The following is a 72,089-nucleotide window of genomic DNA, read 5'->3' as shown; positions in this document are numbered from 1 at the left end:
TTATACAGATAGCGGTGAAGATATTTCCATGTTTATACAGAGATCGGTGTAGATATTTCCATGTTTATACAGATAGCAGTGTAGATATTTCCGTGTTTATAGAGATAGTGGTGTACATAATTTCAATTTTATACAGATAGCTGTGTAGATATTTCCAAGTTCATTCAGATAACGGTGTATATGTTTCCACGTTTATAGAGATGGCGGTGTAGATATTTCCATGTTCATACAGATAGCGGTGTAGATATTTCCATGTTTTTAGAGATGGTGGTGTAGATATTTTCATGTTTACACAGATGGCGGTGGAGATATTTCCATGTTTACACAGATAGCGGTGTAGACATTTCCATGTTTAAACAGATAGCGGTGTGGATATTTCCATGTTTATACAGATAGCGGTGTAGATATTTCCATGTTTATACAGATAGCGGTGCGGATATTTCCATGTTTATACAGATAGTTGGGCAGATATTTCCATGCTTATACAGATAGCGGTGTAGATATTTCCATCTTTATACAGATGGCAGTGTAGATATATCCATGTTCGTACAGATGGCGGTGTAGATATTTCCATGTTCATACAGATGGCGGTGTAGATATTTCGAAGTTTGTAGAGATAGCGTTGTAGCTATTTCCATATTTATAGAGAAATCTGTGTAGATATTTCCATGTATATGCAGAGAGCTGTGTAGATATTTCCATGTTCATGCAGATAGCGGTGTAGATATTTCCATGTTCCTCCATATGCCGGTGTACATATATCCATGTTCATACAGATGGCGGTGAAGATATTTCCATGTTCATACAGATGGTGGTGTAGATATTTCCATGTTCATACAAATGGCGGTGTGGATATTTCGATGTTCATTGAGATGGCGGTGTAGATATTTCCGTGTTCATACAAATGGCGGTGTAGATATTTCAATGTTCATAGAGATGGCGGTGTAGATATTTCCATGTTTATACAGATAGCAATGTAGATATTTCCATGTTTATAGAGATAGCGGTGTAGATATTTCCATTGATATACAGATAGCTGTGTAGATATTTGCATGTTCATAAAGATAGCGGTGTAGATATTTCCATGTTCATACAGATAGCGGTGTAGATATTTCCATGTTCATACAGATAGCGGTGTATATATTTCCATGTTTTACAGATAGCGGTGTAGATATTTCCATGTTCATACAGATAGCTGTGTAGATATTTCCATGTTCATACAGTTAGCGGTGTAGATATTTCCATGTTCATACAGATGGCGGTGTAGATAATTACATGTTCATACAGATGGCCGTGTAGATATTTCCATGTTCATACAGATAGCAGTGTAGTTATTTCCATGTTTATAGAGATAGCAATGTAGATATTTCCATTGATATACATATAGCTGTGTAGATATTTGCAAGTTCATACAGATAGCGGTGTAGATATTTCCATGTTCGTACGGATAGCGGTGTAGATATTTCCATGTTCATACAGATAGCGGTGTAGATATTTCCATGTTCATACAGATAACGGTGTAGATATTTCCATGTTTATACAGATAGTTGGGCAGATATTTCCATGCTTATACAGATAGCGGTGTAGATATTTCCATCTTTATACAGATGGCGGTGTAGATATATCCATGTTCGTACAGATGGCGGTGTAGATATTTCCATGTTCATACAGATGGCGGTGTAGGTATTTCGAAGTTTATAGAGATAGCGTTGTAGCTATTTCCATATTTATAGAGAAATCTCTGTAGATATTTCCATGTATATGCAGATAGCTGTGTAGATATTTCCATGTTCATGCAGATAGCGGTGTAGATATTTCCATGTTCATACAGTTAGCGGTGTAGATATTTCCATGTTCATACAGATGGCGGTGTAGATATTTACATGTTCATACAGATGGCCGTGTAGATATTTCCATGTTCATACAGATAGCAGTGTAGTTATTTCCATGTTTATAGAGATAGCAATGTAGATATTTCCATTGATATACATATAGCTGTGTAGATATTTGCATGTTCATACAGATAGCGGTGTAGATATTTCCATGTTCGTACAGATAGCGGTGTAGATATTTCCATGTTCATACAGATAGCGGTGTAGATATTTCCATGTTCATACAGATAGCGGTGTAGATATTTCCATGTTTATTCAGTTAGCGGTGTAGATATTTCCATGTTCGTACAGATGGCGGTGTAGATATTTCCATGTTCATAGAGATGGCGGTGTAGATATTTCCATGTTTATGCAGATAGCGGTATAGATATTTCCATGTTTATAGAGATAGTGGTGAAGTTATTTCCAAGTTTATAGAGACAGCATTGTAGATATTTCCATGTTTATACAGATATCGGTGAAGATATTTCCATGTTTATACAGATAGGGGTGTAGATATTTACATGTTTATACAGATAGCCGTGTAGATATTTCCATGTTTATTGAGATAGTGGTGTAGATAATTTCAATTTTATACAGATAGCAGTGTAGATATTTCCAAGTTCATATAGATACCGGTGTAGATATTTCCACGTTTATAGAGATGGCGGTGTATATATATCCATGTTCATACAGATGGCGGTGTAGATATTTCCGTGTTTTTAGAGATGGCGGTGTAGATATTTTCACGTTTACACAGATGGCGGTGGAGATATTTCCATGTTTACACAGATAGCGGTGCAGACATTTCCATGTTTACACAGATAGCGGTGTGGATATTTCCATGTTTATGCAGATAGCGGTGTAGATATTTCCATGTTTATACAGATAGCGGTATAGATATTTCCATCTTAATACAGATGGCGGTGTAGATATGTCCATGTTCGTACAGATGGCGGTGTAGATATTTCCATGTTCATACAGATGGCGGTGTAGATATTTCGAAGTTTATAGAGATAGCGCGTTAGTTATTTCCATATTTATAGAGAAATCTCTGTAGATATTTCCATGTATATGCAGATAGCTGTGTAGATATTTCCATTTTCATGCAGATAGCGGTGCAGATATTTCCATGTTCATCCAGATGCCGGTGTAGATATGTCCATGTTCATACAGATGGCGGTGAAGATATTTCCATGTTCATACAGATGGCGGTGTAGATATTTCCATGTTCATACACATGGCGGTGGAGATATTTCCATGTTCATAGAGATGGCGGTGTAGATATTTCCATGTTCATAGAGATGGCGGTGTAGATATTTCCATGTTCATAGAGATGGCGGTGTAGATATTTCATTGTTTGTACAGATAGCAGTGTAGTTATTTCCATTATTATAGAGATAGCAGTGTAGATATTTCCATTGATATACAGATAGCTGTGTAGATATTTGCATGTTCATACAGATAGCGGTGTAGATATTTCCATGCTCATACATATAGCGGAGTAGATATTTCCATGTTCATACAGATAGCGGTGCAGAGATTTCCATGTTCATACAGATAGCAGTGTAGATATTTCGATGTTCATACAGATAGCGGTGTAGATATTTTCATGTTCATACAGTTAGCGGTGTAGATATTTCCATGTTCATACAAATTGCGGTGTAGATATTTACATGTTCATACAGATGGCGGTGTAGATATTTCCAAGTTCGCACGGATGGCAGTGTAGATATTTCCATGTTCATACAGGTGGCGGTGTAGATATTTCCATGTTTACACAGATAGCAGTGTAGTTATTTCCATGTTTATAGATTTAGCAGTGTAGCTATTTCCATTGATATACAGATAGCTGTGTAGATATTTGCATGTTCATACAGATGGCGGTGTAGATATTTCGAAGTTTATAGAGATTGCGCTGTAGTTATTTCCATATTTATACAGGAATCTGTGTAGATATTTCCATGTATATGCAGATAGGTGTGTAGATATTTCCATGTTCATGCAGATAGCGATGTAGGTATTTCCATGTTCATCCAGAAGCCGGTGTAGATATATCCATGTTCATACAGATGGCGGTGAAGATATTTCCATGTTCATACAGATGGCGGTGTAGATATTTCCATGTTCATACACAGGGCGGTGTAGATATTTCCATGTTCATAGAGATGGCGGTGTAGATATTTCCATGTTCATACAAATGGTGGTGTAGATATTTCCGTGTTCATAGAGATGGCAGTGTAGATATTTCCATGTTGATACACATAGCAGTGTAGTTATTTCCATGTTTATAGAGATAACTGTGTAGATATTTCCATTGATATACAGATAGCTGTGTAGATATTTGCATGTTCATACAGATAGAGGTGTAGATATTTCCATGTTCATACTGATAGCGGTGTAGATATTTCCAAGTTCATACAGTTAGCGGTGTAGATATTTCCATGTTCATACAGATGGCGGTGTAGATATTTCCATGTTCATACAGATGGCGGTGTAGATATTTACATGTTCATACAGATGGCGGTGTAGATATTTCCATGTTCATACGGATGGCAGTGTAGATATTTCCATGTTCATACAGGTGGCGGTGTAGATATTCCCATGTTTTTACAGATAGCTGTGTAGTTATTTCCATTTTTATAGAGATAGCAGTGTATATATTTCCATTGATATACAGATAGCTGTGTAGATATTTGCATGTTCATACAGATAGCGGTGTAGATATTTCCATGTTCATACAGATAGCGGTGTAGATATTTCCATGTTCATACACATAGCGGTGTAGATATTTCCATGTTAATACAGATAGCGGTGTAGATATTTCCATGTTCACACAGATAGCGGTGTAGATATTTCCATGTTCATACATTTAGCCGTGTAGATATTTCCATGTTTTGCAGATAGCGGTGTAGATATTTCCATGTTCATCCAGATGTCGGTGTAGATATATCCATGTTCATACAGATGGCGGTGAAGATATTTCCAAGTTCATACAGATGGCGGTGTAGATATTTCCATGTACATACAAATGGCGGTGTAGATATTTCCATGTTCATACAGATGGCGGTGTAGATATTTCCGTGTTCATACAAATGGCAGTGTAGATATTTCCATGTTCATAGAGATGGCGGTGTACATATTTCCATGTTTATGCAGATAGCGGTATAGGTATTTCCATGTTTATACAGATGGTGGTGTAGATATTTCCATGTTTATATAGATGGCGGTCTAGATATTTCCATGTTTATAGAGATAGTGGTGAAGTTATTTCCAAGTTTATAGAGACAACGTTGTAGATATTTCCATGTTTATAAAGATAGCGGTGAAGATACTTGCATGTTTATACAGACAGCAGTGTAGATATTTCCATGTTTATAGAGATAGTGGTGTAGATAATTTCAATTTTATACAGATAGCAGTGTAGATATTTCCAAGTTCATACAGATAGCGGTGTAGATATTTCCACCTTTATAGAGATGGCGGTGTAGATATTTCCATGTTCATACAGATGGCGGTGTAGATATTTCCATGTTCATACAAATGGCAGTGTAGATATTTCCATCTTCATAGAGATGGCGGTGTAGATATTTCCGTATTTATACAGATAGCAATGTAGTTATTTCCATGTTTATAGAGATAGCAGTGTAGATATTTCCACTGATATACAGATAGCTGTGTAGATATTTGCATGTTCATACAGATAGCGGTGTAGATATTTCCATGTTCATTCAGATAGCGGTGTAGCTATTTCCATGTTCATACTGATAGCGGTGTAGATATTTCCATGTTCATACAGATAGCGGTGTAGATATTTCCATGTTCATACAGTTAGCGGTGTAGATATTTCCATGTTCATACAGATGGCGGTGTAGATATTTCCATGTTCATACAGATGGCGGTGTAGATATATCCATGTTCATACAGATAGCGGTGTAGATATTTCCATGTTTATACAGATAGCAGAGTAGTTATTTCCATGTTTATAGAGATAGCTGTGTAGATATTTGCATTGATATACAGATAGCTGTGTAGATATTTGCATGTTCATACAGAAAGCGGGGTAGATGTTTCCATATTCGTACAGATAGCCGTGTAGATATTTCCATGTTCATACAGATAGCGGTGTAGATATTTCCACGTTTATAGAGATGGCGGTGTAGATATTTCCATGTTCATACAGATGGCGGTGTAGATATTTCCATGTTTATAGGGATGGCGGTGTAGATATTTTCATGTTTACACAGAAGGCGGTGTAGATATTTCCATGTTTACACAGATAGCGGTGTAGACATTTCCATGTTTACACAGATGGCGGTTTGGATATTTCCATGATTATGCAAATAGCAGTGTAGATATTTCCATGTTTACACAGATAGCGGTGCGGATATTTCCATGTTTATACAAATAGTGGGGCAGATATTTCCATGTTTATACAGATAGCGGTGTAGATATTTCCATCTTAATACAGATGGCGGTGTAGATATGTCCATGTTCAAACAGATGGCGGTGTAGATATTTCCATGTACATACAGATGGCGGTGTAGATATTTCGATGTTTATAGAGATAGCGCTGTAGTTATTTCCATACTTATAGAGAAATCTGTGTAGATATTTCCATGTATATTCAGATATTTGTGTAGATATTTCCATGTTCATGCAGATAGCGGTGTAGATATTTCCATGTTCATCCAGATGCCGGTGTACATATATCCATGTTCATACAGATTGCGATGAAGATATTTCCATGTTCATACAGATGGCGGTGTAGGTATTTCCATGTTCATACAAATGGCGGTGTAGTAACTTCCATGTTCATAGAGATGGCGGTGTAGATATTTCCAGGTTCATACAAATGGCGGTGTAGATATTTCCATGTTCATAGAGATGGCGGTGTAGATATTTCCATGTTTGTACAGATAGCAGTGTAGGTATTTCCATGTTTATAGAGATAGAAGTGTGGATATTTCCATTGATATACAGATAGCTGTTTAGATATTTGCATGTTCATACAGATAGCGGTGTAGATATTTCCATGTTCATACAGATAGCGGTGTAGATATTTCCATGTTCATACAGATAGCGGTGTAGATATTTCCATGTTCATACAGATAGCGGTGTAGATATTTTCATGTTCATACAGATAGCGGTGTAGTTATTTCCATGTTCATACTCATAGCGGTGTAGATATTTCCATGTTCATACAGATAGCGGTGTAGATATTTCCATGTTCATACAGATAGCGGTGTAGATATTTCCATCTTCGTACAGATAGCGGTGTAGATATTTCCATGTTCATACAGATGGCGGTGTAGATACTTACATGTTCATACAGATGGCGGTATAGATATTTCCATGTTCGTACAGATGGCGGTGTAGGTATTTCCATGTTCATAGAGATGGCGGTGTAGATATTTCCATGTTTATGCAGATAGCGGTATAGATATTTCCATGTTTATACAGATGGTGGTGTAGATATTTCCATGTTTATAGAGATGGCGGTCTAGATATTTCCATGTTTACAGAGATAGTGGTGTAGTTATTTCCAAGTTTATAGAGACAGCATTGTAGATATTTCCATGTTTATACAGATAGCGGTGAAGATATTTATATGTTTATACAGATAGCGCTGTAGATATTTCCATGTTTATACAGATAGCAGTGTAGATATTTCCATGTTTATAGAGATAGTGGTGTAGATAATTTCAATTTTATACAGAGAGCAGTGTAGATATTTCCAAGTTCATACAGATAGCGGTGTAGATATTTCCAAGTTTATAGAGATGGCGGTGTAGATATTTCCATGTTCATATAGATAGCGGTGTAGATATTTCCATGTTCATACAGTTAGCGGTGTAGATATTTCCATGTTCATACAGATGGCGGTGTAGATATTTACATGTTCATACAGATGGCGGTATAGATATTTCCATGTTCATACAGATGGTGGTGTAGATATTTCCATGTTCATATAGATGGCGGTGTAGATACTTCCATGTTTATGCCGATAACGGTATATATATTTCCATGTTTATAAAGATGGTGGTGTAGATATTTCCATGTTTATAGAGATGGCGGTCTAGATATTTCCATGTTTACAGAGATAGTGGTGTAGTTATTTCCAAGTTTATAGAGACAGCGTTACAGATATTTCCATGTTTATACAGATAGCAGTGTAGATATTTCCATGTTTATAGAGATAGTGGTGTAGATAATTTCAATTTTATACAGAGAGCAGTGTAGATATTTCCAAGTTCATACAGATAGCAGAGTAGATATTTCCACGTTTATAGAGATGGCGGTGTAGATATTTCCATGTTCATACAGAGGACGGTGTAGATATTTCCATGTTTATAGGGATGGCGGTGTAGATATTTTCATGTTTACACAGATGGCGGTGTAAATATTTCCATGTTTACACGGATAGCGGTGTAGACATTTCCATGTTTACACAGATAGCGGTGTGGATATTTCCATGTTTATGCAGATAGCAGTGTAGATATTTCCATGTTTATACAGATAGCGGTGCGGATATTTCCATGTTTATTCAGATAGCGGTGCGGATATTTCCATGTTTATACAGATAGTTGGGCAGATATTTCCATGTTTATACAGATAGCGGTGTAGATATTTCCATCTTAATACAGATGGCGGTGTAGATATGTCCATGTTTGTACAGATGGCGGTGTAGATATTTCCATGTTCATACAGGTGGCGGTGTAGATATTTCGAAGTTTATAGAGATAGCATTGTAGTTATTTCCATAATTATAGAGAAATCTGTGTAGATATTTCCATGTATATTCAGATAGCTGTGTAGATATTTCCATGTTCATGCAGATAGAGGTGTAGATATTTCCATGTTCATCCAGATGCCGGTGTACATATATCCTTGTTCATACAGATGGCGGTGAAGATATTTCCATGTTCATACAGATGGTGGTGTAGATATTTCCATGTTCATACAAATGGCAGTGTAGATATTTCCATGTTCATAGAGATGGTGGTGTAGATATTTCCATGTTCATACAAATGGTGGTGTAGATATTTCCATGTTCATAGAGATGGCGGTGTAGATATTTCCATATTTATAGAGATAGCAGTGTAGTTATTTCCATGTTTATAGAGATAGCAGTGTTGATATTTCCATTGATATACAGATAGCTGTGTAGATATTTGCATGTTCATAGAGATAGCGGTGTAGATATTTCCATGTTCATACAGATAGCGGTGTAGATATTTCCGTGTTCATACAGATACCGGTGTAAATATTTCCATGTTCATACAGATAGCGGTGTAGATATTTCCATGCCCATACAGATAGCGGTGTAGATAATTCCATGTTCATACAGTTAGCGGTGTTGATATTTGCATGTTCATACAGATGGCGGTGTAGATATTTCCATGTTCATACCAATAGCGGTGTAGACATTTCCATGTTCATACATTTAGCGGTGTAGATATTTCCATGTTCATACAGATGGCGGTGAAGTTATTTCCATGTTTATACACATGGCAGTGTAGATATTTCCATGTTTGTACCTATGGCAGTGTAGATATTTCCATGTTCATACAGGAGGCGGTGTACATATTTCCATGTTTATACTGGTAGCAGTGTATTTATTTCCATGTTAATAGAGATAGCTGTGTGGATATTTCCATTGATATACAGATAGCTGTGTAGATATTTGCATGTTCATACAGATAGCGTTGTAGATATTTCCATGTTCGTACAGATAGCGGTGTAGATATTTCCATGTTCATACAGTTAGCGGTGTAGATATTTCCATGTTCATACAGATGGCGGTGTAGATATTTCCATGTCCATACAGATGGCGGTATAGATATTTCCATGTTCATACAGAGACCGGTGTAGATATTTCCATGTTCATACAGTTAGCGGTGTAGATATTTCCATGTTCATACAGATGGCGTTGTAGATATTTACATGTTCATACAAATGGCGGTATAGATATTTCCATGTTCGTACAGATGGTGGTGTAGATATTTCCATGTTCATAGAGATGGCGGTGTAGATATTTCCATGTTTATGCAGATAGCGGTATAGTTATATCCATGTTTATACAGATGGTGGTGTAGATATTTCCATGTTTATAGAGATGGCGGTCTAGATATTTCCATGTTTACAGAGATAGTGGTGTAGTTATTTCCATGTTTACAGAGACAGCGTTGTAGATATTTCCATGTTTATACAGATAGCGGTGAAGATATTTCCATGTTTATACAGATAGCGGTGTAGATATTTCCATGTTTATACAGATAGCAGTGTAGATATTTCCATGTTTATAGAGATAGTGGTGTAGATAATTTCAATTTTATACAGAGAGCAGTGTAGATATTTCCAAGTTCATACAGATAGCAGAGTAGATATTTCCACGTTTATAGAGATGGCGGTGTAGATATTTCCATGTTCATACAGAGGACGGTGTAGATATTTCCATGTTTATAGGGATGGCGGTGTAGATATTTTCATGTTTACGCAGATGGCGGTGTAGATATTTCCATGTTTACACGGATAGCGGTGTAAACATTTCCATGTTTACACAGATAGCGGTGTGGATATTTCCAGGTTTATGCAGATAGCAGTGTAGATATTTCCATGTTTATACAGATAGCGGTGAGGATATTTCCATGTTTATTCAGATAGCGGTGCGGATATTTCCATGTGTATACAGATAGTTGGGCAGATATTTCCATGTTTATACAGATAGCGGTGTAGATATTTCCATCTTAATACAGATGGCGGTGTAGATATGTCCATGTTCGTACAGATGGCGGTGTAGATATTTCCAAGTTCATACAGATGGCGGTGTAGATATTTCGAAGTTTATAGAGGTAGCGCTGTAGTTATTTCCATATTTATTGAGAAATCGGTGTAGATATTTCCATGTATATTCAGATAGCTGTGTAGATATTTCCATGTTCATGCAGATAGCGGTGTAGATATTTCCATGTTCATCCAGATGCCGGTGTACATATATCCATGTTCATACTGATGGCGGTGAAGATATTTCCATGTTCATACAGATGGCGGTTTAGGTATTTCCATGTGCATACAAATGGTGGTGTAGATATTTCCATGTTCATAGAGATGGCGGTGTAGATATTTCCAGGTTCATACAAATGGAGGTGTAGATATTTCCATGTTCATAGAGATGGCGGTGTAGATATTTCCATGTTTATACAGATAGCAGTGTAGTTATTTCCATGTTTATAGAGATACCAGTTTGGATATTTCCATTGATATACAGATAGCTGTGTAGATATTTGAATGTTCGTACAGATAGCGGTGTAGATATTTCCATGTTCATACAGATAGCGGTGTTGATATTTCCATGTTCATACAGATAGCGGTGTAGATATTTCCATGTTCATACAGATAGCGGTGTAGATATTTCCATGTTCATACAGATAGCGGTGTAGATATTTCCATGTTCATACAGATGGCGGTGTAGATATTTACATGTTCATACAGATGGCGGTGTAGATATTTACATGTTCATACAGATGGCGGTGTAGAGATTTCCATGTTCATACAGATGGCGGTGTAGATATTTCCATGTTCATACAGATAGCGGTGTAGATATTTCCATGTTCATACAGATGGCGGTGTAGATATTTACATGTTCAAACAGATGGCGGTGTAGATATTTCCATGTTCATACAGAAGACGGTGTAGATATTTCCATGTTTATAGGGATGGCGGTGTAGATATTTTCATGTCTACACCGATGGCGGTGTAGATATTTCCATGTTTACACAGATAGCGGTGTAGACATTTCCATGTTTACACAGATAACGGTGTGGATATTTCCATGTTTATTCAGATAGCGGTGCGGATATTTCCATGTTTATACAGATAGCGGTGTAGATATTTCCATCTCAATACAGATGGCGGTGTAGATATGTCCATGTTTGTACAGATGGCGGTGTAGATATTTCCATGTTCATACAGATGGTGGTGTAGATATTTCGAAGTTTATAGAGATAGCGCTGTAGTTATTTTCATATTTATTGAGAAATCAGTGTAGATATTTCCATGTATATTCAGATAGCTGTGTAGATATTTCCATGTTCATGCAGAGAGCGGTGTAGATATTTTCATGTTCATCCAGATGCCGGTGTACATATATCCATGTTCATACAGATGGCGGTGAAGATATTTCCATGTTCATACAGATGGTGGTGTAGATATTTCCATGTCCATACAAATGGCGGTGTAGATATTTCCATGTTCATAGAGATGGCGGTGTAGATATTTCCATGTTCATACTGATGGCGGTGTAGATATTTCCATGTTTATAGGGATGGCGGTGTAGATATTTTCATGTTTACACAGATGGCGGTGTAGATAGTTCCATGTTTACACAGATATCAGTGTAGACATTTCCATGTTTACACAGATAGCGGTGTGGATATTTCCATGTTTATGCAGATAGCAGTGTAAATATTTCCATGTTTATACAGATAGCGGTGCGGATATTTCCATGTTTATACAGATAGTTGGGCAGATATTTCCATGTTTATACAGATAGCGGTGTAGATATTTCCATCTTAATACAGATGGCGGTGTAGATATGTCCATGTTTGTACAGATGGCGGTGTAGATATTTCCATGTTCATACAGATGGCGGTGTAGATATTTCGAAGTTTATAGAGATAGCGCTGTAGTTATTTCGTTATTTATAGAGAAATCTGTGTAGATATTTCCACGTATATTCAGATAGCTGTGTAGATATTTCCATGTTCATGCAGATAGCGGTGTAGATATTTCCATGTTCATACAGATGCCGGTGTACATATATCCATGTTCATACAGATGGTGGTGAAGATATTTCCATGTTCATACAGATGGCGGTGTAGATATTTCCATGTTCATACAAATGGCGGTGTAGATATTTCCATGTTCATAGAGATGGCGGTGTAGATATTTCCATGTTCATACAAATCGCGGTGTAGATATTTCCATCTTCATGGAGATGGCGGTGTTGATATTTCTGTATTTATACAGATAGCAGTGTAGTTATTTCCATGTTTATAGAGATAGCAGTGTAGATATTTCCATTGGTATACAGATAGCTGTGTAGATATTTGCATGTTCATACAGATAGCGGTGTAGATATTTCCATGTTCATCCAGATAGTGGTGTAGATATTTCCATGTTTTTACAGATAGCAGTGTAGATATTTCCATGTTCATACAGATAGCGGTCTAGATATTTCCATGTTCATACAGGTGGCGGTGTAGCTATTTCCATGTTTATACAGATAGCAGTGTAGTTATTTCCATGTTTATAAAGACAGCTGTGTAGATATTTCCATTGATATACAGATAGGTGTGTAGATATTTGCGTGTTCATAGAGATAGCAGTGTAGATATTTCCATGTTCGTACTGATAGCGGTGTAGATAATTCCATGTTCATACAGATGGCGGTGTAGATATTTACATGTTCATACAGATGGCGGTATAGATATTTCCATGTTCGTACAGATGGCGGTGTAGATATTTCCATGTTCATAGAGATGGCGGTGTAGATACTTCCATGTTTATGCCGATAACGGTATAGATACTTCCATGTTTATACAGATGGTGGTGTAGATATTTCCATGTTTATAGAGATGGCGGTCTAGATATTTCCATGTTTACAGAGATAGTGGTGTAGTTATTTCCAAGTTTATAGAGACAGCGTTGTAGATATTTCCATGTTTATACAGATAGCGGTGAAGATATTTCCATGTTTATACAGATAGCGGTGTAGATATTTCCAAGTTTATACAGATAGCAGTGTTGATATTTCCATGTTTATAGAGATAGTGGAGTAGATAATTTCAATTTCATACAGAGAGCAGTGTAGATATTTCCAAGTTCATACAGATAGCGGTGTAGATATTTCCAGATTTATAGAGATGGCTGTGTAGATACTTCCATGTTCATACAGAGGACGGTGTAGATATTTTCATGTTTACACAGATGGCGGTGTAGATATTTCCATGTTTACACAGATAGCGGTGTAGACATTTCCAGGTTTACACAGATAGCGGTGTGGGTATTTCCATGTTTATGCAGATAGCAGTGTAGATATTTCCATGTTTATACAGATAGCGGTGCGGATATTTCCATGTTTATTCAGATAGCGGTGCGGATATTTCCATGTTTATACAGATAGTTGGGCAGATATTTCCATGTTTATGCAGATAGCGGTGTAGATATTTCCATCTTAATACAGATGGCGGTGTAGATATGTCCATGTTTGTACAGATGGCGGTGTAGATATTTCCATGTTCATACAGATGGCGGTTTAGATATTTCGAAGTTTATAGAGATAGCGCTGTAGTTATTTCCATATTTATGGAGAAATCTGTGTAGATATTTCCATGTATATTCAGATAGCTGTGTAGATATTTCCATGTTCATGCAGATAGCAGTGTAGATATTTCCATGTTCATCCAGATGCTAGTGAACATATATCCATGTTAATACAGATGGCGGTGAAGATATTTCCATGTTCATACAGATGGTGGTGTATATATTTCCATGTTCATACAGATGGTGGTGTAGATCTTTCCATGTTCATACAAATGGCGGTGTAGATAGTTCCATGTTCATAGAGATGGCGGTGTAGATATTTCCATGTTCATACAAATGGCGGTGTAGATATTTCCATGTTCATAGAGATGGCGGGATAGATATTTCCATATTTATAGAGATAGCAGTGTAGTTATTTCCATGTTTATAGAGATAGCAGTGTAGATATTTCCATTGATATACAGATAGCTGTGTAGATATTTGCATGTTCATAGAGATAGTGGTGTAGATATTTCCATGTTCATAAAGATAGCGGTGTAGATATTTCCATGTTCATACAGATAGCGGTGCAGATATTTCCATGTTCATACAGATAGCGGTGTAGATATTTCCTTGTTCATACAGTTAGCGGTATAGATATTTCCATGTTCATACAGATGGCGGTGTAGATATTTACATGTTCATATAGATGGCGGTGTAGATATTTCCATGTTCATACAGATAGCGGTGTAGATATTTCCATGTTCATACAGATAGCGGTGTAGATATTTCCATGTTCATACAGATAGCGGCGTAGTTATTTCCATGTTCATACCAATAGCGGTGTAGACATTTCCATGTTCATACATTTAGCGGTGTAGATATTTCCATGTTCATACAGATGGCGGTGAAGATATTCATATGTTCATACAGATGGCGGTGTAGATATTTCCATGTTCGTACGGATGGCAGTGTAGATATTTCCATGTTCATACAGGTGGCAGGGTAGATATTTCCATGTTTATACAGATAGCAGTGTAGTTATTTCCATGTTAATAGAGATAGTTGTGTAGATATTTCCATTGATATACAGATAGCTGTGTAGATATTTGCATGTTCATACAGATAGCGGTGTAGATATTTCCATGTTCGTACAGATAGCGTTGTAGATATTTCCATGTTCATTCAGATAGCGGTGTAGATATTTCCATGTTCATACAGATAACGGTGTAGATATTTCCATGTTCATACAGACAGCGGTGTAGATATTTCCATCTTCATACAGTTAGCGGTGTAGATATTTCCATGTTCATACAGATGGCGGTGTAGATATTTTCATGTTCATACAGATGGCGGTATAGATATTTCCATGTTCGTACAGAGGGTGGTGTAGATATTTCCATGTTCATAGAGATGGCGGTGTAGATATTTCCATGTTTATGCAGATAGCAGTATAGATATTTCCATGTTTATACAGATGGCGGTGTAGATATTTCCATGTTTATAGAGATGGCGGTCTAGATATTTCCATGTTTTCAGAGATAGGTGTGTAGTTATTTCCAAGTTTATAGAGACAGCGTTGTAGATATTTCCATGTTTATACAGATAGCGGTGAAGATATTTCCTTGTTTATTCAGATAGCGGTGTAGATATTTCCATGTTTATACAGATAGCAGTGTAGATATTTCCATGTTTAAAGAGATAGTGGTGTAGATAATTTCAATTTTATACAGAGAGCAGTGTAGATATTTGAAAGTTCACACAGATGGCGGTGTAGATATTTCGATGTTTATAGGGATGGCAGTGTAGATATTTTCATGTTTACACAGATGGCAGTGTAGATATTTCCATGTTTACACAGATTGCGGTGTGGATATTTCCATGTTTATGCAGATAGCAGTGTAGATATTTCCATGTTTACACAGATAGCGGTGCGGATATTTCCATGTTTATACAGATAGTTGAACAGATATTTCCATGTTTATACAGATAGCGGTGTAGATATTTCCATCTTAATACAGATGGCGGTGTAGATATGTCCATGTTTGTACAGATGGCGGTGTAGATATTTCGATGTTCATACAGATGGCAGTGTAGATATTTCGAAGTTTATAGAGATAGCGCTGTAGTTATTTCCATATTTATAGAGAAATCTCTGTAGATATTTCCAAGTATATTCAGATAGCTGCGTACATATTTCCATGTTCATGCAGATAACAGTGTACATATTTCCATGTTCATCCAGATGCCGGTGTACATATTTCCATGTTCATACAGATGGCGGTGAAGATATTTCCATGTTAATACAGATGGTGGTGTAGATATTTCCATGTTCATACAAATGGCGTTGTAGATATTTCCATATTCATAGAGATGGCGGTGTAGATATTTCCATGTTCATACAAATGGCTGTGTAGGTATTTCCATCTTCATAGAGATGGCGGTGTAGATATTTCCATATTTATACAGATAGCAGTGTAGTTATTTCCATGTTTATAGAGATAGCATTGTAGATATTTCCATTGATATACAGATAGCTGTGTAGATATTTGCATGTTCATACAGATAGCGGTGTAGATATTTCCATTTTCATACAGATAGCGGTGTAGATATTTCCATGTTCATACTGATAGCGGTGTAGATATTTCCATGTTCATACAGATAGCGGTGTAGATATTTCCATATTCATACAGATAGCGGTGTAGATATTTCCATGTTCATACAGTTAGCGGTGTAGATATTTCCATGTTCATACAGATGGTGGTGTAGATATTTACATGTTCATACAGATGGCGGTGTAGATATATCCATGTTCATACAGATAGCGGTGTAGATATTTCCATGTTCATACAGATAGCGGTGCAGATATTTCCATCTTCATGCAGATAGCGGTGTAGATATTTCCATGTTCTTACCGATAGTTGTGTAGATATTTCCATGTTCATACAGTTAGCGGTGTAGATATTTCCATGTTCTTACAGATGGCAGTGTAGATATTTACATGTTCATACAGATGGCGGTGTAGATATTTCCATGTTCGTACGGATGGCAGTGTAGATATTTCCAAGTTCATACAGGTGTCGGTGTAGGTATTTCCATGTTTATACAGATAGCAGAGTAGTTATTTCCATGTTTATAGAGATAGCTGTGTAGATATTTGCATTGATATACAGATAGCTGTGTAGATATTTGCATGTTCATACAGAAAGCGGGGTAGATGTTTCAATATTCGTACAGATAGCCGTGTAGATATTTCCATGTTCATACAGATAGCGGTGTAGATATTTCCACGTTTATAGAGATGGCGGTGTAGATATTTCCATGTTCATACAGATGGCGGTGTAGATATTTCCATGTTTATAGGGATGGCGGTGTAGATATTTTCATGTTTACACGGAAGGCGGTGTACATATTTCCATGTTTACACAGATAGCGGTGTAGACATTTCCATGTTTACACAGATGGCGGTGTGGATATTTCCATGTTTATGCAAATAGCAGTGTAGGTATTTCCATGTTTACACAGATAGCGGTGCGGATATTTCCATGTTTATACAGATAGTTCGTCAGATATTTCCATGTTTATACAGATAGCGGTGTAGATATTTCCATCTTAATGCAGATGGCGGTGTAGATATGTCCATGTTCAAACAGATGGCGGTGTAGATATTTCCATGTACATACAGATGGCGGTGTAGATATTTCGATGTTTATAGAGATAGCGCTGTAGTTATTTCCATACTTATAGAGAAATCTGTGTAGATATTTCCATGTATATTCAGATATTTGTGTAGATATTTCCATGTTCATGCAGATAGCGGTGTAGATATTTCCATGTTCATCCAGATGCCGGTGTACATATATCCATGTTCATACAGATTGCGATGAAGTTATTTCCATGTTCATACAGATGGCGGTGTAGGTATTTCCATGTTCATACAAATGGCGGTGAGGTAACTTCCATGTTCATAGAGATGGCGGTGTAGATATTTCCTGGTTCATACAAATGGCGGTGTAGATATTTCCATGTTCATAGAGATGGCGGTGTAGATATTTCCATGTTTGCACAGATAGCAGTGTAGGTATTTCCATGTTTATAGAGATACCAGTGTGGATATTTCCATTGATATACAGATAGCTGTGTAGATATTTGCATGTTCATACAGATAGCGGTGTAGATATTTCCATGTTCATACAGATAGCGGTGTAGATATTTCCATGTTCATACAGATAGCGGTGTAGATATTTCCATGTTCATACAGATAGCGGTGTAGATATTTCCATGTTCATACAGATAGCGGTGTAGATATTTCCATGTTCATACAGATAGCGGTGTAGATATTTCCATGTTCATACTCATAGCGGTGTAGATATTTCCATGTTCATACAGATAGCGGTGTAGATATTTCCATGTTCATACAGATAGCGGTGTAGATATTTCCATCTTAGTACAGATAGCGGTGTAGATATTTCCATGTTCATACAGATAGCGGTGTAGGTATTTCCATGTTCATACAGATAACGGTGTAGATATTTCCATGTTCATACTGATAATGGTGTAGATATTTCCATGTTCATACAGTTAGCGGTGTAGATATATCCATGTTCATACAGATGGCGGTGTAGATATTTACATGTTCATACAGATGGCGGTATAGATATTTCCATGTTCGTACAGATGGCGGTGTAGGTATTTCCATGTTCATAGAGATGGCGGTGTAGATATTTCCATGTTTATGCAGATAGCGGTATAGATATTTCCATGTTTATACAGATGGTGGTGTAGATATTTCCATGTTTATAGAGATGGCGGTCTAGATATTTCCATGTTTACAGAGATAGTGGTGTAGTTATTTCCAAGTTTATAGAGACAGCGTTGTAGATATTTCCATGTTTATACAGATAGCGGTGAAGATATTTCCATGTTTATACAGATAGCGCTGTAGATATTTCCATGTTTATACAGATAGCAGTGTAGATATTTCCATGTTTATAGAGATAGTGGTGTAGATAATTTCAAATTTATACAGAGAGCAGTGTAGATATTTCCAAGTTCATACAGATAGCGGTGTAGATATTTCCATGTTCATACAGTTAGCGGTGTAGATATTTCCATGTTCATACAGATGGCGGTATAGATATTTCCATGTTCATACAGATGGTGGTGTAGATATTTCCATGTTCATAGAGATGGCGGTGTAGATACTTCCATGTTTATGCTGATAACGGTATAGGTATTTCCATGTTTATAAAGATCGTGGTGTAGATATTTTCATGTATATAGAGATGGCGGTCTAGATATTTCCATGTTTACAGAGATAGTGGTGTAGTTATTTCCAAGTTTATAGAGACAGCGTTATAGATATTTCCATGTTTATATAGATAGCGGTGAAGATATTTCCGTATTTATACAGATAGCGGTGTAGATATTTCCAAGTTTATACAGATATCAGTGTAGATATTTCCATGTTTATAGAGATAGTGGTGTAGATAATTTCAATTTCATACAGAGAGCAGTGTAGATATTTCCAAGTTCATACAGATAGCGGTGTAGCTATTTCCACGTTTCTAGAGCTGGCTGTGTAGCTTTTTCCATGTTCATACAGAGGACGGTGTAGATATTTCCATGTTTATAGGGATGGCGGTGTAGATATTTTCATGTTTACACAGATGGCGGTGTAGATATTTCCATGTTTACACAGATAGCGGTGTAGACATTTCCATGTTTACACAGATAGCGGTGTGGATATTTCCATGTTTAAACAGATAGCTGTGTAGATATTTCCATCTTAATACAGATGGCGGTGTAGATATGTCCATGTTCGTACAGATGGCGGTGTAGATATTTCCATGTTCATACAGATGGCGGTGTAGATATTTCGAAGTTTATAGTTATAGCGCTGTAGTTATTTCCATATTTATAGAGAAATCTGTGTAGATATTTCCATGTATATGCAGATAGCTATGTAGATATTTCCATGTTCATGCAGATAGCGGTGTAGATATTTCCATGTTCATCCAGATGCCGGTGTAGATATATCTATGTTCATACAGATGGCGGTGAAGATATTTCCATGTTCATACAGATGGCGGTGTAGATATTTCCATGTTCATACACATGACGGTGTAGATATTTCCATGTTCATAGAGATGGCGGTGTAGATATTTCCATGTTCATACAAATGGCGGTGTAGATATTTCCATGTTCATAGAGATGGCGGTGTAGATATTTCCATGTTTATACAGATAGCAGTGTAGTTATTTCCATGTTTATAGAGATAGCAGTGTAGATATTTCCGTTGATATACAGATAGCTGTGTAGATATTTGCATGTTCATACAGATAGCGGTGTAGTTATTTCCATGTTCGTACATATAGCGGTGTAGATATTTCCATGTTCATACAGATAGCGGTGTAGATATTTCCATGTTCATACAGTTAGCGGTGTAGATATTTCCATGTTCATTCAGATAGCGATGTAGATATTTCCATGGTCATACAGTTAGCGGTTTAGATATTTCCATGTCCATAGAGAGGGCTGTGTAGATATTTACATGTTCATACAGATGGCGGTGTAGATATGACCATGTTCGTACAGATGGCCGTGTAGATATTTCCATGTTCTTAGAGATGGCGGTGTAGATATTTCGAAGTTTATAGAGATAGCACTGTAGTTATTTCCATATTTATAGAGAAATCTGTGTAGATATTTCCATGTTCATCCAGATGGCTGTGTAGATATTTCCATGTTCATACACATGGCGGTGTAGATATTTCCATGTTCATAGAGATGGCGGTGTAGATATTTCCATGTTCATAGAGATGGCGGTGTAGATATTTCCATGTTTGCACAGATAGCAGTGTAGGTATTTCCATGTTTATAGAGATACCAGTGTGGATATTTCCATTCATATACAGATAGCTGTGTAGATATTTGCATGTTCATACAGATAGCGGTGTAGATATTTCCATGTTCATACAGATAGCGGTGTAGATATTTCCATGTTCATACAGATAGCGGTGTAGATATTTCCATGTTCATACAGATAGCGGTGTAGATATTTCCATGTTCATACAGATAGCGGTGTAGATATTTCCATGTTCATACTCATAGCGGTGTAGATATTTCCATGTTCATACAGATAGCGGTGTAGATATTTCCATGTTCATACAGATAGCGGTGTAGATATTTCCATCTTCGTACAGATAGCGGTGTAGGTATTTCCATGTTCATACAGATAGCGGTGTAGGTATTTCCATGTTCATACAGATAACAGTGTAGATATTTCCATGTTCATACTGATAATGGTGTAGATATTTCCATGTTCATACAGTTAGCGGTGTAGATATATCCATGTTCATACAGATGGCGGTGTAGATATTTACATGTTCATACAGATGGCGGTATAGATATTTCCATGTTCGTACAGATGGCGGTGTAGGTATTTCCATGTTCATAGAGATGGCGGTGTAGATATTTCCATGTTTATGCAGATAGCGGTATAGATATTTCCATGTTTATACAGATGGTGGTGTAGATATTTCCATGTTTATAGAGATGGCGGTCTAGATATTTCCATGTTTACAGAGATAGTGGTGTAGTTATTTCCAAGTTTATAGAGACAGCGTTGTAGATATTTCCATGTTTATACAGATAGCGGTGAAGATATTTCCATGTTTATACAGATAGCGCTGTAGATATTTCCATGTTTATACAGATAGCAGTGTAGATATTTCCATGTTTATAGAGATAGTGGTGTAGATAATTTCAAATTTATACAGAGAGCAGTGTAGATATTTCCAAGTTCATACAGATAGCGGTGTAGATATTTCCATGTTCATACAGTTAGCGGTGTAGATATTTCCATGTTCATACAGATGGCGGTGTAGATATTTACATGTTCATACAGATGGCGGTATAGATATTTCCATGTTCATACAGATGGTGGTGTAGATATTTCCATGTTCATAGAGATGGCGGTGTAGATACTTCCATGTTTATGCTGATAACGGTATAGGTATTTCCATGTTTATAAAGATCTTGGTGTAGATATTTTCATGTTTATAGAGATGGCGGTCTAGATATTTCCATGTTTACAGAGATAGTGGTGTAGTTATTTCCAAGTTTATAGAGACAGCGTTATAGATATTTCCATGTTTATATAGATAGCGGTGAAGATATTTCCGTATTTATACAGACAGCAGTGTAGATATTTCCATGTTTATAGAGATAGTGGTGTAGATAATTTCAATTTTATACAGATAGCAGTGTAGATATTTCCATGTTCATAGAGATGGCGGTGTAGATATTTCCATGTTCATACAAATGGAGGTGTAGATATTTCCATGTTGATAGAGATGGCGGTGTAGATATTTCCATGTTTTTAGATATGGCGTTGTAGATATTTTCACGTTTACAGAGATGGCGGTGGAGATGTTTCCATGTTTACAAAGATAGCTGTGCAGACATTTCCATGTTTACACAGATAGCGATGTAGATATTTCCATGTTTATACAGACAGCAGTGTAGATAGTTCCATGTTTATAGAGATAGTGGTGTAGATAATTTCAATTTTATACAGATAGCAGTGTAGATATTTCCATGTTCATAGAGATTGCGGTGTAGATATTTCCATGTTCATACAAATGGAGGTGTAGATATTTCCATGTTCACAGAGTTGTGGTGTAGATATTTCCATGTTTATACAGATAGCAGTGTAGTTATTTCCATGTTCATACAGATAGCGGTGCAGATATTTCCATGTTCATACAGACAGCGGTGCAGATATTTCCATGTTCAAACAGATAGTGGTGTAGATATTTCCATGTTCATACAGATAGCGGTGCAGATATTTCCATGTTCATACAATTAGCGGTGTAGATATTTCCATGTTCCTACAGATGGCGGTGTAGATATTTACATGTTCATACAGATGGCGGTGTAGATATTTCCTTGTTTATACAGATAGCAGTGTAGTTATTTCCATGTTTATAGAGATAGCAGGGTAGATGTTTCCATTGATATACAGATAGCTGTGTAGATATTTGCATGTTCGTACAGATAGCGGTGTAGATATTTCCATGTTCGTACAGATAGCGGTGTAGATATCTCCATGTTCATACAGATACCGGTGTAGGTATTTCCATGTTCATACAGATAACGGTGTAGATATTTCCATGTTCATACAGATAGCGGTGTAGATATTTCCATGTTCGTACCGATGGCTGTGTAGATAATTCCATGTTCATAGAGATGGCGGTGTACATATTTCCATGTTTATACAGATAGCGGTGAAGATATTTCCATGTTTATACAGATAGCGCTGTAGATAATTCCAATTTTATACAGATAGCAGTGTAGATATTTCCAAGTTCATACAGATAGCGGTGTAGATATTTCCACGTTTATAGAGATGGCGGTGTAGATATTTCCATGTTCATACAGATGGCGGTGTAGATATTTCCATGTTTATAGAGATGGCGGTGTAGATATTTTCATGTTTACAGAGATGGCGGTGTAGATATTTCCATGTTTACACAGATAGCGGTGTAGGCATTTCCATGTTTACACAGATAGCGGTGTGGATATTTCCATGTTTATGCATATAGCGGTGTAGATATTTCCATGTTTATACAGATAGTGGTGCAGATATTTCCATGTTTATACAGATGGTCAGATATTTCCATGTTTACACAGATAGCGGTGTAGATATTTCCATGTTTATACAGATAGCCGTGTAGATATTTCCATGTTTATAGAGATAGTGGTGTAGATAATTCCAATTTTATACAGATAGCATTGTAGATATTTCCAAATTCATACAGATAGCGGTGTAGATATTTCCACATTTATAAAGATGGCGGTGTAGATATTTCCATGTTCATACAGATGGCGGTGTATATATTTCCGTGTTCATACAAATGGCGGTGTAGATATTTCCATGTTCATAGAGATGGCAGTGTAGATATTTCCATGTTTATACAGATAGCAGTGTAGTTAGTTCCATGTTTATAGAGATAGCATTGTAGATATTTCCATTGATATACAGATAGCGGTGTAGATATTTCCATGTTCATACAGATAGCGGTGTAGATATTTCCATGTTCATACAGATAGCGGTGTAGATATTTCCATGTTCAGACAGATAGCGGTGTAGATATTTCCATGTTCACACAGATAGCGGTGTAGATATTTCCATGTTCACACAGTTAGCGGTGTAGATATTTCCATGTTCATACAGATGGCGGTGTAGATGTTTCCATGTTCATACAGATGGCGGTGTAGATATTTCCATGTTCATACAGATAGCGGTGTAGATATTTCCATGTTCATTACAGTTAGCCGTGTAGATATTTCCATGTTCATACAGATGGCGGTGCAGATATTTACATGTTCATACACATGGTGGTGTAGTTATTTCCATGTTCGTACAGATGGCGGTGTAGATATTTCCATGTTCGTACAGATTGCGGTGTAGATATTTCCATGTTCATGGAAATGGCGGTGTAGATATTTCCATGTTTATGCAGACAGCGGTATAGATATTTCCATGTTTATACAGACGGTGGTGTGGATATTTCCATGTTTATGGGGATGGCGGTGTAGATATTTTCATGTTTACACAGATTGGGGTGTAGATATTTCCATGTTTACACTGATAGCGGTGTAGGCATTTCCATGTTTACACAGATAGCGGTGTGGATATATCCATGTTTATGCAGATAGCAGTGTAGATATTTCCATGTTTATACAGATAGCGGTGCGGATATTTCCATGTTTATTCCGATAGCGGTGCGGATATTTCCATGTTTATACAGATGGTGGTGTAGGTATTTCCATGTTTATAGATATGGCGGTCTAGATATTTCCATGTTTATAGAGATAGTGGTGTAGTTATTTCCAAGTTTATGGAGACAGCGTTGTAGATATTTCCATGTTTATACAGATAGCGGTGAAGATATTTCCATGTTTATACAGATAGCAGTGCAGATATTTCCATTTTATACAGATAACAGTGTAGATATTTCCATGTATATAGAGATAGTGGTGTAGATAATTTCAATTTTTTACAGTTAGTTTGTAGATATTTGCATGTTCATACAGATAGGGGTGTAGATATTTCCATGTTCATACAGATAGCGGTGTAGATGTTTCCATGTTCATGCAGATAGCGGTGTAGATATTTCCATGTTCCTACCAATAGCGGTGTAGATATTTCCATCTCCATACAGTTAGTGTTGTAGATATTTCCATGTTCATACAGATGGCGGTGTAGATATTTACATGCTCATACAGATGGAGGTGTAGATATTTCCATGTTCGTACGGATGGCAGTGTAGATATTTCCAAGTTCATGCAGGTGGCGGTGTAGATATTTCCATGTTTATACAGATAGTGATGTAGATATTTCCATATTTATAGAGAAATCTGTGCAGATATTTCCATGTATATGCAGATAGCTGTGTAGATATTTCCATGTTCATGCAGATAGAGGTGTAGATATTTCCATGTTCATCCAGATGATAGTGTAGATATATCCATGCTCATACAGATGGCGGTGAAGATATTTCCATGTTCATACAGATGGCGGTGTAGATATTTCCATATTCATACAAATGGCGGTGTAGATATTTCCATGTTCATAGAGATGGCGGTGTAGATATTTCCATGTTCATACAAATGGCGGTGTAGATATTTCCATGTTCATAGAGATGGCGGTGTAGATATTTCCATGTTTATACAGATAGCAGTGTAGTTATTTCCATGTTTATAGAGATAGCAGTGTAGATATTTCCATTGATATACAGATAGCTGTGTAGTTATTTGCATGTTCATACAGATAGCGGTGTAGATATTTCCATGTTCATACAGATGGCGGTGTAGATATTTCCATGTTCATACAGATAGTGGTGTAGATATTTCCATGTTCATACAGATAGCGGTGTAGATATTTCCATGTTCATACCAATAGCGGTGTAGATATTTCGATGTTCATACAGTTAGCGGTGTAGATATTTCCACGTTCAAACAGATAGCGGTGTAGATATTTCCATGTTGATACAGTTAGTGGAGTAGATATTTCCATGTTCATACAGATGGCGGTGTAGATATTTACATGTTCATACAGATGGCTTGAAGATATTTCCATGTTCGTACAGATGGCGGTGTAGATATTTCCATGTTCATAGAGATGGCGGTGTACATATATCCATGTTTATGCAGATAGCGGTATAGATATTTCCATGTTTATTCAGATGGTGGTGTAGGTATTTCCATGTTTATAGAGATGGCGGTCTAGATATTTCCATGTTTATAGAGATAGTGGTGTAGTTATTTCCAAGCTTATAGACACAGCGTTGTAGATATTTCCATGTTTGTACAGATAGCGGTGTAGATATATCCATGTTTATATAGATAGCAGTGTAGATATTTCCATGTTTATAGAGATAGTGGTGTAGATAATTCCAATTTTATACAGATAGCAGTGTAGATATTTCCAAGTTCATACAGATAGCGGTGTAGATATTTCCATGTTTATAGAGATGGCGGTGTAGATATTTCCATGTTCATACAGATGGCGGTGTAGATATTTCGAAGTTTATAGAGATAGGGCTGTAGTTATTTCCATATTTATAGAGAAATCTGTGTAGATATTTCCATGTATATACAGATAGCTGTGTAGATATTTCCATGGTCATGCAGATAGCGTTGTAGATATTTCCATGTTCATCCACATGCCAGTGTAGATATATCCATGCTCATACAGATGGAGGTGAAGATATTTCCATGTTCATACAGATGGCGGTGCAGATATTTCCATGTTCATACAAATGGCGGTGTAGATATTTCCATGTTCAAAGAGATGGCGGTGTAGATATTTCCATGTTCATACAAATGGCGGTGTAGATATTTCTATGTTCATAGAGATGGCGGTGCAGATATTTCCATGTTCATACAAATGGCGGTGTAGATATTTCCATGTTCAAAGAGATGGCCGTGTAGATATATCCATGTTCGTACAGATGGCGGTGTAGATATTTCCATGTTCATAGAGAAGGCGGTGTAGATATTTCCATGTTTACACAGATAGCGGTGTAGACATTTCCATGTTTACACAGATCTCTTTGTGGATATTTCCATGTTTATGCAGATAGCGGTGTAGATATTTCCACGTTTATACAGATAGCGGTGCGGATATTTCCATGTTTATACAGAAAGTTGGGCGGATATTTCCATGTTTATAGAGATAGCGGTGTAGATATTGCCATCTTTATACACATGGCTTTGTAGATATATCCATGTTTGTACAGATGGCGGTGTAGATATTTCCATGTTCATACAGATGGCGGTGTAGATATTTCGAAGTTTATAGAGATAGCGCTGTAGTTATTTCCATATTTATAGAGAAATCTCTGTAGATATTTCCATGTATATGCAGAAAGCTGTGTAGATATTTCCATGTTCATGCAGACAGCGGTGTAGATATTTCCATGTTCATCTAAATGCCGGTGTAGATATATCCATGTTCATGCAGATGGCGGTGAAGATATTTCCATGTTCATACAGATGGCGGTGTAGATATTTCCGTGTTCATACAAATGGCTGTGTAGATATTTCCATGTTCATAGAGATGGCAGTGTAGATATTTCCATGTTTATACAGATAGCAGTGTAGTTATTTCCATGTTTATAGAGATAGCATTGTAGATATTTCCATTGATATACAGATAGCGGTGTAGATATTTCCATGTTCATACAGATAGCGGTGTAGATATTTCCATGTTCATACAGATAGCGGTGTAGATATTTCCATGTTCATACAGATAGCGGTGTAGATAATTCCTTGTTCACACAGATAGCGGTGTAGATATTTCCATGTTCACACAGTTAGCGGTGTAGATATTTCCATGTTCATACAGATGGCGGTGTAGATATTTCCATGTTCATACAGATGGCGGTGTAGATATTTCCATGTTCATACAGATAGCGGTGTAGATATTTCCATGTTCATACAGTTAGCCGTGTAGATATTTCCATGTTCATACAGATGGCGGTGTAGATATTTACATGTTCATACACATGGTGGTGTAGATATTTCCATGTTCGTACAGATGGCGCTGTAGATATTTCCATGTTCGTACAGATGGCGGTGTAGATATTTCCAAGTTCATGGAAATGGCGGTGTAGATATTTCCATGTTTATGCAGACAGCGGTATAGATATTTCCATGTTTATTCAGACGGTGGTGTGGATATTTCCATGTTTATGGGGATGGCGGTGTAGATATTTTCATGTTTACACAGATTGGGGTGTAGATATTTCCATGTTTACACTGATAGCGGTGTAGGCATTTCCATGATTACACAGATAGCGGTGTGGATATATCCATGTTTATGCAGATAGCAGTGTAGATATTTCCATGTTTATACAGATAGCGGTGCGGATATTTCCATGTTTATACATATAGTTGGGCAGATATTTCCATGTTTATACAGATAGCGGTGTAGATATTTCCATCTCAATACAGATGGCGGTGTAGATATGTCCTTGTTTGTACAGATGGCGGTGTAGATATTTCCATGTTCATACAGATGGCGGTGTAGATATTTCGAAGTTTATAGAGATAGCGCTGTAATTATTTCCATATTTATAGAGAAATCTGTGTAGATATTTCCATTTATATTCAGATAGCTGTGTAGATATTTCCATGTTCATGCAGATAGCTGTGTAGATATTTCCATGTTCTTCCAGATACCGGTGTATACATATCCATGTTCATACAGATGGCGGTGAAGATATTTCCATGTTCATACAGATGGCGGGGTAGATATTTCCATGTTCATACAAATGGCGGTGTAGATATTTCTATGTTCATTTAGATGGCGGTGTAGATATTTCCATGTTTATACAGATAGCAGTGTAGTTATTTCCATGTTTATAGAGATAGCAGTGTAGATATTTCCATTGATATACATATAGCTGTGTAGATATTTGCATGTTCATACAGATAGCGGTGTAGATATTTCCATGTTCATACAGATAGCGGTGTAGATATTTCCATGTTCATACAGATAGCGGTGTAGATATTTCCAAGTTCATACAGATAGCGGTGAAGATATTTCCATGTTCATACAGATAGCAGTGTAGATATTTCCATGTTCATACAGTTAGCGGTGTAGATATTTCCATGTTCATACAGAAGGCGGTGTAGATATTTACATGTTCATACAGATGGCAGTGTAGATATATCCATGTTCATACGGATGGCAGTGTAGATATTTCCATGTTCATACAGGTGGCGGTGTAGTTATTTCCATGTTCATAGAGAAGGCGGTGTAGATATTTCCATGTTTATGCAGATAGCCGTACAGATATTTCCATGTTTATACAGATGGTGGTTTAGATATTTCCATGTTTATAGAGATGGCGGTCTAGATATTTCAATGTTTACAGAGACAGTGGTGTGGTTATTTCCAAGTTTATAGAGACAGCATTGTAGATATTTCCATGTTTATACAGATAGCGGTGAAGATATTTCCATATTTATACAGATAGCGGTGTAGATATTTACATGTTTATACAGATAGCAGTGTAGATATTTCCATGTTTATAGAGATAGTGGTGTAGATAATTTCAATTTTATACAGATAGCAGTGTAGATATTTCCAAGTTCATACAGATAGTGGTGTAGATATTTCCACGTTTATAGAGATGGCGGTGTAGATATTTCCATGTTCATACAGATGGCGGTGTAGATATTTCCATGTTAATGGAGATGGCGTTGTTGATATTTTCATGTTTACACAGATGGCGGTGTAGATATTTCCATGTTTACACAGATAGCGGTGTAGACATTTCCATGTTTACACAGATCTCGGTGTGGATATGTCCATGTTTATGCAGATAGCGGTGTAGATATTTCCACGTTTATACAGAGAGCGGTGCGGATATTTCCATGTTTATACAGAAAGTTGGGCGGATATTTCCATGTTTATACAGATAGCGGTGTAGATATTGCCATCTTTATACACATGGCTTTGTAGATATATCCATGTTTGTACAGATGGCGGTGTAGATATTTCCATGTTCATACAGATGGCGGTGTAGATATTTCGAAGTTTATAGAGATAGCGCTGTAGTTATTTCCATATTTATAGAGAAATCTCTGTAGATATTTCCATGTATATGCAGAAAGCTGTGTAGATATTTCCATGTTCATGCAGACAGCGGTGTAGATATTTCCATGTTCATCTAAATGCCGGTGTAGAAATATCCATGTTCATGCAGATGGCGGTGAAGATATTTCCATGTTCATACAGATGGCGGTGTAGATATTTCCGTGTTCATACAAATGGCGATGTAGATATTTCCATGTTCATAGAGATGGCAGTGTAGATATTTCCATGTTTATACAGATAGCCGTGTAGTTATTTCCATGTTTATAGAGATAGCATTGTAGATATTTCCATTGATATACAGATAGCGGTGTAGATATTTCCATGTTCATACCGATAGCGGTGTAGATATTTCCATGTTCAAACAGATAGCGGTGTAGATATTTCCATGTTCACACAGATAGCGGTGTAGATATTTCCATGTTCACACAGATACCGGTGTAGATATTTCCATGTTCACACAGTTAGCGGTGTAGATATTTCCATGTTGATACAGATGGCGGTGTAGATATTTCCATGTTCATACAGATGGCGGTGTAGATATTTCCATGTTCATACAGATAGCGGTGTAGATATTTCCATGTTCATACAGTTAGCCGTGTAGTTATTTCCATGTTCATACAGATGGCGGTGTGGATATTTACATGTTCATTCACATGGCGGTGTAGATATTTCCATGTTCATACAGATGGCGGTGTAGATATTTCAATGTTCGTACAGATGGCGGTGTAGATATTTCCATGTTCATGGAAATGGCGGTGTAGATATTTCCATGTTTATGCAGACTGCGGTATAGATATTTCCATGTTTATACAGACGGTGGTGTGGATATTTCCATGTTTATGGGGATGGCGGTGTAGATATTTTCATGTTTACACAGATTGGGGTGTAGATATTTCCATGTTTACACTGATAGTGGTGTAGCCATTTCCATGTTTACACAGATAGCGGTGTGGATATATCCATGTCTATGCAGATAGCAGTGTAGATATTTCCATGTTTATACAGATAGCGGTGCGGATATTTCCATGTTTATACATATAGTTGGGCAGATATTTCCATGTTTATAGAGATAGCGGTGTAGATATTTCCATCTTAATACAGATGGCGGTGTAGATATGTCCTTGTTTGTACAGATGGCGGTGTAGATATTTCCATGTTCATACAGATGACGGTGTAGATATTTCTAAGTTTATAGAGATAGCGCTGTAATTATTTCCATATTTATAGAGAAATCTGTGTAGATATTTCCATGTATATTCAGAGAGCTGTGTAGATATTTCCATGTTCATGCAGATAGCTGTGTAGATATTTCCATGTTCATCCAGATACCGGTGTATACATATCCATGTTCATACAGATGGCGGTGAAGTTATTTCCATGTTCATACAGATGGCGGTGTAGATATTTCCATGTTCATACAAATGGCGGTGTAGATATTTCCATGTTCATAGTGATGGCGGTGTAGATATTTCCATGTTTATACAGATAGCAGTGTAGTTATTTCCATGTTTATAGAGATAGCAGTGTAGATATTTCCATTGATATACATATAGCTGTGTAGATATTTGCATGTTCATACAGATAGCGGTGTAGATATTTCCATGTTTATACAGATAGCGGTGTAGATATTTCCATGTTTATACAGATAGCGGTGTAGATATTTCCATGTTTATAGAGATAGTGGTGTAGATAATTCCAATTTTATACAGATATCAGTGTAGATATTTCCTAGTTCATACAGATAGCGGTGTAGATATTTCCACGTTTATAGATTTGGCGGTGTAGATATTTTCATGTTCATACAGATGGCGGTGTAGATATTTCCATGTTTACACAGATAGCGGTGTAGACATTTCCAAGTTTACACAGATAGCGGTGTGGATATTTCCATGTTTATGCAGATATCGGTGTAGATATTTCCATGTTTATACAGATAGCGGTGCGGATATTTCCATGTTTTTACAGATGGGCAGATATTTCCATGTTTATACAGATAGCGGTGTAGATATTTCCATCTTAATACAGATGGCGGTGTTGATATGTCCATGTTCCTACAGATGGCGGTGTAGATATTTCCATGTTCATACAGATGGCAGTGTAGATATTTTGAAGTTTACAGAGATAGCGTTGTAGTTATTTCCATATTTATAGAGAAATCTGTGTAGATATTTCCATATATATGCAGATAGCTTTGTAGATATTTCCATGTTCATGCAGATAGCGATGTAGATATTTCCATGTTCATCCAGATGCCGGTGTAGATATACCCATGTTCCTACAGATGGCGGTGAAGATATATCCATGTTCATACAGATGGCGGTGTAGATATTTCCATGTTCATACAAATGGCGGTGTAGATATTTCCATGTTCATAGAGATGGCGGTGTAGATATTTCCATGTTCATACAGATAGCGGTTTAGATATTTCCATGTTCATAGAGATGGCAGTGTAGGTATTTCCATGTTTATACACATAGCAGTGTAGTTATTTCCATGTTTATAGAGATAGCATTGTAGATATTTCCATTGACATGCAGATAGCTGTGTAGATATTTGCATGTTCATACAGATAGCGGTGTAGATATTTCCATGTTCATACTGATAGCGGTGTACATATTTCCATGTTCATACAGTTAACGGTGTAGATATTTCCAAGTTCATACAGATGGCGGTGTAGATATTTCCATGTTCATACAGATGGCGGTGTAGATATTTACATGTTCAAACAGATGGCGGTGTAGATATTTCCATGTTCGTACGGATGGCAGTGTAGATATTTCCATGTTCATACAGGTGGCGGTGTAGATATTCCCATCTATTTACAGATAGCTGTGTAGTTATTTCCATGTTTATAGAGATAGCAGTGTAGGTATTTCCACTGATATACAGATAGCTGTGTAGATATTTGCATGTTCTTGGAGATAGCGGTGTAGATATTTCCATGTTCATACAGATAGCGGTGTACATATTTCCATGTTCATACACATAGCGGTGTAGATATTTCCATGTTCATACAGATAACGGTGTAGATATTTCCATGTTCATACAGATAGCGGTGTAGATATTTCCATGTTCACACAGATAGCTGTGTAGGTATTTCCATGTTCATACAGTTAGCGGTGTAGATATTTCCATGTTCATGCAGATAGCGATGTAGACATTTCCATGTTCATCCAGATGCCGGTGTAGATATATCCATGTTCATACAGATGGCGTTGAAGATATTTCCATGTTCATACAGATGGCGGTGTATATATTTCCATGTTCGTACAAATGGCGGTGTAGATATTTTCATGTTCATACAGATGGCGGTGTAGCTATTTCCGTGTTCATACAAATGGCGGTGTAGATATTTCCATGTTCCTAGAGATGTCGGTGTAGATATTTCCATGTTTATACAGATAGCAATGTAGATTTTTCCATGTTTATAGAGATAGCGGTGTAGATATTTCCATTGATATACAGATAGCTGTGTAGATATTTCCATGTTCATACAGATTGCGATGTAGATATTTCCATCTTTTACAGATAGCGGTGTAGATATTTACATGTTCATACAGAAGGCGGTGTAGATATTTCCATGTTCGTACGGATGGCAGTGTAGTTATTTCCATGTTCATACAGGTGACGGTGTAGGTATTTCCATGTTCATACAGATCGCAATGTATTTATTCCATGTTTATAGAGATAGCAGTGTAGATATTTCCATTGATATACTGATAGCTGTGTAGATACTTACATGTTCATACAGATGGCGGTGTAGATATTTCCATGTTCGTACGGATGGCAGTGTAGATATTTCCATGTTCGTACAGGTGGCAGTGTAGATATTTCCATGTTTATACAGATAGCAGTGTAGATATTTCCATGTTTATAGAGATAGCAATGTAGATATTTCCATTGATATACATATAGCTGTGTAGATATTTGCATGTTCATACTGATAGCGGTGTAGATATTTCCATGTTCATACAGATGGCGGTGTAGATATTTACATGTTCATACAGACGGCGGTGTAGATATTTCCATGTTCGTAGAGATGGCGGTGTAGATATTTCCATGTTCATAGAGATGGTGGTGTAGATATTTCCATGTTTTTAGAGATGGCGGTGTAGATATTTTCATGTTTACACAGATGGCGGTGGAGATATTTCCATGTTTACACAGATAGCGGTGTAGACATTTCCATGTTTACACAGATAGCAGTGTGGATATTTCCAAGTTTATGCAGATAGCGGTGTAGATATTTCCATCTTTATACAGATAGAGGTGCGGATATTTCCATGTTTACACAGATAGTTGGGCAGACATTTCCATGTTTATACAGATAACGGTGTAGATATTTCCATCTTAATACAGATGGCCGTGTAGATATGTCCATGTTCGTACAGATGGCGGTGTAGATATTTCCATGTTCATACAGATGGCGGTGTAGATATTTCCATGTTCGCACGGATGGCAGTGTAGATATTTCCATGTTCATACAGGTGGCGGTGTAGATATTTCTATGTTTATACAGATGGCAGTGTAGTTATTTCCAAGTTTATAGAGATAGCAGTGTAGATATTTCCATTGATATACAGATAGCTGTGTAGATATTTGCATGTTCATACAGATAGCGGTGTAGATATTTCCATGTTCGTACAGATAGCGGTGTAGATATTTCCATCTTCATACAGATAGCGGTGTAGATATTTCCATGTTCATACAGATAACGGTGTAGATATTTCCATGTTCATACAGATAGCCTTGTAGATATTTCCATGTTCAAACAGTTAGCGGTGTAGATATTTCCATGTTCATTCAGATGGCAGTGTAGATATTTACATGTTCATACCGATGGCGGTGTAGATATTTCCATGTTTGTACAGAAGGCCATGTAGATATTTCCATGTTCATCCAGATGCCGGTGTAGATATATCCATGTCCATACAGATGGCGTTGAAGATATTTCCATGTTCATGCAGATGGCGGTGTAGATATTTCCATGTTCATACAAATGGCGGTGTAGATATTTCCATGTTCATACAGATAGCAGTGAAGATATTTCCGTGTTCGTACAAATGGCGGTGTAGATATTTCCATGTTCATAGAGATGGCAGTGTAGATATTTCCATGTTTATACAGATAGCAATGTAGATATTTCCATGTTATAGAGATAGCGGTGTAGATATTTCCATTGATATACAGATAGCTGTGTAGATATTTCCATGTACATACAGATAGCTGTGTAGATATTTCCATGTTTTGCAGATAGCAGTGTAGATATTTCCATGTTCATACAGATAGCGGTGTAGATATTTCCATGTTCATACAGATAGCAGTGAAGTTATTTCCATGTTTATAGAGATAGCAGTGTAGATATTTCCATTGATATACAGATAGCTGTGTAGATATTTACATGTTCATACAGATGGCGGTGTAGATATTTCCATGTTCGTACGGATGGCAGTGTAGATATTTCCATGTTCGTACAGGTGGCGGTGTAGATATTTCCATGTTTTTACAGATAGCAGTGTAGTTATTTCCATGTTTATAGAGATAGCAATGTAGATATTTCCATTGATATACATATATCTGTGTAGATATTTGCATATTCATACTGATAGCGGTGTAGATATTTCCATGTTCATACAGATAGCGGTGTAGATATTTCCATGTTCATACAGATAACGGTGTAGACCTTTCCATGTTCATACAGATAGTGATGTAGATATTTCCATGTTCATACAGTTAGCGGTGTAGATATTTCCATGTTCGTACAGATGGCGGTGTAGATATTTACATGTTCATACAGATGGCGGTGTAGATATTTCCATGTTCGTAGAGATGGCGGTGTAGATATTTTCATGTTCATAGAGATGGCGGTGTAGATATTTTCATGTTTATGCAGATAGCGGTATAGATATTTCCGTGTTTATACAGATGGTGGTGTAGATATTTCCATGTTTATAGAGATGGCGGTCGAGATATTTCCATGTTTATAGAGATAGTGGTGTAGTTATTTTCAAGTTTATAGAGACAGCATTGTAGATATTTCCATGTTTATACAGATAGCGGTGAAGATATTTCCATGTTTATACAGATTGCGGTGTAGATATTTCCATGTTTATACAGATAGCAGTGTAGATATTTCCATGTTTACAGAGATAGTGGTGTAGATAATTTCAATTTTATACAGATAGCAGTGTAGGTATTTCCAAGTTCATACAGATAGCGGTGTAGATATTTCCACGTTTATAGAGATGGCGGTGTAGATATTTCCATGTTCATACAGATGGCGGTGTAGATATTTCCATGTTTTTAGAGATGGCGGTGTAGATATTTTCAAGTTTACACAGATGGCGGTGGAGATATTTCCATGTTTACACAGATAGCGGTGTCGACATTTCCATGTTTACACAGATAGCGTTGTGGATATTTCCATGTTTATGCAGATAGCGGTATAGATATTTCCATGTTTATACAGATAGCGGTGCGGATATTTCCATGTTTATACAGATATTTGGGCAGATATTTCCATGTTTATACAGATAGCGGTGTAGATATTTCCATCTTAATACCGATGGCGGTGTGGATATGTCTATTTTCGTACAGATGCGGTGTAGATATTTCCATGTTCATACAGATGGCGGTGTAGATATTTCGAAGTTTATAGAGATAGCGCTGTAGTTATTTCCATATTTATAGAGAAATGTGTGTAGATATTTAAATGTATATGCAGATAGATGTGTATATATTTCCATGTTCATGCAGATAGCCGCGTAGATATTTCCATGTTCATCCAGATGCTGGTGTAGATATATCCATGTTCATACAGATAGCCTTGTAGATATTTCCATGTTCATACAGTGAGCGGTGTAGATATTTCCATATTCATACAGATGTCAGTGTAGATATTTACATGTTCATACAGATGGCGGTGTAGATATTTCCATGTTCGTACAGATGGCGGTGTAGATATTTCCATGCTCATAGAGATGGCGGTGTAGATATTTCCATGTTTATGCAGATAGCGGTATAGGTATTTCCATGTTTATACAGATGGTGGTGCAGATATTTCCATGTTTATAGAGATGGCGGTCTAGATATTTACATGTTTATTGAGATACTGGTGTAGATATTTCCAAGTTTATAGAGACAGCGTTGTAGATATTTCCCTGTTTAAACAGATAGCGGTGAAGATATTTCCATGTTTATACAGATAGCGGTGTAGATATTTCCATGTTTATACAGACAGCAGTGTAGATATTTCCATGTTTATAGAGATAGTGGTGTAGATAATTTCAATTTTATACACATAGCAGTGTAGATATTTCCAAGTTCATACAGATAGCGGTGTAGATATTTCCACCTTTATAGAGATGGCGGTGTAGATATTTCCATGTTCATACAGATGGCGGTGTAGATATTTCCATGTTTATAGAGATGGCGGTGTAGATATTTTCATGTTTACACAGATGGCGGTGTAGATATTTCCATGTTTACACAGATAGCGGTTTGGATATTTTCATGTTTATGCAGATAGCGGTGTAGATATTTCCATGTTTATACAGATAGCGGTGCGGATATTTCAATGTTTATACAGATAGTTGGGCAGATATTTCCATGTTTATACAGATAGCGGTGTAGATATTTCCATCTTAATACAGATGGCGATGTAGATATGTCTATGTTCGTACAGATGGCGGTGTAGATATTTCCATGTTCATACAGATAGCGGTGTAGATATTTCCATGTTCATACAGATAACGGTGTAGATATTTCCAAGTTCATACAGATAGCCTTGTAGATATTTCCATGTTCATACGGTTAGCGGTGTAGATATTTCCATGTTCATACAGATGGCGGTGTAGATATTTACATGTTCATACAGATGGCGGTGTAGATATTTCCATGTTCGTACAGAAGGCGGTGTAGATATTTCCATGTTCATAGAGATGGCGGTGTAGATATTTCCATGTTTATGCAGATAGCGGTATAGGTATTTCCATGTTGATACAGATGGTGGTGTAGATATTTCCATGTTTATAGAGGTGGCGGTCTAGATATTTCCGTGTTTATGGAGATAGTGATGTAGTTATTTCCAAGTTTATAGAGACAGCGTTGTAGATATTTCCATGTTTATAAAGATAGCCGTGAAGATATTTCCATGTTTATACAGATAGCGGTGTAGATATTTCCATGTTTATACAGACAGCAGTGTAGATATTTCCATGTTTATAGAGATAGTGGTGTAGATAATTTCAATTTTTACAGATAGCATTGTAGATATTTCCAAGTTCCTACAGATAGCAGTGTAGATATTTCCACCTTTATAGAGATGGCGGTGTAGGTATTTCCATGTTCATACAGATGGCGGTGTAGATATTTCCATGTTTATAGAGATGGCGGTGTAGATATTTTCATGTTTACACAGATGGCAGTGTAGATATTTCCATGTTTACACAGATAGCGGTGTAGACATTTCCATGTTTACACAGATAGCGGTGTGGATATTTCCATGTATATGCAGATAGAAGTGTAGATATTTCCATGTTCATGCAGATAGCGGTGTAGATATTTCCATGTTCATCCAGATGCCGGTGTAGATATATCCATGTTCATACAGAAGGTGGTGAAGATATTTCCATGTTCATACAGATGGCGGTGTAGATATTTCCATGTTCATACACATGGCGGTGTAGATATTTCCATGCTCATAGAGATGGCTGTGTAGATATTTCCAGGTCCATACAAATGGCGGTGTAGATATTTCCATGTTCATAGAGATGGCGGTGTAGATATTTCCATGTTTATACACATAGCAGTGTAGTTATTTCCATGTTTATAGAGATAGCAGTGAAGATATTTCCATTGATATGCAGATAGCTGTGTAGATATTTGCATGTTCATACAGATAGCGGTGTAGATATTTCCATGTTCATACTGATAGCGGTGTACATATTTCTATATTCATACAGTTAACGGTGTAGATATTTCCATGTTCATACAGATGGCGGTGTAGATATTTCCATGTTCGTAGAGATGGCGGCGTAGATATTTCCATGTTCATACAAATGGCGGTGTAGATATTTCCATGTTCATAGAGATGGCGGTGTAGATATTTCATTGTTTATACAGATAGAAGTGTAGTTATTTCCATGTTTATAGAGATAGCAGGGTAGATATTTCCACTGATATACAGGTAGCTGTGTACATATTTGCATGTTCATACAGATAGCGCTGTAGATATTTCCATGCTCATACAGATAGCGGTGTAGATATTTCCATGTTCATACAGATAGCGGTGCAGATATTTCCATGTTCATACAGTTATCGGTGTAGATATTTCCATGTTCATACAGATGGCGGTGTAGATATTTCCATGTTCATTCAGATTACAGTGTGGATATTTCCATTTTCATACAGATAGCTGTGTAGATATTTCCATGTTCATACAGTTAGCGGTGTAGTTATTTCCATGTTCATACATATGGCGGTGTAGTTATTTACATGTTCATACTGATGGCGTTGTAGATATTTCCATGTTCGTACAGATGGCGGTGTAGATATTTCCATGTTCATAGAGATGGCGGTGTAGATATTTCCATGTTTATGCAGATAGCGGTATAGATATTTTCATGTTTGTACAGATGGTGGTGTAGATATTTCCATGTTTATAGAGATGGCGGTCTAGATATTTCCATGTTTATAGAGATAGTGGTGTAGTTATTTCCAAGTTTATAGAGACAGCGTTGTAGATATTTCCATGTTTATACAGATAGCAGTGAAGATATTTCCATCTTTATACAGATAGCGGTGTAGATATTTCCATGTTTATATAGATAGCAGTGTAGATATTTCCATGTTTATAGAGATAGTGGTGTAGATAATTTCAATTTTATACAGATAGCAGTGTAGATAATTCCAAGTTCATACAGATAGCGGTGTAGATATTTCCACGTTTATAGAGGTGGCGGTGTAGATATTTCCATGTTCATACAGATGGCGGTGTAGATATTTCCATGTTTTCAGAGATGGCGGTGAAGATATTTTCATGTTTACACAGATGGCTGTGGAGGTACTTCCATGTTTACACAGATAGCGTTATAGACATTTCCATGTTTACACAGATAGCGGTGTGTATATTTCCACGTTTATGCAGATAGCGGTGTAGAAATTTCCATGTTTATACAGATAGCGGTGCGGATATTTCCATGTTTATACAGATAGTTGGGCAGATATTTCCATGTTTATAGAGATAGCGGTGTAGATATTTCCATCTTATTACAGATGGCGGTGTAGATATGTCTATGTTCGTACAGATGGCGGTGTAGATATTTGCATGTTCATAGGGATGGCGGTGTAGATATTTCGAAGTTTATAGAGATAGCGCTGTAGTTATTTCCAAATTTATAGAGAAATCTGTGTATATATTTCCATGTATATGCAGATAGTTGTGTAGATATTTCCATGTTCATGCAGATAGCGGTGTAGATATTTCCATATTCATACAGATAACGGTGTAGATATTTCCATGTTTATAGAGGTGGCGGTCTAGATATTTCCATGTTTATGGAGATAGTGGTGTAGTTATTTCCAAGTTTATAGAGACAGCGTTGTAGATATTTCCATGTTTATAAAGATAGCCGTGAAGTTATTTCCATGTTTATACAGATAGCGGTGTAGATATTTCCATGTTTATACAGACAGCAGTGTAGATATTTCCATGTTTATAGAGATAGTGGTGTTGATAATTTCAATTTTTACAGATAGCTGTGTAGATATTTCCAAGTTCATACAGATGGCGGTGTAGATATTTCCATCTTTATAGAGATGGCGGTGTAGATATTTCCATGTTTACACAGATAGCGGTGTAGACATTTCCATGTTTACACAGATAGCGGTGTGGATATTTCCATGTATATGCAGATAGAGGTGTAGATATTTCCATGTTCATGCAGATAGCGGTGTAGATATTTCCATGTTCATCCAGATGCCGGTGTAGATATATCCATGTTCATACAGAAGGTGGTGAAGATATTTCCATGTTCATACAGATGGCGGTGTAGATATTTCCATGTTCATACACATGGCGGTGTAGATATTTCCATGTTCATAGAGATGGTGGTGTAGATATTTCCATGTTTATACACATAGCAGTGTAGTTATTTCAATGTTTATAGAGATAGCAGTGTAGATATTTCCATTGTTATGCAGATAGCTGTGTAGATATTTGCATGTTCATACAGATAGCGGTGTAGATATTTCCATGTTCATACTGATAGCGGTGTACATATTTCCATGTTCATACAGTTAACGGTGTAGATATTTCCATGTTCATACAGATGGCGGTGTAGATATTTCCATGTTCATACAGATGGCGGTGTAGATATTTACATGTTCAAACAGATGGCGGTGTAGATATTTCCATGTTCGTACGGATGGCAGTGTAGATATTTCCATGTTCATACAGATGGCGGTGTAGATATTTCCATGTTCATACAGATGGCGGTGTAGATATTTACATCTTCATACAGATGGCGGTGTGGATATTTCCATGTTCGTACGGATGGCAATGTAGGTATTTCGATGTTCATACAGGTGGCGGTGTAGATATTTCCATGTTCATACAGATAGCAGTGTAGTTATTTCCATGTTTATAGAGATTGCAGTGTAGATATTTCCATGGATATACAGATAGCTGTGTAGATATTTACATGTTCATACAGATGGTGGTGTAGATATTTCCATGTTCGTACGGATGGCAGTGTAGATGTTTCCATGTTCGTACTGGTGGCGGTGTAGATATTTCCATGTTTGTACAGATAGCAGTGTAGTTATTTCCATGCTTATAGATATAGCAGTGTAGATATTTCCATTGATATACAGATAGCTGTGTAGATATTTGCATGTTCATACAGATAGCGGTGTAGATATTTCCATGTTCGTACAGATAGCAGAGTAGATATTTCCAAGTTCATACAGATAGCGGTGTAGATATTTCCATGTTCATGCAGATAACGGTGAAGATATTTCCATGTTCATACAGATAGCCTTGTAGATATTTCCATGTTCATACAGTGAGCGGTGTAGATATTTCCATATTCATACAGATGGCGGTGTAGATATTTACATGTTCATAGAGATGGCGGTGTAGATATTTCCATGTTCGTACAGATGGCGGTGTAGATATTTCCATGCTCATAGAGATGGCGGTGTAGATATTTCCATGTTTATGCAGATAGCGGTATAGTTATTTCCATGTTTATACAGATGGTGGTGTAGATATTTCCATGTTTATAGAGATGGCGGTCTAGATATTTACATGTTTATTGAGATACTGGTGTAGTTATTTCCAAGTTTATAGAGACAGCGTTGTAGATATTTCCTTGTTTAAACAGATAGCGGTGAAGATATTTCCATGTTTATACAGATAGCGGTGTAGATATTTCCATGTTTATACAGACAGCAGTGTAGATATTTCCATGTTTATAGAGATAGTGGTGTAGATAATTTCAATTTTATACAGATAGCAGTGTAGATATTTCCAAGTTCATACAGATAGCGGTGTAGATATTTCCACCTTTATAGAGATGGCGGTGTAGATATTTCCATGTTCATACAGATGGCGGTGTAGATATTTCCATGTTTAGAGAGATGGCGGTGTAGATATTTTCATGTTTACACAGATGGCGGTGTAGATATTTCCATGTTTACACAGATAGCGGTGTAGACATTTCCATGTTTACACAGATAGCGGTGTGGATATTTTCATGTTTATACAGATAGCGGTGTAGATATTTCCATCTTAATACAGATGGCGATGTAGATATGTCTATGTTCGTACAGATGGCGGTGTAGATATTTCCATGTTCATACAGATAGCGGTGTAGATATTTCCATGTTCATACAGATAACGGTGTAGATATTTCCAAGTTCATACAGATAGCCTTGTAGATATTTCCATGTTCATACGGTTAGCGGTGTAGATATTTCCATGTTCATACAGATGGCGGTGTAGATATTTACATGTTCATACAGATGGCGGTGTAGATATTTCCATGTTCGTACAGAAGGCGGTGTAGATATTTCCATGTTCATAGAGATGGCGGTGTAGATATTTCCATGTTTATGCAGATAGCGGTATAGGTATTTCCATGTTGATACAGATGGTGGTGTAGATATTTCCATGTTTATAGAGGTGGCGGTCTAGATATTTCCATGTTTATGGAGATAGTGGTGTAGTTATTTCCAAGTTTATAGAGACAGCGTTGTAGATATTTCCATGTTTATAAAGATAGCGGTGAAGATATTTCCATGTTTATACAGATAGCGGTGCAGATATTTGCATGTTTATACAGACAGCAGTGTAGATATTTCCATGTTTATAGAGATAGTGGTGTAGATAATTTCAATTTTATACAGATAGCAGTGTAGATATTTCCAAGTTCATACAGATAGAGGTGTAGATATTTCCACCTTTATAGAGATGGCGGTGTAGATATTTCCATGTTCATACAGATGGCGGTGTAGATATTTCCATGTTTATAGAGATGGCGGTGTAGATATTTTCATGGTTACACAGATGGAGGTGCAGATATTTCCATGTTTACACAGATAGCGGTTTGGATATTTTCATGTTTATGCAGATAGCGGTGTAGATATTTCCATGTTTATACAGATAGCGGTGCGGATATTTCCATGTTTATACAGATAGTTGGGCAGATATTTCCATGTTTATACAGATAGCGGTGTAGATATTTCCATCTTAATACAGATGGCGATGTAGATATGTCTATGTTCGTACAGATGGCGGTGTAGATATTTCCATGTTCATACAGATAGCGGTGTAGATGTTTCCATGTTCATACAGATAACGGTGTAGATATTTCCAAGTTCATACAGATAGCCTTGTAGATATTTCCATGTTCATACGGTTAGCGGTGTAGATATTTCCATGTTCATACAGATGGCGGTGTAGATATTTACATGTTCATACAGATGGCGGTGTAGATATTTCCATGTTCGTACAGAAGGCGGTGTAGATATTTCCATGTTCATAGAGATGGCGGTGTAGATATTTCCATGTTTATGCAGATAGCGGTATAGGTATTTCCATGTTGATACAGATGGTGGTGTAGATATTTCCATGTTTATAGAGGTGGCGGTCTAGATATTTCCATGTTTATGGAGATAGTGGTGTAGTTATTTCCAAGTTTATAGAGACAGCGTTGTAGATATTTCCATGTTTATAAAGATAGCGGTGAAGATATTTCCATGTTTATACAGATAGCGGTGTAGATATTTGCATGTTTATACAGACAGCAGTGTAGATATTTCCATGTTTATAGAGATAGTGGTGTAGATAATTTCAATTTTTACAGATAGCAGTGTAGATATTTCCAAGTTTATACAGATAGCGGTGTAGATATTTCCACCTTTATAGAGATGGCGGTGTAGGTATTTCCATGTTCATACAGATGGCGGTGTAGATATTTCCATGTTTATAGAGATGGCGGTGTAGATATTTTCATGTTTACACAGATGGCGGTGTAGATATTTCCATGTTTACACAGCGGTGTATACATTTCCATGTTTACACAGATAGCGGTGTTGATATTTCCATGTATATGCAGATAGAGGTGTAGATATTTCCATGTTCATGCAGATAGCGGTGTAGATATTTCCATGTTCATCCAGATGCCGGTGTAGATATATCCATGTTCATACAGAAGGTGGTGAAGATATTTCCATGTTCATACAGATGGCGGTGTAAATATTTCCATGTTCATACACATGGCGGTGTAGATATTTCCATGCATATAGAGATGGCGGTGTAGATATTTCCATGTCCATACAAATGGCGGTGTAGATATTTCCATGTTCATAGAGATTGCGGTGTAGATATTTCCATGTTTATACACATAGCAGTGTAGTTATTTCCATGTTTATAGAGATAGCAGTGTAGATATTTCCATTGATATGCAGATAGCTGTGTAGGTATTTGCATGTTCATACAGATAGCGGTGTAGATATTTCCATGTTCATACTGATAGCGGTGTAGATATTTCCATGTTCATACAGTTAACGGTGTAGATATTTCCATGTTCATACAGATGGCGGTGTAGATATTTCCATGTTCATACAGATGGCGGTGTAGATATCTCCATCTTAATACAGATGGCAGTGTAGATATTTATATGTTTATACAGATGGCGGTGCAGATATTTCCATGTTCATACAGATGGCAGTGTAGATATTTCCGTGTTTATAGAGATAGCGGTGTAGTTATTTCCATGTGTAAAGAGATAGCTTTGTAGATATTTCCATGTATATGCAGATAGCTGTTTAGATATTTCTATTTTCATGAAGATAGCGGTTTAGCTATTTCCATGTTCGTACAGATAGCGGTGTAGATATTTCCATGTTCATACAGATAGCGTTGTAGATATTTCCATGTTTATACAGATAGCGGTGAAGATGTATGCATGTTTACACAGATAGCGGTGTAGATATTTCCATGTTCATACAGATAGCGGTGTAGATATTTCAATGTTCATACAGATAGCGGTTTAGATATTTCCTTCTTAATACAGATAGCGGTGTAGATATTTATATGTTCTTACAGATGGTCGTGCAGATATTTCCATGTTCATACAGATGGCGGTATAGTTATTTACATGTGTAAAGAGATAGCTGTGTAGATATTTCCATGTATATGCAGATACCTGTGTAGATATTTCTATTTTCATGCAGATAGCGGTTTAGATATTTCCATGTTCGTACAGATAGCGGTGTAGATATTTCCATGTTCATACAGATAGCGTTGTAGATATTTCCATGTATATGCAGATTGCTGTGTAGATATTTCTATTTTCATGAAGATAGCGGTTTAGCTATTTCCATGTTCGTACAGATAGCGGTGTAGATATTTCCATGTTCATACAGATAGCGTTGTAGATGTTTCCATGTTTATACCGATAGCAGTGAAGATGTATGCATGTTTACACAGATAGCGGTGTAGATATTTCCATGTTCATACAGATAGCGGTGTAGATATTTCAATGTTCATACAGATAGCGGTTTAGATATTTCCTTCTTAATACAGATAGCGGTGTAGATATTTATATGTTCTTACAGATGGTCGTGCAGATATTTCCATGTTCATACAGATGGCGGTATAGTTATTTACATGTGTAAAGAGATAGCTGTGTAGATATTTCCATGTATATGCAGATACCTGTGTAGATATTTCTATTTTCATGCAGATAGCGGTTTAGATATTTCCATGTTCGTACAGATAGCGGTGTAGATATTTCCATGTTCATACAGATAGCGTTGTAGATATTTCCATGTTTATACAGATAGCGGTGAAGATGTATGCATGTTTACACAGATAGCGGTGTAGTTATTTCCATGTTCATCCAGATGGCTGTGTAGATATATCCATGTTCATACAGATAGCGGTGTAGATATTTCCATGTTCATACAGATAGTGTTGTAGATATTTCCATGTTCATACAGATAGCGGTGTAGCTATTTCCATGTTCATACAGATAGCAGTGTAGATATTTCCATGTTCATACAGATAGCGGTGTAGTTATTTCCATGTGTAAAGAGATAGCTGTGTAGATATTTCCATGTATATGCAGATAGCTGTGTAGATATTTCCGTTTTCATGCAGATAGCGGTGTATATATTTCCATCTTCAAACAGATAGTGGTGAAGATATTTCCATGTTCATACAAATAGCGGTGTAGATATTTCCATGTTTATACAGTTAGCGGTGAAGATGTATGCATGTTTACACAGATAGCGGTGTGGATATTTCCATGTTCATCCAGAGGGCTGTGTAGATATATCCATGTTCATACAGATAGCGGTGTGGATATTTCCTTGTTCATACTGATAGCGGTGTAGATATTTCCATGTTCATACAGATAGCGGTGTAGATATTTCCATGTTCATACAGATATCGGTGTAGATGTTTCCATGTTCATACAGAAAGCGGTGCTGATATTTCCATGTTTATACAGGTAGCGGTGTAGATATTTCCATGTTTATACAGATAGCGGTGTAGATATTTCCATGTTTATACAGCTAGCGGTGTAGATATCTCCAACTTAATACAGATGGCGGTTTAGATATTTATATGTTCATACAGATGGCGGAGCAGATATTTCCATGTCCATACAGATGGCGGTGTAGATATTTCCATGTTTATACAGATAGCAGTATAGATATCTCCTTCTTAATACAGATGGCGGTGTAGATATTTATATGTTCATACAGATGGCGGAGCAGATATTTCCATGTCCATACAGATGGCGGTGTAGATATTTCCATGTTCATACAGATAGCGGTGTAGTTATTTCCATGTGTAAAGAGATAGCTGTGTAGATATTTCAATCTATATGCAGATAGCAGTGTAGATATTTCCATTTTCATGCAGATAGCGGTGTAGATATTTCCATGTTCAGATAGCGGTGTAGATATTTCCATGTTCATACAGATAGCGGTGTAGATATTTCCATGTTCATACAGATAGCGGTGTGGATATTTCCATGTTTATACAGATAGCGGTGAAGGTCTATGCATTTTTACACAGATAGCGGAGTAGATATTTCCATGTTCATCCAGATGGCTGTGTAGATATTTCCATGTTCATACAGATAGCGGTGTAGCTATTTCCATGTTCATACAGATAGCGGTGTAGCTATTTCCATGTTCATACAGATAGCGGTGTAGATATTTCCATGTTTATACAGATAGTGGTGAATATGTATGCATGTTTACACAGATAGCGGTGTTTATATTTCCATTTTCATCCAGAGGGCTGTGTAGATATTTCCATGTTTATACAGATAGCGGTGAAGATGTATGCATGTTTACACAGATAGCGGTGTAGATATTTCCATGTTCATCCAGATGGCTGTGTAGATATATCCATGTTCATACAGATATCGGTGTAGATATTTCCATGTTCATACAGATAGCGGTGAAGATGTATGCATGTTTACACAGATAGCGGTGTAGATATTTCCATGTTCATACAGATAGCGGTGTAGATATTTCCATGTTCATCCAGATGGCTGTGTAGATATATCCATGTTCATCCAGATGGCTGTGTAGATATATCCATGTTCCTACAGATAGCGGTGCTGATATTTCCATGATTATACAGGTTGCGGTGTAGAAATTTCCATGTTTATACAGATAGCGGTGTAGATATTTCCATGTTTTTACAGATAGCGGTGTAGATATTTCGAGGTTTATACAGATAGCGGTGTAGATATCGCCATCTTAAAACAGATGGCGGTGTAGATATTTATATGTTCATACAGATGGCGGTGTAGATATTTCCATGTTCATCCAGATGGCTCTGTAGATATATCCATGTTTGTACAGATGGCGGTGAAGATATTTCCATGTTCATACAGATAGCGGTGTAGATATTTCCATGTTCATACAGATAGCGGTGTAGATATTTCCATGTTCATACAGATAGCGGTGTAGCTATTTCCATGTTCATACAGATAGCGGTGTAGATATTTCCATGTTCATCCAGATGGCTGTGTAGATATATCCATGTTCATACAGATGGCGGTGTAGATATCTCCATGTTCATACAGATAGAGGGGCTGATATTTCCATGTTCATACAGATAGCGGTGCTGATATTTCCATGTTTATACAGATAGCGGTGTAGATATTTAAATGTTTATTCAGATAGCGGTGTAGATATCTTCAGCTTAATACAGATGGCGGTGTAGATATTTATATGTTCGTTCAGATGGCGGTGCAGATATTTCCATGTTCATACAGATGGCGGTGTAGATATTTCCATGTTCATACAGATAGCAGTGCTGATATTTCCATGTTCATACAGGGAGCGGTGTAGATATTTCCATGTTTATACAGATAGCAGTGTAGATATTTCCATGTTTATACAGATAGCGGTGTAGATATTTCCATGTTTATACAGATAGCGGTGTAGATATCTCCTTCTTAATACAGATGGCGGTGTAGATATTTATATGTTCATACAGATGGCGGTGCGGATATTTCCATGTTCATACAGATGGCGGTGTAGATATTTCCATGTTTATAGAGATAGCGGTGTAGTTATTTCCATGTGTAAAGAGATAGCTGTGTAGATATTTCCATGTATATGCAGATAGCTGTGTAGATATTTCCATTTTCATGCAGACAGCGGTGTGGATATTTCCAAGTTCAAACAGATAGCGGTGTAGATATTTCCATGTTCATACAGATAGCGGTGTAGATATTTCCATGTTCATACAGATAGCTGTGTAGATATTTCCATGTTCATACATATAGCGGTGTAGATATTTCCACGTTCATACAGATAGCGGTGCTGATATTTCCATGTTTATACAGGTAGTGGTGTAGATATTTCCATGTTTATACAGATAGCGGTGTAGATATTTCCATGTTTATACAGATAGCAGTATAGATATCTCCATCTTAATACAGATGGCGGTGTAGATATTTATATGTTCATACAGATGGCGGAGCAGATATTTCCATGTCCATACAGATGGCGGTGTAGATATTTCCATGTTCATACAGATAGCGGTGTAGTTATATCCATGTGTAAAGAGATAGCTGTGTAGATATTTCCATCTATATGCAGATAGCAGTGTAGATATTTCCATTTTCATGCAGATAGTGGTGTAGTTATTTCCATGTTCAAAGAGATAGCGGTGTAGATATTTCCATGTTCATACAGATAGTGTTGTAGATATTTCCATGTTCATACAGATAGCGGTGTAGCTATTTCCATGTTCATACAGATAGCAGTGTAGATATTTCCATGTTCATACAGATAGCGGTGTAGTTATTTCCATGTGTAAAGAGATAGCTGTGTAGATATTTCCATGTATATGCAGATAGCTGTGTAGATATTTCCGTTTTCATGCAGATAGCGGTGTATATATTTCCATCTTCAAACAGATAGTGGTGAAGATATTTCCATGTTCATACAAATAGCGGTGTAGATATTTCCATGTTTATACAGTTAGCGGTGAAGATGTATGCATGTTTACACAGATAGCGGTGTGGATATTTCCATGTTCATCCAGAGGGCTGTGTAGATATATCCATGTTCATACAGATAGCGGTGTGGATATTTCCTTGTTCATACTGATAGCGGTGTAGATATTTCCATGTTCATACAGATAGCGGTGTAGATATTTCCATGTTCATACAGATATCGGTGTAGATGTTTCCATGTTCATACAGAAAGCGGTGCTGATATTTCCATGTTTATACAGGTAGCGGTGTAGATATTTCCATGTTTATACAGATAGCGGTGTAGATATTTCCATGTTTATACAGCTAGCGGTGTAGATATCTCCAACTTAATACAGATGGCGGTTTAGATATTTATATGTTCATACAGATGGCGGAGCAGATATTTCCATGTCCATACAGATGGCGGTGTAGATATTTCCATGTTTATACAGATAGCAGTATAGATATCTCCTTCTTAATACAGATGGCGGTGTAGATATTTATATGTTCATACAGATGGCGGAGCAGATATTTCCATGTCCATACAGATGGCGGTGTAGATATTTCCATGTTCATACAGATAGCGGTGTAGTTATTTCCATGTGTAAAGAGATAGCTGTGTAGATATTTCAATCTATATGCAGATAGCAGTGTAGATATTTCCATTTTCATGCAGATAGCGGTGTAGATATTTCCATGTTCAAACAGATAGCGGTGTAGATATTTCCATGTTCATACAGATAGCGGTGTAGATATTTCCATGTTCATACAGATAGCGGTGTGGATATTTCCATGTTTATACAGATAGCGGTGAAGGTCTATGCATTTTTACACAGATAGCGGAGTAGATATTTCCATGTTCATCCAGATGGCTGTGTAGATATTTCCATGTTCATACAGATAGCGGTGTAGCTATTTCCATGTTCATACAGATAGCGGTGTAGCTATTTCCATGTTCATACAGATAGCGGTGTAGATATTTCCATGTTTATACAGATAGTGGTGAATATGTATGCATGTTTACACAGATAGCGGTGTTTATATTTCCATTTTCATCCAGAGGGCTGTGTAGATATTTCCATGTTTATACAGATAGCGGTGAAGATGTATGCATGTTTACACAGATAGCGGTGTAGATATTTCCATGTTCATCCAGATGGCTGTGTAGATATATCCATGTTCATACAGATATCGGTGTAGATATTTCCATGTTCATACAGATAGCGGTGAAGATGTATGCATGTTTACACAGATAGCGGTGTAGATATTTCCATGTTCATACAGATAGCGGTGTAGATATTTCCATGTTCATCCAGATGGCTGTGTAGATATATCCATGTTCATCCAGATGGCTGTGTAGATATATCCATGTTCCTACAGATAGCGGTGCTGATATTTCCATGATTATACAGGTTGCGGTGTAGAAATTTCCATGTTTATACAGATAGCGGTGTAGATATTTCCATGTTTTTACAGATAGCGGTGTAGATATTTCGAGGTTTATACAGATAGCGGTGTAGATATCGCCATCTTAAAACAGATGGCGGTGTAGATATTTATATGTTCATACAGATGGCGGTGTAGATATTTCCATGTTCATCCAGATGGCTCTGTAGATATATCCATGTTTGTACAGATGGCGGTGAAGATATTTCCATGTTCATACAGATAGCGGTGTAGATATTTCCATGTTCATACAGATAGCGGTGTAGATATTTCCATGTTCATACAGATAGCGGTGTAGCTATTTCCATGTTCATACAGATAGCGGTGTAGATATTTCCATGTTCATCCAGATGGCTGTGCAGATATATCCATGTTCATACAGATGGCGGTGTAGATATCTCCATGTTCATACAGATAGAGGGGCTGATATTTCCATGTTCATACAGATAGCGGTGCTGATATTTCCATGTTTATACAGATAGCGGTGTAGATATTTAAATGTTTATTCAGATAGCGGTGTAGATATCTTCAGCTTAATACAGATGGCGGTGTAGATATTTATATGTTCGTTCAGATGGCGGTGCAGATATTTCCATGTTCATACAGATGGCGGTGTAGATATTTCCATGTTCATACAGATAGCAGTGCTGATATTTCCATGTTCATACAGGGAGCGGTGTAGATATTTCCATGTTTATACAGATAGCAGTGTAGATATTTCCATGTTTATACAGATAGCGGTGTAGATATTTCCATGTTTATACAGATAGCGGTGTAGATATCTCCTTCTTAATACAGATGGCGGTGTAGATATTTATATGTTCATACAGATGGCGGTGCGGATATTTCCATGTTCATACAGATGGCGGTGTAGATATTTCCATGTTTATAGAGATAGCGGTGTAGTTATTTCCATGTGTAAAGAGATAGCTGTGTAGATATTTCCATGTATATGCAGATAGCTGTGTAGATATTTCCATTTTCATGCAGACAGCGGTGTGGATATTTCCAAGTTCAAACAGATAGCGGTGTAGATATTTCCATGTTCATACAGATAGCGGTGTAGATATTTCCATGTTCATACAGATAGCTGTGTAGATATTTCCATGTTCATACATATAGCGGTGTAGATATTTCCACGTTCATACAGATAGCGGTGCTGATATTTCCATGTTTATACAGGTAGTGGTGTAGATATTTCCATGTTTATACAGATAGCGGTGTAGATATTTCCATGTTTATACAGATAGCAGTATAGATATCTCCATCTTAATACAGATGGCGGTGTAGATATTTATATGTTCATACAGATGGCGGAGCAGATATTTCCATGTCCATACAGATGGCGGTGTAGATATTTCCATGTTCATACAGATAGCGGTGTAGTTATATCCATGTGTAAAGAGATAGCTGTGTAGATATTTCCATCTATATGCAGATAGCAGTGTAGATATTTCCATTTTCATGCAGATAGTGGTGTAGTTATTTCCATGTTCAAAGAGATAGCGGTGTAGATATTTCCATGTTCATACAGATAGCGGTGTAGATATTTCCATGTTCATACAGATAGCGGTGTGGATATTTCCATGTTTATACAGATAGCGGTGAAGATCTATGCATTTTTACACAGATAGCGGAGTAGATATTTCCATGTTCATCCAGATGGCTGTGTAGATATTTCCATGTTCATACAGATAGCGGTGTAGCTATTTCCATGTTCATACAGATAGCGGTGTAGCTATTTCCATGTTCATACAGATAGCGGTGAAGATATTTCCATGTTTATACAGATAGCGGTGAAGATGTATGCATGTTTACACAGATAGTGGTGTTTATATTTCCATGTTCATCCAGAGGGGTGTGTAGATATTTCCATGTTTATACAGATAGCGGTGAAGTTGTATGCATGTTTACACAGATAGCGGTGTAGATATTTCCATGTTCATACAGATAGCAGTGCTGATATTTCCATGTTTATACAGATAGCGGTGAAGATATTTCCATGTTTATACAGATAGCGGTGAAGATGTATGCATGTTTACACAGATAGCGGTGTGGATATTTCCATGTTCATCCAGATGGCTGTGTAGATATATCCATGTTCATTCAGATAGCGGTGTAGATATTTCCATGTTCATACAGATAGAGGTGTAGCTATTTCCATGTTCATACAGATAGCGTTGTAGGTATTTCCATGTTCGTACAGATAGCGGTGTAGATATTTCCATGTTCCTACAGATAGCGGTGCTGATATTTCCATGTTTATACAGGTAGCGGTGTAGAAATTTCCATGTTAATCCTGACAGCGGTGTAGATATTTCCATGTTTAAACAGATAGCGGTTTAGATATTTCCAGGTTTATACAGATAGCGGTGTAGATATCTCCATCTTAATACAGATGGCGGTGTAGATATTTATATGTTCATACAGATGGTGGTGTAGATATTTCCATGTTCATCCAGATGGCTCTGTAGATATATCCATGTTCATACAGATAGCGGTGAAGATATTTCCTTGTTCATACAGATAGCGGTGTAGATATTTCCATGTTCATACAGATAGCGGTGTAGATATTCCCATGTTCATACAGATAGCGGTGTAGATATTTCCATGTTCCTCCAGATGGCTGTGTAGATATATCCATGTTCATACAGATGGCGGTGTAGATATCTCCATGTTCATACAGATAGAGGGGCTGATATTTCCATGTTCATACAGATAGCGGTGCTGATATTTCCATGTTTATACAGATAGCGGTGTAGATATTTCAATGTTTATTCAGATAGCAGTGTAGATATCTCCATCTTAATACAGATGGCAGTGTTGATATTTATATGTTCATACAGATGGCGGTGCAGATATTTCCATGTTCATACAGATGGCGGTGTAGATATTTCCATGTTCATACAGATAGCGGTGTAGTTATTTCCATGTGTAAAGAGATAGCTCTGTAGATATTTCCATGTATATGCAGATAGCTGTGTAGGTATTTCCATTTTCATGCAGATAGCTGTGTAGATATTTCCATTTTCATGCAGATAGCGGTGTATATATTTCCATCTTCAAACAGATAGCGGTGTAGATATTTCCATGTTCATACAGATAGCGGTGTAGATATTTCCATGTTTATACAGATAGCGGTGAAGATGTATGCATGTTTACACAGATAGCGGTGTGGATATTTCCATGTTCATCCAGAGGGCTGTGTCGATATATCCATGTTCATACAGATGGCTGTGTAGATATATCCATGTTCATACAGATGGCGGTGAAGGTATTTCCATGTTCATACAGATGGCGGTGTAGTTATCTCCATGTTCATACAGATAGCGGTGTAGGTATTTCCATGTTCATACAGATAGCGGTTTAGATATTTCCATGTTCAAACAGATAGCGGTGTAGATATTTCCATGTTCATACAGATAGCAGTGTAGATATCTCCATGTTCATACAGATAGCGGTGTAGATATTTCCATGTTCATACAGATAGCGGTTTAGATATTTCCATGTTCAAACAGATAGCGGTGTGGATAGTTCCAAGTTCATACAGATAGCGGTGTTGATATTTCCATGCTTATACTGATTGCGGTGAAGATGTATGCATGTTTACACAGATTGCGGTGTAGATATTTCCATGTTCATGCATATAGAGGTGTAGATATTTCCATGTTCATCCAGATGGCTGTGTAGATGTATCCATGTTCATAGAGATAGCGGAGTAGCTATTTCCATGTTCCTACAGATAGCGGTGTGGATATTTCCATGTTCATAGAGATAGCGGTGTAGATATTTCCATTTTCATACAGATAGCGGTTCTGATATTTCCATGTTTATACAGGTAGCGGTGTAGGTATTTCCATGTTTATACAGATAGCGGTGTAGGTATTTCCATGTTTATACAGATAGTGGTGTAGATATTTCCAAGTTTATACAGATAGCGGTGTAGATATCTCCATCTTAATACAGATGGCAGTGTAGATATATATATGTTTATACAGATGGCGGTGCAGATATTTCCATGTTCATACAGATGGCGGTGTAGATATTTCCGTGTTTATAGAGATAGCGGTGTAGTTATTTCCATGTGTAAAGAGATAGCTTTGTAGATATTTCCATGTATATGCAGATAGCTGTGTAGATGTTTCTATTTTCATGAAGATAGCGGTTTAGCTATTTCCATGTTCGTACAGATAGCGTTGTAGATATTTCCATGTTTATACAGATAGCGGTGAAGATGTATGCATGTTTACACAGATAGCGGTGTAGATATTTCCATGTTCATACAGATAGCGGTGTAGATATTTCAATGTTCATACAGATAGCGGTTTAGATATTTCCTTCTTAATACAGATAGCGGTGTAGATATTTTTATGTTCTTACAGATGGTCGTGCAGATATTTCCATGTTCATACAGATGGCGGTATAGTTATTTACATGTGTAAAGAGATAGCTGTGTAGATATTTCCATGTATATGCAGATACCTGTGTAGATATTTCTATTTTCATGCAGATAGCGGTTTAGATATTTCCATGTTCGTACAGATAGCGGTGTAGATATTTCCATGTTCATACAGATAGCGTTGTAGATATTTCCATGTTTATACAGATAGCGGTGAAGATGTATGCATGTTTACACAGATAGCGGTGTAGATATTTCCATGTTCATACAGATAGCGGTGTAGCTATTTCCATGTTCATACAGATAGCGGTTTAGATATTTCCTTCTTAATACAGATGGCGGTGTAGATATTTATATGTTCATACAGATGGTGGTGCAGATATTTCCATGTTCATACAGATGGCGGTGTAGATATTTCCATGTTTATAGATATAGCGGTGTAGTTATTTCCATGTGTAAAGAGATAGCTGTGTAGATATTTCCATGTATATGCAGATAGCTTTGTAGATATTTCCATTTTCATGCAGATAGCGGTGTAGATATTTCCATGTTCAAACAGATAGCGGTGTAGATATTTCCATGTTCATACAGATAGCACTGTAGATATTTCCATGTTTATACAGATAGCGGTGAAGATGTATGCATGTTTACACAGATAGCGGTGTAGATATTTCCATGTTCATACAGATAGCGGTATAGTTGTTTCCATGTGTAAAGAGATAGCTGTGTAGATATTTCCATGTATATTCAGATAGCTGTGTATATATTTCCATTTTCATGCAAATAGCAGTTTAGATATTTCCATGTTCAAACAGATAGCGGTGTAGTTATTTCCATGTTCATCCAGATGGCTGTGTAGATATATCCATGTTCATACAGATAGCGGTGTAGATATTTCCATGTTCATACAGATAGTGTTGTAGATATTTCCATGTTCATACAGATAGCGGTGTAGCTATTTCCATGTTCATACAGATAGCAGTGTAGATATTTCCATGTTCATAGAGATAGCGGTGTAGAAATTTCCATGTTCATACAGATAGCGGTGTTGATATTTCCATGTTTATACAGGTAGCGGTGTAGATATTTCCATGTTTATACAGATAGCGGTGTAGATATTTCCATGTTTTTACAGATAGCGGTGTAGATATATCCATGTTCATCCAGATGGCCGTGTAGATATATCCATGTTCATACAGATGGCGGTGAAGATATTTCCATGTTCGTACAGATAGCAGTGTAGATATTTCCATGTTCTTCCAGATGGCTGTGTAGATATATCCATGTTCATACAGATGGCGGTGAAGATATTTCCATGTTCCTACAGATAGTGGTGTAGATACTTCCATTTTCATACAGATAGCAGTGTAGCTATTTCCATGTTCAAACAGATAGCGGTGTAGATATTTCCATGTTCATACAGATAGCGGTGTGGATATTTCCATGTTCATACAGATAGCGGTGTAGATATTTCCATGTTTATAGAGGTAGCGGTGAAGATCTATGCATGTTTACACAGATAGCGGTGTAGATATTTCCATGTTCATCCAGATGGCTGTGTAGATATATCCATGTTCATACAGATAGTGGTGTAGATATTTCCATGTTCATACAGATAGCGGTGTAGATATTTCCATGTTCATCCAGATGGCTGCGTAGATATATTCATGTTCATACAGATAGCGGTGTAGATATTTCCATGTTCATACAGATAGCGGTGTAGCTATTTCCATGTTCATACAGATATCGGTGTAGATATTTCCATGTTTGTACAGATAGCGGTGAAGATGTATGCATGTTTACACAGATAGCGGTGTAGATATTTCCATGTTCATACAGATAGCGGTGTAGGTATTTCCATGTTCATCCAGATGGCTGTGTAGATATATCCATGTTCATACAGATAGCGGTGTAGATATTTCCATGTTCATACAGATATTGGTGTAGATATTTCCATGTTCATACAGATATCGGTGTAGCTATTTCCATGTTCATACAGATAGCGGTGTAGATATTTCCATGTTTGTACAGATAGCGGTGTAGTTATTTCCATGTTCCTACAGATAGCGGTGCTGATATTTCCATGTTTATACAGGTAGCGGTGTAGAAATTTCCATGTTTATACAGATAGCGGTGTAGATATTTCCATGTTTATACAGATAGCGGTGTAGATATTTCCAGGTTTATACAGATAGCGGTGTAGATATCTCCATCTTAATACAGATGGCGGTGTAGATATTTATATGTTCATACAGATGGCGGTGTAGATATTTCCATGTTCATCCAGATGGCTCTGTAGATATATCCATGTTCGTACAGATGGCGGTGAAGATATTTCCATGTTCATACAGATAGCGGTGTAGATATTTCCATGTTCATACAGATAGCGGTGTAGATATTTCCATGTTCATACAGATAGCGGTGTAGCTATTTCCATATTCACACAGATAGTGGTGTAGATATTTCCATGTTCATCCAGATGGCTGTGTAGATATATCCATGTTCATACAGATGGCGGTGAAGATATCTCCATGTTCATACAGATAGAGGTGCTGATATTTCCATGTTCATACAGATAGCGGTGCTGATATTTCCATATTTATACAGATAGCGGTGTAGATATTTTCATGTTTATTCAGATAGCGGTGTAGATATCTCAATCTTAATACAGATGGCGGTGTAGATATTTATATGTTCATACAGATGGCGGTGCAGATATTTCCATTTTCATGCAGATAGCGGTTTAGATATTTCCATGTTCAGATAGCGGTGTAGATATTCCCATGTTCATAGTGATAGCGGTGTAGATACTTCCATGTTCATACAGATAGAGGGGCTGATACTTCCATGTTCATACAGAGAGCAGTGCTGATATTTCCATGTTTATACAGATAGCGGTGTAGATATTTCCATGTTTATACAGATAGCGGTGTAGATAATTCCATGTTTATACAGATAGCGGTGTAGATATCTCCATCTTAATACAGATGGCGGTGTACATATTTATATGTTCATACAGATGGCGGTGCAGATATTTCCATGTTCATACAGATGGCGGTGTAGATATTTCCATATTCATACAGATAGCGGTGTAGTTATTTCCATGTGTAAAGAGATAGCTGTGTAGATATTTCCATGTATATGCAGATAGCAGTGTAGATATTTCCATTTTCATGCAGATAGCGTTGTAGATATTTCCATGTTCAAACAGATAGCGGTGTAGATATTTCCATGTTCATACAGATAGAGGTGTAGATATTTCCATGTTCATACAGATAGCGGTGTAGATATTTCCATGTTTATACAGATAGCGGTGAAGATCTATGCATGTTTACACTGATAGCGGTGTAGATATTTCCATGTTCATCCAGATGGCTGTGTAGATATTTCCATGTTCATACAGATAGCGGTGTAGCTATTTCCATGTTCATACAGATAGCGGTGTAGCTATTTCCATATTCACACAGATAGCGGTGTAGATATTTCCATGTTCATCCAGATGGCTGTGTAGATATATCCATGTTCATACAGATGGCGGTGAAGATATCTCCATGTTCATACAGATAGAGGTGCTGATATTTCCATGTTCATACAGATAGCGGTGCTGATATTTCCATTTTTATACAGATAGCGGTGTAGATATTTCCATGTTTATTCAGATAGCGGTGTAGATATCTCAATCTTAATACAGATGGCGGTGTAGATATTTATATGTTCATACAGATGGCGGTGCAGATATTTCCATTTTCATGCAGATAACGGTTTAGATATTTCCATGTTCAGATAGCGGTGTAGATATTTCCATGTTCATAGTGATAGCGGTGTAGATACTTCCATGTTCATACAGATAGAGGGGCTGATATTTCCATGTTCATACAGAGAGCAGTGCTGATATTTCCATGTTTATACAGATAGCGGTGTAGATATTTCCATGTTTATACAGATAGCGGTGTAGATAATTCCATGTTTATACAGATAGCGGTGTAGATATCTCCATCTTAATACAGATGGCGGTGTACATATTTATATGTTCATACAGATGGCGGTGCAGATATTTCCATGTTCATACAGATGGCGGTGTAGATATTTCCATATTCATACAGATAGCGGTGTAGTTATTTCCATGTGTAAAGAGATAGCTGTGTAGATATTTCCGTGTATATGCAGATAGCAGTGTAGATATTTCCATTTTCATGCAGATAGCGTTGTAGATATTTCCATGTTCAAACAGATAGCGGTGTAGATATTTCCATGTTCATACAGATAGAGGTGTAAATATTTCCATGTTCATACAGATAGCGGTGTAGATATTTCCATGTTTATACAGATAGCGGTGAAGATCTATGCATGTTTACACTGATAGCGGTGTAGATATTTCCATGTTCATCCAGATGGCTGTGTAGATATTTCCATGTTCATACAGATAGCGGTGTAGCTATTTCCATGTTCATACAGATAGCGGTGTAGATATTTCCATGTTCATACAGATAGCGGTGTAGATATTTCCATGTTCATACAGATAGTGGTGCTGATATTTCCATGTTTATACAGGCAGCGGTGTAGATATTTCCATGTTTATACAGATAGCAGTTTAGATATTTCCTTCTTAATACAGATGACGGTGTAGATATTTATATGTTCGTACAGATGGCGGTGTAGTTATTTCCAAGTTTATACAGATAGCAGTATAGATATCTCCATCTTAATACAGATGGCGGTGTAGATATTTATGTGTTCATACAGATGGCGGTGCAGATATTTCCATGTTCATGCAGATAGCGGTGTAGTTATTTCCATGTGTAAAGAGATAGCTGTGTAGATATTTCCATATATATGCAGATAGCTGTGTAGATATTTCTATATTCATGCAGATAGCGGTTTAGATATTTCCATGTTCGTACAGATAGCGGTGTAGATATTTCCATGTTGATACAGATAGTCTTGTAGACATTTCCATGTTTATACAGATAGCGGTGAAGATGTATGCATGTTTACACAGATAGCGGTGTAGATATTTCCATGTTCATACAGATAGCGGTGTAGATATTTCAATGTTCATACAGATAGTGGTTTAGATATTTCTTTCTTAATACAGATGGCGGTGTAGATATTTATATGTTCATACAGATGGCGGTGCAGATATTTCCATTTTCATACAGATAGCGGTGTAGATATTTCCATGTTTATAGAGATTGCGGTTTAGTTATTTCCATGTGTTAAGAGATAGCTGTGTAGATATTTCCATGTATATGCAGATAGCTGTGTAGATATTTCCATTTTCATGCAGACAGTGGTGTAGATATTTCCATGTTCAAACAGATAGCGGTGTAGATATTTCCATGTTCACACAGATAGCAGTTTAGATATTTCCATGTTCATAGAGATAGCGGTGTAGATATTTCCATGTTCATACAGTTGGCGGTGTAGATATTTCCATGTTCATACAGATAGCGTTGCTGATATTTCCATGTTTATACAGGTAGTGGTGTAGATATTTCCATGTTTATACAGATAGCGGTGTAGATATTTCCATGTTTATACAGATAGCGGTGTAGATATTTCCATGTTTATACAGATAGCAGTGGAGATATCTCTATCTTAATACAGATTGCGGTGTAGATATTTATATGTTCATACAGATGGCGGTGCAGATATTTCCATGTTCATACAGATGGCGGTGTAGATATTTCCATGTTCATGCAGATAGCAGTGTAGTTATTTCCATGTGCAAAGAGATAGCTGTGTAGATATTTAAATGTATATGCAGATACCAGTGTAGATATTTCCATTTTCATGCAGATAGCGGTGTAGATATTTCCATGTTCAAACAGATAGCGGTGTAGATATTTCCATGTTCATCCAGATGGCTGTGTAGATATATCCATGTTCATACAGATAGCGGTGTAGCTATTTCCATGTTCATACAGATAGCGGAGAAGATATTTCCATGTTCATACAGATAGCGGTGTAGATATTTCAATGTTCATACAGATAGCGGTGCTGATATTTCCTTGTTTATACAGGCAGCGGTGTTGATATTTCCATGTTTATACAGATAGCGGTTTAGATATTTCCTTCTTAATACAGATGGCTGTGTAGATATTTATATGTTCATACAGATGGCGGTGTAGATATTTCCATGTTTATACAGATAGCAGTGTAGATATCTCCATCTTAATACAGATGGCTGTGTAGATATTTATATGTTCATACAGATGGCGGTGCAGATAATTCCGTGTTCATACAGATGGCGGTGTAGATATTTCCATGTTCATACAGATAGCGGTGTAGTTATTTCCATGTGTAAAGAGATAGCTGTGTAGATATCTAAATGTATATGCAGATAGCAGTGTAGATATTTCCATTTTCATGCAGATAGCGGTGTAGATATTTCCATGTTCAAACAGATAGCGGTGTAGATATTTCCATGTTCATACAGATAGCGGTGTGGATATTTCCATGTTCATACAGATAGCGGTGTAGATATTTCCATGTTTATAGAGGTAGCGGTGAAGATCTATGCATGTTTACACAGATAGCGGTGTAGATATTTCCATGTTCATCCAGATGGCTGTGTAGATATATCCATGTTCATACAGATAGTGGTGTAGATATTTCCATGTTCAAACAGATAGCGGTGTAGATATTTCCATGTTCATCCAGATGGCTGCGTAGATATATCCATGTTCATACAGATAGCGGTGTAGATATTTCCATGTTCATACAGATAGTGGTGTAGCTATTTCCATGTTCATACAAATAACGGTGTAGCTATTTCCATGTTCATACAGATAGCAGTGTAGTTATTTCCATGTTCATACAGATAGCGGTGTAGATATTTCCATGTTCATACAGATAGCCGTGCTGATATTTCCATGTTTATACAGGCAGCGGTGTAGATATTTCCATGTTCATACAGATTGCGGTGCTGATATTTCCAGGTTTATACAGGTAGCGGTGTAGATATTTCCATGGTTATGCAGATAGCGGTGTAGATATTTCCATGTTTATACAGATAGCGGTGTAGATATTTCCATGTATATTCAGATAGCAGTGTAGATATCTCCGTCTTAATACAGATGGCGGTGTAGATATTTATATGTTCATACAGATGGCGGTGCAGATATTTCCATGTTCATACAGATGGTGGTGTAGATATTTCCATGTTCATACAGATAGCGGTGTAGTTATTTCCATGTGTAAAGAGATAGCTGTGTAGATATTTCCATGTATATGCAGATAGCTGTGTAGATATTTCGGTTTTCATGCAGATAGCGGTGTAGATATTTCCATCTTCAAACAGATAGCGGTGTAGATATTTCCATGTTCATACAGATAGCGGTGTAGATATTTCCATGTTTATGCAGATAGCGGTGAAGATGCATGCATGTTTACACAGATAGCGGTGTGGATATTTCCATGTTCATCCAGAGGGCAGTTTAGATATATCCATGTTCATACAGATAGCGGTGTAGATATTTCCTTGTTCATACTGATAACGGTGTAGATATTTCCATGTTCATACAGATAGCGGTGTAGATATTTCCATGTTCATACAGATAGCGCTGTAGATATTTCCATGTTCATACAGATAGCGATGCTGATATTTCCATGTTTATACAGGTAGCGGTGTAGATATTTCCATGTTTATACAGATAGCGGTGTAGATATTTCCATGTTCATACAGATAGCGGTGAAGATGTATGCATGTTTACACAGATAGCGGTGTAGATATTTCCATGTTCATCCAGAGGGCTGTGTAGATATATCCATGTTCATACAGATAGCGGTGTAGATATTTCCATGTTCATAGAGATAGCGGTGTAGATATTTCCATGTTCAGACAGATGGCGGTGTAGGTATTTCCATGTTCATACAGATAGCGGTGTAGTTATTTCCATGTGTAAAGAGATAGCTGTGTAGATATTTCAATGTATATGCAGATAGCTGTGTAGATATTTCCGTTTTCATGCAGATAGCGGTGTATATATTTCCATCTTCAAACAGATAGCGGTGTAGATATTTCCATGTTCATACAGATAGCGGTGTAGATATTTCCCTGTTTATACAGATAGCGGTGAAGATGTATGCATGTTTACACAGATAGCGGTGTGGATATTTCCATGTTCATCCAGAGGGCTGTGTAGATATATCCATGTTCATAGAGATAGCTGTGTAGATATTTCCTTGTTCATACTGATAGCGGTGTAGATATTTCCATGTTCATACAGATAGCGGTGTAGATATTTCCATGTTCATACAAATAGCGGTGTAGATATTTCCATGTTCATACAGAAAGCGGTGCTGATATTTCCATGTTTATACAGGTAGCGGTGTAGATATTTCCATGTTTATACAGATAGCGGTGTAGATATTTCCATCTTTATACAGATAGCGGTGTAGATATTTCCATGTTTATGCAGATAGCGGTGTATATATCTCCATCTTAATACAGATGGCGGTGTAGATATTTATATGTTCATACAGATGGCAGTGCAGGTATTTCCATGTTCATACAGATGGCGGTGTGGATATTTTCATGTTCATACAGATAGCGGTGTAGCTATTTCCATGTGTAAAGAGATAGCTGTGTAGATATTTCCATGTATATGCAGATAGAAGTGTAGATATTTCCATTTTCATGCAGATAGCGGTGTAGATATTTCCATGTTCAAACAGATAGCGGTGTAGATATTTCCATGTTCATCCAGATGGCTGTGTAGATATATCCATGTTCATACAGATAGCGGTGTAGATATTTCCAAGTTCATACAGATAGCGGTGTAGATATTTCCATGTTCATACAGATAGCAGTGAAGATATTTGCATGTTTATACAGATAGCGGTGTAGATATTTCCATGTTTATACAGATAGCAGTGTAGATATTTCCATGTTTATAGAGATAGTGGTGTAGATAATTTCAATTTTATACAGAGAGCAGTGTAGATATTTCCAAGTTCATACAGATAGCGGTGTAGATATTTCCACGTTTATAGAGATGGCGGTGTAGATATTTCCATGTTCATACAGAGGACGGTGTAGATATTTCCATGTTTATAGGGATGGCGGTGTAGATATTTTCATGTTTACACTGATGGCGGTGTAGATATTTCCATGTTTACACGGATAGCGGTGTAGACATTTCCATGTTTACACAGATAGCGGTGTGGATATTTCCAGGTTTATGCAGATAGCAGTGTAGATATTTCCATGTTTATACAGATAGCGGTGCGGATATTTCCATGTTTATTCAGATAGCGGTGCGGATATTTCCATGTTTATACAGATAGTTGGGCAGATATTTCCATGTTTATACAGATAGCGGTGAAGATATTTCCATCTTAATACAGATGGCGGTGTAGATATGTCCATGTTCATACAGATGGCGGTGTAGATATTTCGAAGTTTATAGAGATAGCGCTGTAGTTATTTCCATATTTATGGAGAAATCTGTGTAGATATTTCCATGTATATTCAGATAGCTGTGTAGATATTTCCATGTTCATGCAGGTAGCGGTGTAGATATTTCCATGTTCATCCAGATGCCGGTGTACATATATCCATGTTCATACAGATGGCGGTGAAGATATTTCCATGTTCATACAGATGGCGGTTTAGGTATTTCCATGTTCATACAAATGGCGGTGTAGATATTTCCATGTTCATAGAGATGGTGGTGTAGATATTTCCAGGTTCATACAAATGGCGGTGTAGATATTTCCATGTTCATAGAGACGGCGGTGTAGATATTTCCATGTTTATACAGATAGCAGTGTAGTTATTTCCATGTTTATAGAGATACCGGTGTGGATATTTCCATTGATATACAGATAGCTGTGTAGATATTTGCATGTTCGTACAGATAGCGGTGTAGATATTTCCATGTTCATACAGATAGCGGTGTTGATATTTCCATGTTCATACAGATAGCGGTGTAGATATTTCCATGTTCATACAGATAGCGGTGTAGATATTTCCATGTTGATACAGATAGCGGTGTAGATATTTCCATGTTCATACAGATGGCGGTGTAGATATTTACATGTTCATACAGACGGCGGTGTAGATATTTCCATGTTCATACAGATGGCGGTGTAGAGATTTCCATTTTCATACAGATGTCAGTGTAGAGATTTCCATGTTCATACAGATGGCGGTGTAGATATTTCCATGTTCATACAGATAGCGGTGTAGATATTTCCATGTTCATACCGATAGCGGTGTAGTCATTTCCATGTTCCTACAGTTAGCGGTGTAGATATTTCCATGTTCACACAGATGGCGGTGTGGATATTTCCATGTTCATACAGCTGGCGGTGTAGATATTTCCATGTTTATACACATAGCAGTGTAGTTATTTCCATGTTTATAGAGATAGCAGTGTATACATTTCCATGTTCATACAGACAGCGGTGTAGATATTTCCATGTTCATACAGTTAGTGGTGTAGATATTTCCATGTTCATACAGATGGCGGTGTAGATATTTCCATGTTCATACAGATGGTGGTGTAGATATTTCCATGTTTATGCAGATAGCGGTATAGATATTTCCATGTTTATACAGATGGTGGTGTAGATATTTCCATGTATATATAGATGGCGGTCTAGATATTTCCATGTTTACAGAGATAGTGGTGTAGTTATTTCCAAGTTTATAGTGACAGCGTTGTAGATATTTCCATGTTTATACAGATAGCGGTGAAGTTATTTCCATGTTCATACAGATGGCGGTGTAGATATTTCCATGTTCATACAAATGGCGGTGTAGATATTTCCATGTTCATAGAGATGGCAGTGTGGATATTTCCATGTTCATACAAATCGCGGTGTAGATATTTCCATCTTCATGGAGATGGCGGTGTAGATATTTCTGTATTTATACAGATAGCAGTGTAGTTATTTCCATGTTTATAGAGATAGCAGTGTAGATATTTCCATTGATATACAGATAGCTGTGTAGATATTTGCATGTTCATACAGATATCGGTGTAGATATTTCCATGTTCATACAGATAGCGGTGTAGATATTTCCATGTTCATACAGATAGCGGTGTAGATATTTCCATGTTCATACAGATAGCGGTGTAGATATTTAAATGTTCATAGAGTTAGCGGTGTAGATATTTCCATGTTCATATAGATGGCGGTGTAGATATTTACATGTTGATACAGATGGCCGTGTAGATATTTCCATGTTCATACAGATAGCGTTGTAGATATTTCCATGTTCATACAGATAGCGGTGTAGATATTTCCATGTTCATACAGATAGCGGTGTAGATATTTCCATGTTCATACCAATAGCGGTGTAGACATTTCCATGTTCATACATTTAGCGGTGTAGATATTTCCAAGTTCATACAGATGGCGGTGAAGATATTTCCATGTTTAAAGGGATGGCGGTGTAGATATTTTCATGTTTACACAGATTGCGGTGTAGATATTTCCCTGTTTACAGAGATAGCGGTGTAGACATTTCCATGTTTACACAGATAGCGGTGTGGATATTTCCATGTTTATGTAGATAGCAGTGTAGATATTTCCATGTTTATACAGATAGCGGTGCGGATATTTCCATGTTTATACTGATAGTTGGGCAGATATTTCCATGTTTATACAGATAGCGGTGTAGATATTTCCATCTTAATACAGATGGCGGTGTAGATATATCCATGTTTGTACAGATGGCGGTGTAGGTATTTCCATGTTCATACAGATGGCGGTGCAGATATTTTGAAGTTTATAGAGATAGCGCTTTAGTTATTTCCATATTTTTAGAGAAATCTGTGTAGATATTTCCATGTATATTCAGATAGCTGTGTAGCTATTTCCATGTTCATGCAGATAGCGGTGTAGATATTTCCATGTTCATCCAGATGCCTGTGTACATATATCCATGTTCATACAGATGGCGGTGAAGATATTTCCATGTTCATACAGATGGTGGTGTAGATATTTCGATGTTCATACAAATGGCGGTGTAGATATTTCCATGTTCATAGAGATGGCGGTGTAGATATTTCCATGTTCATACAAATGGCGGTGTAGATATTTCGATGTTCATAGAGATGGCGGTGTAGATATTTCCATATTTATAGAGATAGCAGTGTAGTTATTTCCATGTTTATAGAGATAGCAGTGTAGATATTTCCATTGATATACAGATAGCTGTGTAGATATTTGCATGTTCATAGAGGTAGCGGTGTAGATATTTGCATGTTCATAGAGATAGCGGTGTATATATTTCCATGTTCATACAGATAGCGGTGTAGATATTTCCATGTTCATACAGATAGCGGTGTAGATATTTCCATGTTCATACAGATAGCGGTGTAGATATTTCCATGTTCATACAGTTAGCGGTGTAGATATTCCCATGTTCATACAGAGGGCGGTGTAGATATTTCCATGTTCATACAGATAGCGGTGTAGATATTTCCATGTTCATACAGATAGCGGTGTAGATATTTCCATGTTCATACAGATTGCGGTGTAGATATTTCCATCTTTATACAGATAACCGTGTAGATATTTCCATTTTTATAGAGATAGTGGTGTAGATAATTTCAATTTTATTCAGATAGCAGTGTAGATATTTGCAAATTCATATAGATAGTGGTGTAGATATTTCCACGTTTATAGAGATGGCGGTGTAGATATATCCATGATCATCCACATGGCGGTGTAGATATTTCCATGTTCATACAGGTGGCGGTGAAGATATTCCCATGTTCATACAGATGGCGGTGTAGATATTTCCATGTTCATACAGATAGCGGTGTAGATATTTCCATGTTTATACAGATAGCGGTGCGGATATTTCCATGTTTATACAGACAGTTGGGCAGATATTTCCATGTTCATACAGATGGCGGTGTAGAAATTTCCATGTTCATACGGATGGCGGTGTAGATATTTTGAAGTTTATAGAGATAGCGCTATAGTTATTTCCATATTTATAGAGAAATCTGTGTAGTTATTTCCATGTATATGCAGATAGCTGTGTAGATATTTCCATGTTCATGCAGATAGCGGTGTAGATATTTCCATGTTCATCCAGATGCCGGTGTAGATATTTCCATGCTCATACAGATGGCGGTGAAGATATTTCCAAGTTCATACAGATGGCGGTGTAGATATTTCCATGTTCATACAAATGGCGGTGTAGATATTTCCATGTTCATAGAGATGGCGGTGTAGATATTTCCATGTTTACAGAGATAGTGGTGTAGTTATTTCCAAGTTTATAGAGACAAAGTTGTAGATATTTCCATGTTTATGCAGATAGCGGTGAAGATATTTCCATGTTTATACAGAGAGCCGTGTAGGTATTTCCATGTTTATACAGATAGCAGTGTAGATAATTCCATGTTTATAGAGATAGTGGTGTAGATAATTTCAATTTTATACAGAGAGCAGTGTAGATATTTCCTAGTTCATACAGGTAGCGGTGTAGATATTTCCACGTATATAGAGCTGGTGGTGTAGATATTTCCATGTTCATACAGATGGCGGTGTAGATATTTCCATGTTTATGGGGATGGCGGTGTAGATATTTTCATGTTTACACAGAGGGCGGTGTAGATATTTCCATGTTTACACAGATAGCGGTGTAGACATTTCCATGTTTACACAGATGGTGGAGTGGGTATTTCCATGTTTATGCAGATAGCAGTGCAGATATTTCCATGTTTATACAGATAGTTGGGCAGATATTTCCATGTTCATACAGATAGCGGTGTAGATATTTCCATGTTCATACAGTTAGCGGTGTAGATATTTCCATGTTCATTCAGATGGCGGTGTAGATATTTCCATGTTCATACAGATGGCGGTGTAGATATTTCCATGTTCGCACAGATGGCGGTGTAGATATTTCCATGTTCGCACAGATGGCGGTGTAGATATTTCCATGTTCGCACAGATGGCGGTGTAGATATTTCCATGTTCATAGAGATGGCGGTGTAGATATTTCCATGTTTATGCAGATAGTGGTACAGATATTTCCATGTTTATACAGATGGTGGTGTAGGTATTTCCATGTCTATAGAGATGGCGGACAAGATATTTCCGTGTTTATAGAGATAGTGGTGTAGTTCTTTCCAAGTTTATAGAGACAGCGTAGTAGATATTTCCATGTTTATACAGATAGTTGTGAAGATATTTCCATGTTTATACAGATAGCGGTGTAGATATTTCCATGTTTATACAGATATCAGTGTAGATATTTCCATGTTTATAGAGGTAAAAGTGTAGATAATTTCAATTTTATACAGATAGCAGTGTAGATATTTCCAAGTGCATATAGATAGCGGTGTAGATATTTCCTCGCTTATAGAGATGGCGGTGTAGATATTTCCATGTTCATACAGATGGCGGTGTAGATATTTCCATGGTTATAGGGATGGCGGTGTAGGTATTTTCATGTTTACACAGATGGCGGTGTAGATATTTCCATGTTTAAAAGATAGCGGTGTAGACATTTCCATGTTTACACAAATAGAGGTGTGGATATTTCCATGTTTATGCAGATAGCGGTGTAGATATTTCCATGTTTATACAGATAGCGGTGCGGATATTTCCATGTTTATACAGATGGGCAGATATTTCCATGTTTATACAGATAGCGGTGTAGATATTTCCATCTTAATACAGATGGTGGTGTACATATGTCCATGTTCGTACAGATGACAGTGTAGATATTTCCATGTTCATATAGATGGCGGTGTAGGTATTTCGAAGTTTATAGAGATAGCGCTGTAGATATTTCCATATTTATAGAGAAATCTGTGTAGATATTTCCATGTATATGCAGATAGCTGTGTAGATATTTCCATGTACATGCAGATAGCAGTGTAGATATTTCCATGTTCATCCAGATGCCGGTGTAGATATATCCATGTTCGTACAGATGGCGGTGAAGATATATCCATGTTCATACAGATGGCGGTGTAGATATTTCCATGTTCGTACAGATGGCGGTGTAGATATTTCCATGTTCATAGAGATGGCGGTGTAGATATTTCCATGTTCATACAAATGGCCGTGTAGATATTTCCATGTTCATAGAGATGGCGGTGTAGATATTTCCATGTTTATACAGATAGCAGTGTAGTTATTTCCATGTTTATAGAGATAGTGGTGTAGATAATTTCAATTTCATGCAGATAGCTGTGTAGATATTTACATGTTCATACAGATAGCGGTGTAGATATTTCCATGTTCATACAGATAGCGATGTAGATATTTCCATGTACATACAGATAGCAGTGTAGATGTTTCCATGTTCATGCAGATAGCGGTTTAGATATTTCTATGTTCATACCAAGAGCATTGTAGATATTTCCATGTTCATACAGATAACGGTGTAGATATTTCCATGTTCATACAGATAGCGGTGTAGATATTTCCATGTTCATACAGTTAGCGGTGTAGAAATTTACATGTTCATACAGATGGCGGTGGAGATATTTAAATGTTTGTACGGATGGCAGTGTAGATATTTCCATGTTCGTTCAGATAGTGGTGTAGATATTTCCATGTTCATACAGATAACGGTGTAGATATTTCCATGTTCATACAGATAGCGGTGTAGATATTTCCATGTTCATACAGTTAGCGGTGTAGATATTTCCATGTTCATACAGATGGCGGTGTAGATATTTCCATGTTCATACAGATGGCGGTGTAGATATTTCAATGTTCGTACAGATGGCGTGGTAGATATTTCCATGTTTATGCAGATAGCGGTATAGATATTTCCATGTTCATACAGATGGCGGTGTAGATATTTCCATGTTCATACAGATGGCGGTGTAGATATTTCCATGTTCGTACAGATGGCGGTGTAGATATTTCCATGTTCA

This window comes from Gorilla gorilla, chromosome 21 (assembly GCF_029281585.2).
Source record: "Gorilla gorilla gorilla isolate KB3781 chromosome 21, NHGRI_mGorGor1-v2.1_pri, whole genome shotgun sequence".
Classification (NCBI taxonomy): Eukaryota; Metazoa; Chordata; class Mammalia; order Primates; family Hominidae; genus Gorilla; species Gorilla gorilla.
The sequence above is the reverse complement of the archived record's forward strand: the minus strand, read 5'-3'. Positions refer to the sequence as shown.